General features: G+C 36.1%; 1 protein-coding gene across 1 annotated transcript; it reads right to left on the bottom strand.

Annotated features, from left to right (window-relative positions):
- Window positions 1-14,025: 14,025 nt before the first annotated feature.
- On the bottom strand, window positions 14,026-17,720 carry LOC133338745 (ras-related C3 botulinum toxin substrate 1-like). The gene is made up of 4 exons (XM_061546868.1): window positions 17,601-17,720; window positions 17,276-17,508; window positions 14,201-14,361; window positions 14,026-14,131 (listed from the first exon to the last, which is right to left on the bottom strand). The coding sequence occupies exons 1-4, from the start codon at window positions 17,714-17,716 to the stop codon at window positions 14,054-14,056; spliced, it is 588 nt and encodes a 195-aa protein (XP_061402852.1). The 5' UTR covers window positions 17,717-17,720; the 3' UTR covers window positions 14,026-14,053.
- Window positions 17,721-61,764: the final 44,044 nt, after the last annotated feature.

The raw sequence follows: 61,764 nt of genomic DNA, 5'->3' as shown, positions 1-61,764 counted from the left end.
TGTGGTACCTGGTTCAGTTCCCTGTTGCTATCATCATTATTTATGCTTACTATTATCAAGCACATACTATTTCACTAACAATAGTTACATAATTATAATTTACGGACAAAAATTAATATATTCTCTCATCTACATTGCCATCAAAATGTATTCGAAAAAAACATGAAAACAAAAAATACACGTCTTTAATAAAAAATTAATGATTAAAATCATTGCAAAACACAAAACAAATACGATACAATATAGAAGAAAAAATAATATTTATATATTTCAAAAAAATCTCAACTCACTAACTGCTGAGAAATTTTATTCTATACAAAAAAAACAATACCTATTATTGACAAACAAAAAAATAAATAGATGAAATATTTACCGTTTATAGAAATTTATACGTATTTAAAATAATAAATAATAACATGAAGACAAACAAATAAAGATTTAAATAAATAAAAAGAAATATTAAGATGTTTTAAATTTTAAATGGACACCAGTGCACTGCAATTTTTTTTTGTTTGGATATTATCATCATTAGCTATTAATGACAATTGCACCATATGGTAGCTGTGATGCATTTATTGTATACTTTTATAGCATAAACATGCTTAACGGAATTTATATTTTCGTTCATTTATGAAGACCTAAGAAGAGGTTGCGTATAAGTAATGGCAGATATCATTCGACATAATGTTTGCATTATGCAACTGACTATTGAATTCATATGCTTCCGATTTCATAAAATTTGAAATATTTAATATACTTTGTATGCCACACATTATAGAAAAAATATTGTTCAATGATAAAGCCTTGCAAATACCTAAAACCAATCCGTCAATATATAGACTAATTTGGAAATGAAATATTATGAATTTTGCCTAAACCTTAAAATATTTCAAATTAGGCAGAATCATTAAAACTCCGGTCGTGTTTGAAAGATTGGAAATTCGAATATATGTAAGAGGATGTCGAAACACGCAGAGTGATTTCTCTTCAATATATATCTCAACCAATATGTTAGAGATTGTATTGTATGCAAATGAATGAACGATCGTTGCATCGGGTCCCATTATTGATGACACAGCTGATTTTTTGATTTACTTCCAAGGTATTTAAGTTGCAGAGATGATATACATTCCAATTTAAATATTTATACTGCTTTTAAAATTTCATCGACGTTACAGGTATTGATTATAGGTGGCGTATAACTAATGATAGTAATCATACGCAATCGTGAATTTCTCAGAAGTAATTTAGTATTTCAGTTGTTCCGAAATTGATTGAGCCAACAAAAAAATAATAATTTCAAACGTTAGAAACCTAGAGGCATCAAGCGATATATTTTGTTTTACGGTAATATCACAATTATTAACAAAGATACAGTAATTTAAACTGTAGCGTATAAGAAACGACAATAGTCATACGCAATAGTGTGTTTTCTTTCTTAAATATCATGTAGATGACTTCAAGTAGCTACCATTGACTAAGCAATTTTCATGTTTCGAACTAGCTCACCTTTTCCCTTTAACATTAGTATCATTTAATTGTCAGCACCATTAAAAGTTGTTTTTCTGTTCCTGAAACTGCAAGAATCTTCAATTAATCAAAACTGTTCTTGATTTCCCTTTATAAAATCAAAAGTGCATCTCGAATAAAATTATGCTATGACTTTCAAAACCAATTTTTGTATGTAAATTTTCTACTGGAAATCGTAGCCTTTTTTCGGTCAGCAGCCTTAACATGTCTTTGATCAATCTCCCGAATTATCAATTAGTCTTGGACGTGTTGGGGGAGACTCTTCATTCCTAGATCTCGTCTATTAGGTTCGCTAAAAATATTTTTATATATAATACCACCTCTCTAATTATATTAACAATGATTGGTTTATTTCCTATGTTAAGGTTATTAGGTCGTTAATATTCATATAATCTACAAGGATCTGGCCCCATTTATTAAAAATAGTACTACCGCACATAACGTGAAGTGAGTTAGCAGCACTACCAACTAGTACTTCGTTACCTCTTTTCTTTACATTCATAACCAGTAACTTCAGATCCGGCATTGGTGTTTGTATCGGTAAGTCGAACGAAAGATAGCCTAATGCTAGGTAAATGTTGTCGGTATAGGAGAGTCTGATGTTGATAACTCTGGGAGAAGAGAAAGCTTTCATTTTTGTAGAATATTATGCAGATTCTCCGTCAATGTTTGCATGTGGTTTTATCCACAGTGCTTGTTTTGACCAGTCCATGCTAGCTGGATTAGACCGATGTGTATATTACCTTTGATCAATTTTCCCATCAGAGCCATTGTTGTCGTTTCACTGTATAAATGGGCCCAATCAATAACCCTCCAATAATCGATCCTCTTGGTAGTCGGTCATCTTCTCCTTATTTCTTTTCTCGCTGGTTTTTCTCCATTGCTACTTTTTGAGGCTTCCTCCTCTCCAATCCTTGCTTTCGCAATCTTTAAGTAGACAACATTGGACACGTAGTGCGTCTCACACTTAGTCTTGGCCATACTTGCAATTTAAAACCTGTCCAAGCCTACCACAAGGAAAGTCACTTCGGCGTTTTCCTCCCTGTAGAAGACTTCTAACTCCATTACCAGCAGTGTCTAGTCCTGTTTTCACAATCTTGAAGTAGACAGAGTTGCGCACTTAGAACGCCTCACTCTTAGTCTTGGTCTGACTTATCATTGAATACCTGTACTCCTCCCTTTCAATTCTTGCCTTCCCAATCATTAAGTAGACAACATTGGTCACGTAGCGCGATTCACCCTTAGTCTTAGCCAGACTTGCCGACGTGTCCAAGCCTGCAGTAGTGTATTGTCCTGTAAATCAAAGACTTCGAACATGTGTTATGTCGTGAACTCGCTGACCCAACCTCTGACGAAGTATTATAGCGTCGTCTACATAACAGACGAGTTCAAATTCCTTATCAGTTAAGGTCCTTGTTTGACTATTGCTTGTAGTAACCCACAGCAGTGGTGATAAAATACCTCCCTGCGGTGTCCCCTGTCCTACTTTGTCCCCGATATTTATGTCTTGTAGGCTACAGTTTATCCATCTATTCCTTAGCATGTGGCCGAACCAGATTATGATTAAGTGTTCCAGTTTGCCTTGAAGACTACCCTGGTTTCCTGCCAAGCTTTCAGAGTATACGCAAACTGTATACACTAGTTAAAGAGTGATATATAGTACTCTCTTTTTGCAACGATACTTCATCAGATGTCGATGTGTTGGTGGGGAAGTGAGTTTTCGTGAGGTCTCTTATTGTTTCTTTTGTTGTCTCTATTCTATTTCCCCCTCATCTACCATGGTAGCGGTTTGAGTGTGGGTGTTTGATAGAAACTTCTTTATTTTTGAGACGTCATTTACACAGAAAATTTCCCCGTAGTTGCGTTTAGCGGTTTTCGTCATTTTGTTGTATAATCTCTTTTTAGCGTGAAAGTGGTCCCAATACGAGTATATTACATATTTCTTGCAGCAAGCTCTGTTGTAGAGCCTTCGGACATCTTTACCTTCGTTCCAAATCTCCCCAGTTATCCAGGGTTTTTCGAAGGCAGATTTCCTTTCTCGAAGTGGACAACTGTCTTCGAAAGACTTTACAATTCGATACTTTTTTGATATTCCTGCCTATGTCGTCAGGGTTTAGGCTGTCATAGTTGAGCCGCCCTAACATTTCTATTTGTATCCCAAATTTGTCTTGGACTTCTTCTTCGAACATTCCATATTTGATTTTTTTTTTTTTTTGCTTTAAGAGAACACCTCCGTAGTCAGTTCTGGTCCGCGAAGACAAGGTCCCAAAGGTGGGAGAAAAAATTCCCACTACCACCAGATTTAACTGCTTGTAATAGATCGAAAAAAAATGTTTGACGTGATCGGGTTACAGGACGAACATCGTCATTGACACCTTCAAAGCTTTCCTTAAACCGGTTATAACACAATTGTATTTGTGTTCTGCTTATAGTAGACTCAGCAATCGATATATCTAAATCTGGACCGGTTTTCTCCAATTTCAATAGGGCCATTTTTTATCAACTTTTTTATATCAAAATATTTGGGTAACACACAATTTTAAGCTATTGTTTTGTAGGGGTAATTATAATTATTTAATTGTAATTATCATAATTTAAAAAAAACACATTTCATTAATATTTTTTAAATAATCTCACATATATTTAAAATACATACGTAGGCCTAAGCAAACACAACTTTTTAATAAAATTTGGTAGAACAGCAGTTAGTATGTAAAACACCAAGTCACCGATTGCGGGCTTTTTTGCAGCAATAAAATTTGGATCTCAAACAATTGGTAATGATTGAAAATATATGCACATTTGCAAAAACAAAAAATCGTACGTAACACAAAAGGCGAATTGTAAGTTTACAATTTTTTAAAATTATTTTAATTTTCAATATTTTTAAATGTTATAAAATTACAAAGATTTTTAATAATTATATATTTCCTCTTTCCCACCCCTTAGCATTACTGGAAGGCGCCAAAGATGCAAAGGTCGACCACACTATCGGCTTCAATGTCTCTTCCAGCCGAATGTTTAGTTTTGTCCGTATCAATGCCATCGCTGAACAATGAACAGAAACGACCAAAAAGTGCTGGGCCCAAAAAGAAGCCAGGGCAAGTTTTACATCCAAAACCATTCCGTTTATATTAATAAAGCTAATAGAAGAGGTTAGATGCTTAATAAAGGTACCATCAAAAGGATGAGGGGGTTATAAATGGAAATTAACAACAACTTTTTGTTGGGAGTATCTTTTAAATTTATATTATTTTAAACAAATAAATATTTTTGTCAGTGAAACCTGCCGACATTGCGAATACTTCATTCATAAATTAATTTTTGAAGGAATTTAAATTTATAATATTTATAATTTGTTAATGATTATTGTTATTACATTTTTAAACTCGGTAATTGTTGTAAATTTTCTCATAACCCCTTGAATGTTAAACTTAAAAAAATACCTATATTCATTGTAATATTGTTGATTTTTATTAAAAAATTGGTTACAGAAAACTTGTCATAAATTTCAATAACATTTCATGAAATCTATGTACAAAGTTTGTTCCTCTAACCAACTGCAGATGTCATTGTTGTAACTTAATGTAACACTCTCTCACACTCACACACACCATTTTGAAACAATAATCGAATACTAAAAATAAAATAACTAAAGTTCCCTGAAATACAAAGAAAAACTTCACTTTATATTGAAATAATAAATAATATAAAAAATTAATGTTTTTTGTGTAAACTCAAAATTTAAGAGCATTTAATAAAAATTCTGTAAAAAACACAAAAAGTTTTTATGTTATTATTGTTTTATGGAAAGTAAGTATCATGGCATAAATATACAAGGTAGTCTCATGCATTGACAACATACAACGTTCAAAATTGAAATGAGAATATCCTCCTTCGAAATCTACGCACACCACTCACAGTGGCCAAAAATAACACATAATTAAAATATTGATGTTAACTGCCTCTATAATCTATAAATATAAGTTGTAATACCAATAACTATATCTTGAGAACAATGTGCATTAAAAATAGTATATTTTCTATATATCTTATTGGCCACAAGTCCCAATTAAAATATATGTAAACTGATGGCTAAAACTAAATCACTTAAAACTGCAAGGTTAATAAACGCTGCATCGTGTTGTGAAGTAAAAAACACACATTTAGGAGTTCCACGAAATTGGTGAAAGAGATATAGTTTGTTATAACTTCAGGAACAGAGCGTAGATGAGCTGTGGTAACTGGCCTACATACCCGGAAACCGTCAAGAATGTCATTTATTTCTTCAAAATAATCGAAAAGCCAGATTAGCTTTCGCAAAAGCTCATATCAATTAGAATCCGACTCAGTGGAGAAATAGTATGCCCTCTGAGGAATTAAATGCCTTAGTATGGCAAGGGTACTGAGGAGTATGGTGTTCCATCTATTTACGAGATTTATGAAGTAATGGGTCGAATTGTTTATATAAATGTGTTGGAAAATGCAATGACTCCCTTCGCTGAAGACAATAACTTGACAATAACCACAAACACCCCAAAACATGTCAAAGATTGGTTGCGGGAGTCAAAAATAGGAGTTTTATAATGGCCAGCACAATCATCAGATCTTACCCCTATAAAAACAACTTTGGAATATCATAGATACCATAAAAAATCATAATAGATTCACAAACATAACCTCTCTCCAAGGGTCCAGAATGCGAGGAATAGTGTACCCAAAGATCAAATAAAGCATATAATATATTCAATACCTTAAAGGTGTGCTGCAAAAATTTTGCTCTAATTAGTTTTCCATATAATATTTTTTATTTCAAAATAAATTTTGCGTTTATATTTTTTTTAAAGTAAATAAGGTTCCTATTTTTTTAACATTCAATATAAGTTTGTTTTTAGAAAAGTTACAGGTCATTTATATTGTTTGCAATTTCAGTTGCATTAGGTTTGACCCCCAGTGTACCTTGGGCGTTTGGTGATTCGTTTATCGGATAAAATCTGACGAAAATATACATGGTAGCTATATCTAAATTTGAACCGATTTCAACAAAACTTCACTTATGTAAATATGTACTTCATTATGTACTCTTTGCAACATTTATTCTCAATCGGACAAATTGTGGGAGCTTTTTGCACCATTTACTTAAAATCGGACGAAAATATATATGGTAGCTATATGTAAGTCTAAACCGAATTCAACAATACTTCAGATACATCTATATGTATGTACTTAATTTAATGTGCTGTGTAATATTTTTTCTCAATCGAACAGATCGGGGGAGTTTGGTACACCATTTACATAAAATCGGATGAAAATATATATGAGAGATATATCTAAATCTGAACCGATTTTCTCCAATTCCAGTAGGATTCGTCCTTGGGCCAAATAACTGAGCTGTGTGTAGTTTCGTTTCTTTCGGATCATAAATGCGACTTGTACTTTGTTTACAATTTAACATGGACAGACGGCATAAATCTACTCAGAAACAGATTTTATGCATATTCTCAAAAGGAACCGTGGGCCAATTTCGTTTCCTTTTGTCTGTTACGAACATATACACAAAGACATAATACCCTGTAACACAGAGTGGTGAAGGGTATACACATTAGTTTAACTGTTTAGTTTCACAGACGTCCAATTCTAGTCCCATACTTTTGAAACCACGTAATGGATACCCTATATTAGGTTATATTTCTGAATATGTAATTTCTTTGGTTTCGGTGGCAAGTGAAGAGTATATGTAGATATTTTCAAAATTCAAATAAATCGAAATAGCCTACCTTGCCTTCAAAGGCATGTGGACCCAAATTTGTCGGTAACGGCGTGCCGTAGCCGATATAAAAAGGTTATTGATTTTATAAACTATGGGTATTCTACTTTATGAAGTTTTTATCCATTGATATAGAAATAACAGATATACATGTAATTCTATATGTAGAGAACTTACGAACATATGTAAAAATGTCCTTCTATGGACTATTGGCAATTTCCCTGCTATTGAAGCAAACATTTATAAAGGCGGTTTCTCAATGAAAATCTCAGTAACTCTTGATTATACGCTTTTTTCTAGAAACAATATTTTTACGATTGTCAGACACGATAACTCAAAAACTGTAAATCCAATCGGTTCCAAATTTTATCACGTTATTCGTGACCTACATAGCTATCTTATGAACTAGAATAAATGTAATCGGTCAATATCTTCCTTATTTTCCTGCATAATTTTCCAAGGTCCGCTAATTTGATCATTTTTGAGCGAAGTCAATAATCCTATTTCAGATGTTCTCTTTTAAATTGCGTAAGAATTTTGATCGACAGTCAGGACTTTTCTTTAACTACAAAAACCAATATTTTGTCAATTTATTTTCTTCTTTAAGTCTTCAAGAACATGTATGTAAAGTCTTTAACATAATGTATGCTCATTTATATTTAGGATTCTCTTCGGGTAGCACATCTCCCTACCAAAACCTTAATTATATTGGTCCATATTTTCGGCTAGTTTCCTTATAAGGCTAACCTCCATAATTCGGTATTTTGGAGAATTTGGACATGTTTTAAACCGAATTAGCTCTAATATGATATTTTGAATTATCGTTCCCATATAACATTGACATTTTTATAACAAAGTCGCTGTAATTTAGCATTATGGATTCATGGAGGCAACTGTCCCATCGAATGGTTATAATTTAGAATTCTCGATTATCCTAACAAAATAACATGACGGACATTTCCTGTTATCGTAGGGTGAAAACATCCTTCCAAAATATTTTCGATGTAGACCCATCTTGTAACATAGACCCAATAAGGGTCTTTATTTTTTAAGAACTTTTGAAAGTACATTATACAGATGCCAGACAAAAAATAACATCGTTTTTGCTTGTTTTTATTTAATTTTCATTACAAGTGTTATTTTTTTATAAATAGTTAGCTTTTATTTAAATCCATATTAAAAATACCAGTATTTTAACTTTAAATTGTTTTGGCCAAGAAAAGTAGTGCTTAGGATCATAGTGCAGAGGTAAGGAGCCACTTGTCCAAGATTCACTGTTTGGAATAATCACGTAGAGGTCATCAATGTCATTACGGAGAGGTATTTAACAACTAACTGTCTAAAAAGTCACAATTTCTTACCGTGTTGACCAAAGTGCGACGATCGCCACGTTGTTGTTGTTGTCGTGACAGTGACACACCGGAATGGTCAATCTATCGAGAATGACGTTGACGGAAATGTAACTCTGATACCGTATCCAATAAAATACACCAAACGACCTCTATCTCATAGGTGAATAAGATAAGACACTAAGAAAAAACAATTATATTTTTTGTTCATTTCATTAATACATTTATTGATGACAGTAAATATATTGTTAAAATAAAAGTAAAAAATATAACAATAAAATTATAATAATAAAAAAATACATATTTGTATAAAAAAGAAAATATTATTATATGTAATTTGTTTTTTTTTTTATATTTTTCAATATTAGCAAGCTGCCTGCCTTACTTTCTTCAATTTTAAATGTTTTTTGTTTTTACTTCTTTGTGTTAAAGATAAATAGATTTGTGCTTAATATTTGTTTGTTTTTTATTTCTTTTTTTATATACGCTTCGGTATTTTTTTGTTAAATTATTTATTTGTAGAATTGCAAATTAATTTGCCGGGGAAAGGGGAATAGTTTTGGGATTTAAGAGAGGAAGGAGGGACAGCAAAAGAAAAACTTTAATGAAAATGAAATGAGTAGTTAATGATATGCGCGCATATAGTATGTGAATGAAAAATGATTAATAATTAATAATAATGTTTATTTCTATGGTTTTTAATGTTGATTTTGTTATTTCTCGCGTTTATTTTACATTGTTTACTTATAGCATTTTTTTCTTGTTTTGTTTGCGTTTTTTGCATTTGATTTTTCTTTCTGGTTTTTATGTTTGTTTTGTTATTGTTAAAAAATAAAACAAATATTCAATTGACTAGATAAGCATTTTTTTATAGTAAACAAATAAAAAATGTTATTATTTTCATATTATTAAAATTATTATAAATTGTATTTTTTAAAAATAAGCTTTATTTGTTATTATAGATAGAGTTTTTCTTCTTTTTTGTTTAACTATTAATAGGGGATGTGGTGGTAATATGTTTTGCTTTTCTTTTTTTACGAAGAAAACATTTTCTCACTCATTAGAAAAATAATTATATATATTTTTTTATTTTTTGAAATAAAAAAGAACAAAAAAAAGTATATAGAATAAGAGTTCAGGTGAATTTTAATGATTTTATTAACAATTGGTATGATTCCTTACTCAAAAGATGGTTATACTTTTCAAATACAATCCCTAGTATTTAATAAAAAATCCTTTAGAAGTAAAGAATTTCCGTATCCGTAGATGGTTCCGTTGTATGAACAGCACCTGAAATCGTGGAAATTCACTACCATTCATTTGTCAAACCAATGTAATTTTATTGTTTTTTCTTTCGATCGTTCATACGTCTGTACAATGTCATTTAAATTATACCAGATTTGGATTGAAGCCCATATGTTATGAATAATACTGTTGTAAAAGCCATGCGTACTGGTGTTTTTAAAAATTTCTATCGGAAATTTTTTAAAAAGGAGGCAATATTCCGCTTTTTTATATTTTTTAAAATAATCGGATAAGCACTTCGTGATATGGTTCTATTTTGAGTCGAATGTCTTCTTGGCATATCATGGATAAAACATATGGAATACTTTTGTATTTTAATTACACCCTTAATAGAATATTTAAGGTGGTATTTTTATTTATTATTTGTTCAGAAATCATTGAAAACTAGTTTAAATAGTTGTTCTAGAATTTGAGAATTTTCTATAAAATATTCGCCATATATATTTAATATCTATAAGTCTCACAAAACTTTGAATTAAGTAAAAACTAATTTACAAGAGGATCCGAAGTAGGGTAGAATAAACATTTCAGATAGAACAAAAAAGGAAAGCACATCGACTATTGTAGCAATAACCCAAATTTAATTTCAATAAATTTTTTAAGGACATTTATCGATAGATGGTCTTCGGGTGGCATTCCGTCAAGGTTTTGAATATTAGATTTATTTGCCTTCCTTGCATTGAAAACTCAAGGAAGACTTGGGAATCAAGAAAACTCGGATAGAATAAGAATGAAATTGTATTTCTTGAGTGAATCAGCCGCCGGAATCGTACACAGGTTGCGAATAGTTGTAAGCATAAAACATTTATTGGGTAATTTCTAATAATCTAAAGGGATGGTCGTAGAGGAAATGACATTCTGGACTGACGATGTGAAATTTTGTCTTCTATATAATGAATCAAACACCATGGGTTCCTAGTCTCCTAACCTAGTGGATGACTCCCTAACGCTGGGGTGATATCCGACCTTCTACATATCAATTAATACTGTTTGCAGTCAGGGTACCGACTGTATTCGAACTGAGTCTCGTTTATATCTGGGTGCCTCAAAGAGTATTTGGTTTAGTTAACAAGTCTTTGTCTTAGTAGGAGGCTATGCCTTGGTCAACCTCATGTCCTCCACTCCAACTCACACCTATTGATTCAGAATCTATTAAGAAAAACACAAAATAAGAATACCCCTTCGAGGCTGCCTCCAACTCACAATTGCTAGTCAATGTCTTATTACGCCTTTCCTGATGATCAATTATATAAATAACTGCCGTACATGCATATCTGATCTGAGTGGAGTATTTTCTTTAATCATTTATAACGGGAGAATTCCAGAGGCACCTCCAAATTTGATACTGAATCTAGTAGTAGTGAAACAAACATTGAAGATTGCTAATCTACAATAAAATCAGTGAGCGGAGTAGTATAGTCGGACGGGGCTGACCATATGATACCCTACACAACTATCTCTGAAGTCGAAATTTCTATGGAGCTATAACCGAAACAGGGCAATATTCAGCTATATTTGCACTCTATTTGTCGATTATAAGTCAAAAGCTCCACTTTCTAACCCTGGTATATTTTCCAAATCTTGTTTTCCCGAGGTGAATATTCACGCCATAAAATAAAAATTTGGCCACTTTAGATTTTGGCTGATTTGACCCTCGGAATATCGAATATAAACAGCCGTTCTAAGTATTTTGTCAGATCCTCTTCACCGTTTAAAATATGTGATGTTCTGCATATAATATGGCCTCTAGAGCGACTAGAAAATCTGACAAAAAAGTTTTTGGTTCTTGACACCCCCTCAATATTATCTCAACTTCACCGAAAATTATAGGCGTAGTCCTTGGTCCAAACCGAAACTTCATGTACAATTTAGAAACATTTCCGCCCCCTTGTGGCGGTAATAGTTATACTAAAAAAGTGTGGGTCAATTTGACCAACTAAATATTGACCGATCTTCATCAAAGCTGTCATGCTTTCTCTGTGTAAAATTTCGTGATGTTCGTGTCATAATTGCGGTCTCCAGAGCCACCGGCAAATAGGCATAAATACATTTTTTGGTTCATTATATTCCCTAAATCTTATGGGGTTTTCTCAATTACTAATAGGGTTTTCTTTGGTCCGAACCCGTCTTACATGCAAAACTTCGTGACGATTGGTCCATAACTGGCCTGTATCGTATTTACAAATTATATTGGACAGACGGGCGGACACACAAGTCTAGATCGACTCAGCTAGTAAAGATATGATCGGTATAAAGGTGGATCTAGGACCAATATTTCGAGGCGCTACAAATTCGTGGGGCCACACAAAGCTATAATACCCCAGCTGTGATATTACACATGAGAATTTGGATCATCAGTTAAGAGATGTCGATGTGACATAAAAAAGGTGACTTCAGTTAAACCATTTGTTTTCAATTTGTTTCCGATTGTATGTGCTCATACTTCGTTTTGCATTGCTGAATCCGACCTCATCTAGTCATAACTGCACAGCGTTCTAATGAATAATTGTATCACCTAAAATTCTTACTCTACAGTAAATTAACATATCTACAACCTCAAAGTCTATAAACTGAGGGTTAACACTTCATCTAGGGAGTATAGTACCATATGGCGACTACACATTATTTTCCCCTAATCTATATTGAAAATTTCTGTGAAAAGGTGATTTATCCTCTGAAAATGAAAATAACCAAATTAGTTTATATCGACTATGCCAATACTTGGATGCAAAATGTTATGCACGGAGGCATTTAACGCCTTGAGAACCCCAAGTGTTAAATTAATGTCGCATTTCTTGGGATTAAATTGCAAATATTCCAATATGTAAAGTATTCCTGCAGCATAACAATTATAGTATGGCAATAAGAAATTTCTATGTAAAGTTATTGGATTCTTAACCACATTATTAAAAATTAGCTGCCTAGATTTCATTAATTTCACATGGCTAAATCTATTAGTCAACACTATGGGAATTCTAACAATATATATCCATATCTACATATTTTTCTTCAAACACACAATGAATTATAGTTTACAATAAATGATGAAATGATTTAGAACTCTTTTGTTTTCTTTCTTTTATAAATAATAGTATTACGATATATTTTGTTACTATATCAACAACTAAATAATTACACAAAACATAGATAATAAAAAATAATAATCTCAACTAAATTCGAGAAGTTTTTTTTTTTTTTTGAAATACATATAAAAGCAATATTAAATAAAAAATATAAAACAAAATATTTTTTTAGGATTTCCGTTTTCGTTTCTTTTTCGTAAAATAAAATGACTCGAGAAATATCAAATCTAGGCAATGATTGATGTCTGTTATGATGAATGGCGCAAAAGGACGAATTTCTATGATGGACATGGATGAAATGAAAATGTCAACAAAATTATAAATTACAACATAAAAAAATACAAAAAAGAAATTATTAAAATATATTCGAGTTTGTTTTTTCTTTTCTTTTGGAAGGAAGAGTGTTTTTTCTGAGGAGGAGTTCTTTTTTTAAGTTAGTTCTAGTGTTAGTTTATGGTGTTTAGGGTTTGTTACTTCTTTAGTTTTTTGTTTTACATAGTTTAAAAGGTATAAAAACTAGTGGTTTGATTCGATTTGATTTGTTTGTGTTGTGTTGCGTTATCTCTTAGAATTACAAAAAATTGTAGACAATTTTCTTTTTTTAAAAGGACATTTGGACATGCTTTTCTGTTTTTTGTTTTGTTAATATTAGCTTCTCAAATATTATATCTTTTTTATTCGATTTGTTTCACTTTTTTCACTTAAATAAAAATAGTTTTTTGTTTGTTTTAGTTAAATATACATACAAAAAATATAAAAAAGATAATTATTTATATATAGATAAATAGTGATTTTGAGGATAGACTGAGAGACAGAGAGAGAGAGATAGAAAGACGATATACGTATAACCCGGATAATTGATTGATGATAATGGCGACGACGACATAATACAAAAAATATATATAGTTTTCGGAAGGAAATGTAAACAGGATATTCGAATTTGTTGTTGTTTTTGGGAACAGGAGGTGTTGCAGGAAGGAAATGTTACAAAATATATAAACCATGAATGTGTTCTATATTTACATAACTATACATTTTCGTTGACGTCGTTTTTGTGGTTCAGGTCTTAATACGGCACGCACAGCCTCTTCGAATACCTTGAATTGTATGGAAAAAGGAAATGTCGGTTATTTGTCGATGTGGAAGAGTAATTGCAATTGACATACCTGTTTTAGACCTCTTTGCGTTAGGGCTGAACATTCCATATATTTAACAGCTCTTATTTTATTTGCTAATTTTTGTCCTTGTTCTCGTTTCAGTGGCGCTAAACCTTGTTCGGCCAATGCACTAAGGGTTTCACGATCTTCACGTAAATCAATTTTGGTACCTGTTGGCGAACAAATGTGTCTATTAAAAGTATTGAAAAAAATTTATATGATTTGCCATCCGGACGCGTCCTCAAGTTGCGTATCGTATAATGCCGCAATATTATTCATTGGGTAGTTATAAACTTAATAAGAAGTTGCGTATAAGTTATATCTCAGGAATGAGTTCAGAGAAAATTACCGAGTGCCAGAAATCCCAAAATTGACAAGACGGAAATTAAAATCGTAATTTAACCAAGTCTTGGAGTGTTAAATGAACTCGTTTCCCTCAGTTGCCATAGGGTTTATATCGGACTCCCGTTATGTAGACAATCCAACGAAATTCTCAAGCTATCTCATTGTCATATATAAATCCTCTTTTTGTTGGAGAAAATAGTTTCCACGACAGAGGGGCTACGATCAGAAAGACCAGAGTCGTTCTCGACCAACATCTATCATCTCATCCCATTGTGTAAAAAGCAATAGGGCTGCTACAACAACAACCATCAAAGGTTGATAGGACCTCAGCAACGAAACAGTGACTGATAATATGAAATGCGCCAGTTATTTTTATCGACAGTTTCTCGAGCGAGTACGAAATGAAGAGTATTACGGCACCGAAAATCGCTTCTTTCCGTTGAGGTACCACAAGTTTACAATGGGTTCTCAACATCACCCATTGCAAACTGTGGTGGTACCTGAACTTCTCCCTTAAAAATATTCTCAATAAATCCACACATTGTTTAAACTTTGAAAAAAAATCTTCTTTAAAAAATCCTAGATTTGTATGTACCTTGGACATTTTTTCGCTTCTGAGTGACCTTAAAAAAGTCGTCTTTAAAAATCCAAGCTTCTGAGTTACCTTAAAAAAGTTGTCTTTAAAAATTCACGCCTCTGAGTGACCCTAAAGAAGCATCTTTAAAAATCCACTCCTTGTATAGACCTTGAAAACAGTCCTCTTAAAAATCCCTCTCTAAAAATCCTCGCCTTTTATTAACCTTGAAAAAGTCTTTTATAAAAATCCACGCCAACTATAGACCTTTAAAAATCCACGCCAATTATAGACCTTGATGAAGTCTTCTTAAAAATCCACGCCTTGTATAGACCTTGAAAAAATACCTTGAAAATATTTTTTAAAAAATCCAGGCCCAATATACCCCTTGAAAAAGTCTTCTTTAAAAATAAACGGTTTTTATAGGCCTTGAAGTCTTCTTAAAAATCCACGCCTTGTATAGACCTTGAAAAATGTATTCTTTAAAAATCCACAACTTGACCTTGAAAAGTCCGGTTTAAAAATCCACGCATTTTATAGAGGATTTGGGACAGCTATGCAGTTGCGGATGTTCACCATGGGTTCCCTAAGTAATATAGGACAACAAAAACGTTTCCAAGTTTAAAGCGTGAAATATTCGGGTGATATCTCGGGAGCTGTTTAAATTCTACTTCTTATAAAGCCATGATGTTACTTTATGGTCTTGAATAATTCTAGAGTTTGTAGTCCACTTCTTGAGTGTTTTTTGGGCGCTTGACTATCGACATATCGACGCCTCCGAACCATAGTATGCTAAGTCGACTTAACATGTTTTAAAGTTCTTTACGTTTTTAGATACTACGGTCCTTAATTTATATTCTCTGAAATTTTGGTAACCATCGGTCAATCCAAACCAAAGTTATAAGCAAAAATGTACTTAGCATGGTCCGTAAGATATATGAAACTTCCATACTTTGAGAGCTTCTACTGAAAAACTCACTTTTCAGTCTTAGCATACTAGGGTTCGGAGGCGTCGATATATAGTTACTGGTCTTAAGTCATGAATGCATAGTTCCTTAATTAACTCTGTTATTATTAGAAGCAGAGATATAAGGAGTGCTGCCGATCTTTGCCCTCCACTTGTTTTAGACAAAAGCATTCTCTTACTCATTGCCTCAGAGCACAACTACATGTACACCTAGTGTTCGAAATGTGGTTTCAGAATTTAATTTTCATCCATTTTCAAACTGGTAAACAAATTAGGTTTACTGTGCAGAACGACGGAAAAGGAATATATAATTGAAACATTCATTGAAACATGTCGAACCGGAGATTTACTCCTTAGGGATGAAGAGATTATACTGAGACGAATTCATTTTTGTTGCCTCTCGTATCAAGAGTAGGATATACGGATAAGCTAACAGATGGCACAAACATACAAATGACATACAAATGATATGAGTAGCTCTTGGCTCTCCTACATCAACAGTGATATCGTCGTAGCTAAGGATCATAACTTGGCCATAAACACAAAAAAGAAGAAAACTAAGAAATTTTGGGTCAAATTTTTTACATGAATACTTGGGGCGTAAAACAGAGTTTTTGTGAAATTATTGAAAAAAGTACAGAAAATTCATTTGGAAAATATGGTCAATATTCTAAAAATTCCCAAAAACATGGTCCTACAAAAAATACTTTTCTCCCATGAAATGTTTTATATTTTTATAGAATATGCGGATAGGAACATCAAAATACCTAAAATATAGCGGAAACATAAACTAATATTTAATATTGTTTCAGAAGAAATTTTTCGACATTCGAGTACCTGAAATCCCAAATTGTAATTTCTTCGATTAGAAACTGTGGCCAAAAATATTCAAAATACAGAATATCGGAGGACCGTTATATATATATATATATGTTAATAATATCCAAATTTCAATACCACACATCCTAGAAGGAGTAGCAATATATGTGCAATAAAGCGAACTCTTTAGTGATTTCAAAAGACATACCACTTCTAAAGCAAAATTGGCATAGAACTTTACTCTTTCCTATCGGTCAAAGTAGGATCTACAAACAATATTTCGGAGATGTCACAAACGACATGCCAAATTTAACACACCCTACAAAAAATTTTTAGCAACTTTGTAGTCTTTTAAACTAATCCCCCCTCATATACATACCTACTAAAATTATGGGCGCATCTGGGCAGTGATGTTTTATTTCAGGATACCATTTGGAGGTGACATTTTCAAATGATGATGGACTCGCCACTGAAAAACATATCAGAAAAACATCCGTTTGTGGATATGAAAGTGGTCGGAGTCTATCATAATCCTCTTGTCCAGCTGTATCCCATAGGCCCAATGATACCTGTATTGTGTCCACCTGCATTGGTGCTGAGTAGTTATCAAAACTAAAAACAACAACAAAAAGGAAACATTATTTTTAAAAAATAATTGTAAAAAGTGATTTGATCGCAAAAAAATATACAATACACAAACTTACACTGTAGGCACATATTCACCGGGAAAACTATCTGTGGTATATGATATTAACATGCATGTCTTGCCGACCGTACCATCGCCAACGACAACACATTTGATGGGTCTTCCTGTTGACATCTGCAAAAAACGGAAAAAAACAAAAATGAATAAAGACAATAAGTTAAAGAAAGAAGAAGACATGTTACAGTCATTGCTTTTTGTGGCATAGTTTGCTGCTTATTGTTCACGTTACAGTTTATTGTCTATTGGAGTGTTGCTGACATTGTTTCGCCAGTTCTTTTTTTATAAAAAAATAGTTTTTGTTCAATTTGTGTGTGTGTGAGCGGTGGGGCACACACGTAACATCCAATGACAAGTTGACCAAAGTTTGCTGTTTCAGTTCTTGTCGTTTTAGTTTTTTTTGCAATTCGTTCTGGTATTTTGCTTGCAATTCAATGAATGAATGAAATGCATTTGTGCTGACCCAAGTAGTTCAAGTGAATGTATGTATGTTTGCCAACGCACAGCACCACCACAATTGCACTAAAACATACAGCAATTGAAGTACATACTGTTTTTTGTTTTTTAAGAATGATTTCCTAATTAAATTGAATTAATAAATTTTAATTAATTTATGGATTTGTGGCTTTACCAATTTCAGCGAATTGGTTTTGTTGGAGTTTAGTGGTTGTGCTGTTTGAAATTATAATTTGATGAACCGAAAAAATCGAAATTGCATTTTATTTTACAACATTTAGAACATAGCCAATGCGAATATCGGAGCCATATAACGATCTAGGTTCATCTACCTAAATCACATAGAGGGCGAAATAGAAATTCAATAGTAAAATACAATGCGATGATGGTTGCAGAAGTTCAGAGTAACAAAACTTGGCGCGATTATTTTTCTAGAAACATGTTCTTCTCGAATTAAGGTTTCTAAGACTGCATACGGTTCGATCGGACACTAGTTAATGACATCAATATCATGAAGGCATTTAATGGGCTTGGTTCTTTTCAGGAGTTTAGCAAATAACTTCTAGAGTGAAGTCTGCAGTGCAATACTGTAGTCTTTTGGAACAATCAAAAGCACTCCCCAAGAAGGGGTTCTGAGCAAGATTTTATATATAAAATCAAATGAGCAGTATTTTTGTAGAATATTAAAAAAATAATAATGACTAGAAATATAAGAAGCGTACGTTTTACAAAAATATTCCATAAATCAAAAACTTGCCCTATGGCAAATTTGTCCCTCTGGACAAGGGCTTTAATTCCTATAAAACAATTCACAACCACAAATGTTTATGTCTTTGTGCATATGTTTGTAACAGGCAAAAGGAAACGAGCTAGTCACCTTGTCCCTTTTGAGAATATGCATAGAATCACTTTGTAAGTCGATTTATGCATGTCCGTCCGTCTGTCCTTGTTCAGATTTGGATATAGCTCCAATATATATGTTCTTCCGATTTAAGGTAAATGGTGCACCAAAGTGCCTATATATCTTTCGATTTGCACGAAATTTGACATAGCGTACTAATTTAATTCTAGAATGATGTGTGTTAAGTTTCGTGAAAGTCGGCTCAGATTTAGATATAGCTCCCATATATTTTTTCGTCCGATTTTAGGTAAATAGTGCATAAAAGTCCCTTCATATGCTACGATTGGACGAAATTTCTAACACCGTTGGAATTTTCGTTCTAGACTCAATTCAGTACTCTATGCCTAATTTCGTGCAAATCGAATGATATAAAGGGACTTTGGCGTACCATTTACCTTAAATCGGACGAAACTATATATGGGAGCTATATCTAAATCTGAACCGATTTTCTCGGAACTTGGCACACCTCATTCTGGACCTAATTCCGTACTCTATTCCCAATTTCATGGACATCGAATGATATATAGGGAATTAGGCGCACCATTTACCCTAAACCGGACGAATCTATATATGGGAGCTATAGAGGAGAGGGGGGCACCTTTGAACGTGGGGCCCTTTGAACAGCGCTCATAAAATCTTGGTTTAAAATTTTTCCGACCCGCAACCACATTTTTGTATATGGCAATCTTGTTCTCTATCTGCGTAAACCACTTTGGCTTGCTTTTCAAGTTGTCGAAAAATTGTGCATGGGTGACCATGTTTTCGCAGTGGCATTGTAAACTTTTATTCATTTGGTTGTAAGGGCGCAGGAAGAATTCTGTGATAGTTTTCTTTCGTCAAACAAATTTTTTGCATTCCAACAATCATTTCAAACATAACTAATGTAATTTCTTTCATAAATATTTATTACAAAAAAAGTTATTATAAATTTCCGTAAAATGCAATGGGTGGGGCACCTTTGAACATGCCCATTAAACTCGAGAAACTTTTGGCTTCAATTTCTTAAAATTTCAAATGGGCTAATAAGATTACGAAATTAACTGTATTTTTCACCATATTAATTTTAGTTTTTAAGTCATTTTATGTTTTAATAAATTTTGATCAAAATTTTTTAAATTTCGAAATTTTTTTATATATTTTTAATGAATAAATGCATTTCTGATATGTATGAATAAAATACATACATATTTGAACATAAACACCCTAAAAAACCATGTCGTTCAAAAATGTTAACCCTTGTTCAAAGCTGCCCCCAAGGGGGGCAGTTTTGAACACTTTGACTTCGTCCATTAAAACAGTAATAACATACATTTATCAAGCTTAAAGTATTTCATATGTATATTCATTTTAAAGGTTACATATGTACCTATTAGTTAAAATTTATAAGAAACCAAAAATTATAAAATAAAAAAATTTTTAAGACTTGAAAGAAAAAAGTGTTCAAAGTTGCCCCCCTCTCCCTATCTAAATCTGAACCGATGTTCTCGAAACTTGGCACACATCATTCTGCACCTAATTCAGTACTCTGTGCCGAGTTTCGTGCAAATCGAAAGATATAGAGGGACTTTGGTGCCCCATTTACTTTAAATCGAACGAAAATATATATGGGACCTATATCTAAATCTGAACCGATTTTTCCCAATTTCAATAGGGTTCGTCCTTGGGCCAAATAAGTGACTTGTGCCAAATTTCATCTAAATCGGATCATAAATGCGACCTGTACTTTGTTTACAATTTAACATCTACAGACGGACAGACGGACGGACAGACGGACGGACATGCATAAATCGACTCAGAAAGTATTCTATGCATATTCTCAAAAGGAACCCTGTGTCTATCTCGTTTCCTTTTGCCTGTTACAAACATATGCACAAAGACATAATAGTGAAGGGTGAAGGGTATACAAAACTTTAGTAGTCGATTTTCACAATCCTCCCTAGATATCAATTTTTTACCATTAAAGAAATCCTTTTAACTCTCCTATATTGATATACTGTGAACTTTCGATAATGTGAACATCCAAAACAGTGAACTCTCGATAATGTGAACTAATTAATGTCGGGGTAGTTCATATTTTCTATTCGACCAGTTTACCGCTATTTCCATGATTTTTCCAATAATTTAATATTTCACGATATTTGCACTCTCTTGACCGATTATAGGTCAACAGCTCCTTTGCGTCAACTTTTCATCTTTTTCACAAAAAAGTTTTAGTCCATTTGACCCACTAAAAATTGATTAGTTGGCCAGATCGCCTTTCCTACGGAAAATTTGTGATGTTCGCCTTGTAATTGTGGCAAATAGAGTGACTAGACAACCAGATAAAAATTAAGTTTTCATCATTGAAAATTATTGGCGGCGTCCTTGACCACAACCGGAACCTCGTGTTAAATTCCCTTCCCTTGTATTAAAAACTCCCACATCTGACTAGATAGAACAATAATAATTAGTATCAATAAAAAGGTCAATCTCTCCTCTTGGATATACTATCAACTTCTCTGGTTTATTTCCTTCAGAGAATAACAATTTTCGTCAATTCGTCACATAAAAGCCTGGGTCCATTTGACTCGCTAAATATTGACCGTTTTTTTATGTAAACAGTCATTTCGTGGTGTTTGGGTCATAATTGTAGTTTCTAGAGCGACCAGAAAGACCGACAAAAATAAAGTTTTTTGGTCCATTTCACCCCCTAAATATTAATGGATCATTAACCAAAACAATAGGGATCTTGTTGAAAATTTTGTGACGATTGGTCCATAACAGTGGCATGTATCCTGTTTTCAAATTATAATGGACAGACGGACAGACACGCATGTCTAGATCGGCTCTGCAAGTCGAGATATGACGATCGGTATAGTAAAAAATTGGGTCTAAATATTAACCGTTCAATATCAAAAACAATAGGCGTCTTCTTTGACCAGAACCAGCATTACATGCAAAATTTCGGACCATAATTGGGGCCTGTATCCTGTTTGCATATTATAATGAACGGACGGACACAATTCTAAATCGACCCAGCTAGTCGAGGTATTACAATCGGTATACTAAAAAGTTGGTCTAGGACTAATATTTCGCTGCATTACAAACTCTTAGGACCATACATAGCTATAATGCGTTTACAACATACATACCTATAATACGCTTACAACATACATACCTATAATACGCTTACAACATAGGTCTTTGAGGAACCCCTATAAGCAAATAAGACCGAACGTGAAAGACAAGGAATCGTGGATTCCATTTTCGATTTGACTGCTCAAAAATAACCTGCAATACTTGCAAACAAAGATGTACTACGATTTTTCCATGAATTAAAGTCCCAATCGGAAAAAAGCATTACTCTGTAACTTAAATACAAGGCCTATGGCGAATTTGCCCTACTGTGTTATTGATATACTCGCAATGGTTTTCTAGCAAAGAAGGAAATTTCGCTGTTGCTCAGTGATATTGATAACCGAGAATGCTTACCTAAATGGCTAGTCAGAGTATAAAATGCCTTCTCACATGTTGGAAGATATAAAATTGTTGATCTAACCGAATATAAGCCTTTCCTACTTGCTTTAAACACATTAAGAACCTAAGTATAGCCCCGTGTAATTATTTCCCAAAAATAATTGTAATGAACTTAAAAATTCAGAGGTGTTAAATCCCCAAAATACCACACATCCAAACTTTCTCATAATAAAAAGAAATAAAATCTACTTTACTATGAAGACATTGAAAACATTAATAAAAAAGCAAGTAATTATTTAATGTAATCATATTATTGTTTTTATGTGTACTACTACGTAGATCGTTTATGTCGTTTGTTATTTCCGGTCATGGTTCAAAAGAAATGTTGTTTACAATCCAAAAAAGAAGAGATTTCTTTCTGACCACAGTGCAATGACCACGACCGACACCAACCAAACAAAAAAAAAACTGAAAGGTGATCATATCACGTTAGTTACGGTTTCGCCAAATGCTCCAAAAACAAAAATCAAATATTGAAACACACGCCGGGTCGGTTAAATGAGTGTCTGAATGCGGGGAGAGGGGGGTCAAGAAGATATAAAACGACATTTCAAAGGAGTGGTGCCACAATAATCATAAACATCAAAGAAATCCATTAACGCTGTGACACAAGAGACATACACACATATGATATGTATGTATGTAAAATTTCATACCGGTCACCAGCAACAAAAAATAATAATAAAAAAACAAACAAACAGACGTAACGAAATTAAATTAAATAAAACTTGTGAATAAATAAATTTAATATCCAAGAAAGAGAAATATGAAAAAAATGCCAAAAAAACGGCAAATATTTTAAAAATAGATCACAAATGAAATTTTGTCGGATTTTTTTTTCGAAAAAAAAAACACAATAAAAACAAACAACACGGAATGAATGAATATATGACGACATTGGATATTTTGAAAAAAAGAAAAAAAAAAAATATTTTCGGGCGGAAAATAGATCACCAAGGGCAAATACACATGCATTTATTAAGAAAGAAAGCATACCAATATTTTTCTGTTGAGGTTCGGAAAAGCCCAAAACACTTTTTGTTGTGGTTCGAAACAAAAAGATCATCACATGCATTCGATTTCCCAGAATAATAGATAAATGGGATTTTCCCAAAGTCCCAACAAAAAGATGGACATGGACAACCAACAAAAACGGAAAACGCAAAGAAAACAATGTCATCGCCAATAAACAAAACGAACACACACACACATACGCAGCCAAAATAAACTTTAAAACGATGGCATCAGCAGCTAACCATTAGATCATGAAGATGAAAATTTATTCCATATCTCTACTAAATCATTAGTTGAGTCTGTGACAGCAACAAATTGGGGAAAACAATGAAGTGTGTATGTCAAGCCGGCAGCCAGGCAAGGAGTCAAGAGTGCTTGACATCCACTCAAGACGAGAGACTCACACAGTGTACTTTTTGTACAAATTTCGTTCGACCTAAATTGATAACTTCCGTATGTGGGGATATTGTGATGTGGAATGGCTTTTTTTGGGAAGACGCATTTTTTTACCACTACGATCAAAATGGATCATGAATGGAAGATATAGTAGTGCGTATTGTTCAATTTTTATTAGATAATTTAAAAACAATGAAATATCGGTCGTCGAAAATGTCGATAAAATCGGAGAAATGATCGAAGTTGAGCGGTATGTTAGCAGTCGTAGCATCGCCCAGGAGCTAAAATCGACCATAAAACTGTTTTAAACTATTCACACAAAGCTGGATTCAAAAATAAGTTCGATTTTTGTGTGCCACACCAATTAACCGAAAAAATAGGATGGATCGAATTTCCATCTCCGAAGCCTTCGAATGAGATAGAGCCATTTCTTAAACGGATGGTGACTGGAGATGAGAAATGGATCACATACGATAACCCTGTGCCAAAACGATCGTGGTCAAAGAGCTGTGAAGCATCTCAAACGGTGGGCAAAGCAGGACTAACGGCCAGGAAGGTTCTGCTATACATTTGGTGCGACTGGAAGGGGATTATTTATTATGAGTTGTTTTCATATGGCCAAACGCTAAACGGCCAGAATTGGCCAACAGAAAAGGTGTCGTGTTCCACCAGGACAACGCTAGGCCACACACATCTACAGTGACTCGCCAGAAACTTCGGGAGCTTGATTGGGAAGTTTAAATGGATCCGCCATCATCTTTTATTGGCATTGCAAAATTTCTTTAAAGATAAACAATTTGTATCTAGGGAGTTTTGTGAAAATTGATTACTAGAGTTTTTTTTCAAATAGAAAGTAGAACTTCTATGAGAGAGACATTATGAAGTTACCTTTAAAATGGCAACAAATCATACAACAAAACGGTGCAAATCCGACATTCCGAAGCATGTGAAATAAAGTCCTTAGTTCATATAAAAATAATGGATTTCAATTTTGCATAGCCTATTGAATTGAGTCTAAAATAATGTGTTTTAAGTTTTATTGAAATCGGATGGTTTCCAAAACTAAAGCAACTAAAATTGCAATCTGAATAAATTATCTGATTTTAAAAATAAAGTTATAGTGAAAAAGAAAAAACAAAAGAATATAAACGCACAATTTATTTAGAAATAATTATTCTATGGAAAACTAAATTGACCGAATTTTTGCTTGATCAAAACTAAAGCAACCTTTTGATTTTTCTTATAAATAACAAAATTTTCTAGTAATCGACAGCATAACCATTATTTTTGATTACGGCAGCACATCTACGGGACATTCGATCAATAAAACGCTCAATATGATCCTTGGATGTACTATTCCTTGCATCCTGAACCTTTGAGAAAAGGTTATGTCTGCTTGTTTGTGAAACTATTTTTTTTATTTTGCTATCTATCATGCCCCAAAGATTTTTCTTTAGGGTTATGATCTGATAATTGTACTGGCCATTATAAAACCCTGATATTTTGACTGCAACAAACAATCTTTGACATGTTTCGGTGTATGTTTGAAATTATTGTCATCCTGAGACAACCAGTCAAGGTGTATATTTTCTTCAGCGAAGGGGACTGTAGCGTTTTTCAATAAATTTGTATAAACAATCCGATCCATTACTTCATACATTTCGAAAATAGATCGAACTTCGTGAAAAGAAAATCAACCCAATACCATTACAGACCCAACTTCATGGTTCCCAGTACCCTTGCAATTCTGTGGCAATTTTTATTTTTTTTCTCATTTCAGAGCCTTTAATAAACTTCAATTCATCCTAGAACATAATATGTCTCCACTGAGGCGGATTCTAATTAGTATTAGCTTTTGCGAAACGCCATCTGGCTTTCCGATTCTTTTTAGAAATAAAAGAACTTTCTTGATAGTTTCCGGGCTGCTAACATAGCTCATGCACGCTCATGTATATATTTTCGTCCGATTGAAATAAAATCTTATGTGCTTTCCTGCAGCATATTCAATGGCGTACGCCAAGTTTCAAACCCGTTTTCGTATATGACATTTAACGCGAGCTGTGCTAGCTTGACCATATGGTCACACTCATAATACGATCAATAAATCATATAAAAAACCTGCTAGTGAGAACATACGACCACATCTCAAAATTGATTCTGTCGATTATCCTAATAATAAAAAGGATACAAATCAAATTTTTGAGTTCAGTGGCCCACAATCTAGAGACGCTGAATGTTTCGTCCAAGAATTCGAAAAAAAAAATTACAGCACTATTCGGTTTAAAACAGAGAATTCTCGCCAAACGCAACTAAGGTCTGTTAAGAGGTTAAGCTCTAGACGTCTGTATTTTCGAATTCGATCGTGGCATAGCTTCTTTACATGGTAAAGAACTTAGTTGCTTTAGTTACCAAGACAATCATATATAAACAAGGCTCCGTTCAACTGCAAACCATAAAATACTGTTAGTCATCCGTAGTTTATGGTCAGTCGACGAGTGTCATTAACACTTTGTAATTTTGTCACATATCCTACTCTTAGACCAGCTGTTTGTCCTCAAATTTTAATTTGTTTCGCATGTTATTCTGTAGTTTTTTTTACGAGGGCCAAGACAGAGGAGCCATGCAAAAAGATAGTTGTTCGACAGAAAAGGCAACCATCCGTCCATTTTTGAAACAATAAGACGGAAAGTCGTTGTGTGAAACAGAGAGTTCCTCATGGCGGATCTAATAAACTTCTCCCTTTCTGATATTCCACTACCCTGAACTGAACAGAGAACGTAGTATATCATAGATGACATATGACCGGAATTCCGACCACCAATTAACTCAACGTTCTACAAATAATATTCAATAACCTACACAACTATTTTACAGTGTTTCCACGAGAGGGGTCCACGATCCGAAACGAGCCGTGTCTACTTGCCCAACGTCTGTCACTATAGTCCATTTTGTTAAATCAATAGGGCAGTTACAACAACAACAACTATCAGTGGTAAGGTCGGAAGAGGGAACAAAGTCCTCACTTTTGTAGTGGGCAGAACTTGAAGATAATATAAGGAAACATTATTGGCCACCTACAAAGTGATATGCCGGTCTGTGTTAAATTATGCGGAGCTAGTCTGGTCCACTTGCAAAAGTTGAATGTTCTGGGAAAATATTCAATCCTGCCAAAATACTTTCCTGAGAACGGCGACATAAATCGTTATTGTCAATGCCGTTGTATTGGCATATATTATTCGAAATGGACTCAACATACACATGTCGATGCTTTTTTAACAGAACCAGATAGATTAGGAAGAACGCAAACATCTACCATAACAATAACAAACTGCTGAAAAAGCGTCCCCCACCCAGGTACGTCAGGAAAGCTTGGTTTGGGCAAAATTTAGATCAGCCTGGTGCTGCAGCCTCAATTCATATTGGCCACATTTTAAGGACACGATAAATAACGTATGACCCACATGTCCTAAAGGTCCTTATGAGACCATACACCTTATTAATTTTCCAGCTAAATTGACCCAACATATACAGCGTTTTTGATTCAACTTCGACCACAGCTTCGATTAATTTGATCCAAGTGTGCTGCACTACAAATTCAATTCGTTGAGATAAATGGCAAATGATTATTTGATATAAATTTTTTTAGAACTTGATATATTTCAATTAAAATTTCACAGATTTTGTCGCCCAACGCAACACTGTGCAGCAACAACATCTTTTTCAAATATTTCTCTCTATTTCCCCCTTTTTTAAAAACCCCAATTAATATTAAGAAAAAATTATACACTATATTTAAAAAATGTTCAAGAGGGAAAGGGTGGAAAAAAAGAAGCTTAACCCCTCCAAATACTCGACAATGTCGTAGATATATTGCAAAGCATCAAGTGGCATTGGTTGCCATTAGATTCATTAGACACACATGCACGCACACACACACACACACGAATAGCAAAACACAAATTGCTGGCAAATCCACATCATCTGTGGAACTGGAAATACATGGAAAGATGAATGAAGAAAGGCTGGCAGCAACATCTAAAGACGGCGAATCTAAGAATTGCCATGCGATAAGATGAGTGGATTTCGTATTTTTTTCTTCTACAAATTAAATTTACAGCTATCGAGAGCCAAATAAAGTAAATTTTCAAATATTCGTGATGGCAAATTAATAAAAAGTAGGAGGAGGAGGATGAACAAGACGAAAAGAAAGACTACAGCAAATCAATGCAACCGAAATGGAAATTTTGTTGATTTGGTGTTTTTAGAGGAACTCATCCCATCACATGCTATATTGGGCCATTGGAAATCAACCACACAAATATGCCGGCCTGCCTGCCTGCTGCTACATGGCATGACATGGCTCGTTGATAATGATGAGTGCATTTTTTGGAAAGACGACGAAGAAGCAGAGGAGTAGAAAAAATTACACACGTATTCGTTTTTATTGGAAATGGCATCTGCATAAAAAATACATAATATATTATTAGCCACAGACGCAACAGACACAACAGAGCACAGAGCCATCGATTATAAATACAATGATTCACATGATTTACAATCATATGATGATGAAGATGGTCTGACCGACTGGCATTGTATGTCCTCCTTCTTACGGTTTTCGTTTACGATTGAGATTTGATTTAGCTGCATTGAAGTGTAGAAGACAACAGTCTGGTTACTTAATGGTATTTACACAAATCTGATGTAAGGCAAACAAAAACTGAAAATATGTTTTGAAAATCTTATGGGAATAGGGTTTTTTTTAGCAAAATACTATATTGATGCGAAGGTTCAAATCGTCCATAAACATTATGATTTAAGGTGAGTCAACGATTACCATCAACATCAAATGCGATCATTTGTAATATCAGATTGGGCAAATATATGAACCTTATTTGATAGACTAGCCCTGTAGTTTCTCGACAGTATGGTCTAAGATGCAATAACAAACACGGTATATGTCAATTCTCATTCTAATCTGTAGCAGAGCCCTACCGCTGCTGCAGCAACAACTCTCTATAGAATAGATGATCCGGCATTAATAATGATGTACCACACGACATATATATTATTTGACAAAGAAGCTATGTGGCTAAAATTGTGAATGGTGTTTATGGTTCCGATACTGTAACAGCCAATTATGAGCAATTTTGGTTTCGTAGATTCCGTTCAGGATTTTTTGGTATTAAAGATGCACCTCGGTCGTCGAAAAAATTGGTATCTAGATTAGATTCATCTACTGAAGATGTTAATAGCTAAAGTTTTCGGTACTATTTTGGAGTGGTCAACATATGTCGCATTATTTTCCATAGATATATCTACCTCTATAAGTGACTATTGCAGTTAATATTCTGACTATTATTTGCATATTTGGATCACAGACCAAAATACCGTTTCCTTTGCTTCACCTTTATATCTTTGGACATCTCTCTCTAGATCATGAAGATCTCTCCTGACGTCCCCGGGCGGGGGAGTTCTGACCATAAGCGATGATGTTGTAGTGCTGATTACCAGCAAATTCGCTGTTGTCCAAAATAGGTAATATGTGAAGATCGGCAGCAATCCTTATATCGGGTGCTCCTATAAACTCTCCTCAGGGTTCCAGGTCGTAGTGACATAATGGAACGAGCTTGCTTGATCTGGATCGCAGTTAATCGATATAACAATTTATACCAGTGTTATGTCTCCCCTACTTTTTTGGCAATATCAGAATGATTTATGAGAAAGTAACAACAGGATAGAATAAGGAATCTAAGTGTAGGACCTCAAAATCTATTTGGCCGGTAATTTCTTAGGGTAGATCTAAAACATCAGTTTCTATGAGCAGGAAAAACATAAAGATCACAGTAGGGATCATAACAGACCCCTGCAAAATCTGATATCTTTTTTCAAAAACTGAGATTAATAAGGTGGAGGTGAAGAGGAATCCTATATGTACTTGATCGATGCCCCATGCTTCGATGCTGAAGGCATGATTTTTTGGTAGATTTAAGATACACTAATCTCGAATGTAGATCCCAAAAAATTTACAACTTTGTTAGAAATTTGTCATAGTTGAGTTGACAATTTTAACCTCTACTACTTCCTCCTATTATCATTATCTTTTTGGCTTCTCTATTCTACAACGTCTATGGACAATATGTCTCCGATTGGAGCGACTGTTTATACAGTTAGATGTCTCTTTGAATTACAAAAATCACGCCTTACGGCCGCGGGTTGGGTAATACTCTCTATAGCATTGACAACATGTTCAGGACCCAATGATGTTACAGGACACAGCTCTCAGGGCGACATTCTGGCAGATTTGAATGTTCATTCGCTGAGTATCTTTACATTGCCTTTAGTTTTTAATTTATGGAGTTTGATCGCTGTAAGTATATAAGAAAAGATTTTTTTTTCAAATATCCTCACAGACTGAAATGAATTATATGAGAATTAGTTTAGAATGCTTTCCTGACTAAGAAGGAATGACCCACTGCATAATTAAACTGAAGTTCAAGATATTATTTCTTTTTAGACCGTTAGTAAAGTAGACGTGATTGTGGCAGCTTATACACCAATTGGATTGTTATAAATAGGTTTACAATGGAAAACCAAACAGTATCAGTCAAAATAAATTAATGGATGACATAGCCTTATAATATGCGATACTTGTCAACATATTGAAGCTATCCTGGAGGTCACTCACACCATTCTTCCGACACCCTAAGCCAAGATAAGCTAATCAATGAGTAATTTCCAAAACGTTTTTGGGATGACCATCATCATATTCGTTTTAATAGACATTTACTGTAAACCGTGAGACAATAGATAGACAATGAACCCCGTTTTATTGATCTTAGTAATTGTGCAATTTAGAGTGCATCAATTTCCTTTTCGTCGATAAAGATATCAATAACCCTATATCAATGAATAATTATGGGCTTAAATCTTCCATCTAATACTCTAAACTCTTTGATTTTTTTATATTAATAAACTCTAGATAGCATTTGTCCAATCTTAGAAATAATTTTCGTAAAACTGTGCCAAAATTTAGAGTTTTGTTTTCTACGATTATGTAGTCTGATTTTTGTGAAGATTAAAAGTTCTTTGTCCATAGGAGAAAGTCTCAAATCCCCGGTGAAAGACCAGTCATCCATAACAACTATATCAGTGGAACTTTGTAAGTCCATGTCTAAGGAAGTATGGGCCTATCCAAAAATATAGGTACATATATTTTTTTAAATCCAATTAAAATTAATAACGATATTGTCTTATGCCATGTACAGACGAGCGTCGTTCGCTCTCTCATTCGTTGTTCGACCCCTAATTATGAAGTAATTACTAAGTTCCCCATACAAAATTTTCTGAGCGAACACCGACTTTTGTACTTTGTTCAATTCGAATCACTCTCTGAATAACCAAGAATTTTGTCCCATCCCTAACATTTGAGAGTATTTATCGAAAATAAGTTAATTTTGACAGTTTGAAAATATTTATGAAAATTTCAAACTTTTTCAGTAAAATTGAAAATGATGAATGAAAAGTAACAAATTGTGTAGTTTTTATATATGCAGAAGGAAGTAAATTTTGTAATCTACATAATGCAATATGCATTTCTTTCCCTTTTGTTCTAATTAGCGTACAAAACGAGAAACAAATGTGGGGAAACCCAAACAAAAATTCTCCAATTTTTTATATGTCACATTTGAATTGAGAAAATATAAAAATGTATTGACAACAACAATATTTTCAGAAAAAATGGAAAACATGAATTAAAAGCAAATATATATAGGTTCATACTATAGTCAGGAGAAAGAGAATTATTTTTTCTATTTAGATCCATATGAGATTCACGCAAATATGTTAACATTTTGGTGTAAAACAAGAAACAAAAAGTTTGAAATAAAAAAACTCTAATGACATGAATTAAGAATAGTGCTGTATGAACGGGTTAATTCATGTATGTAATTCTGAGAGCGAACTACATAGTTCGAATGCCCGTCAGAACATGGCATTAGTGAGTTTTTGAAGTCCCATGTATGAAGAAGTATGGATTTCCACAAGAAATAAAATAATATCTTAGTAATTAGAACCCTTGGAACTATATGTGCCAAACTTTACAATACGATACGCGACCCTTAACTTAACTTTTGTTTACTAAGTTTAAATTAAAAAAAGATAGACAAAAAATTAAGAAAATATATCAAATAGGGCAAAAAAATACCAATAACGAAAAGTGTTTGAAAGATGTTATCAAATATTTTTTTCTGAAAACAAAACAAAAAACGTTTATCTACTTAATCCAGATCATGAAACCCACTTTAAGAAATGATCCGTATATCCAATTCTGTAATCTTTAATCATACTTTGAACAAAATGTATAGACAGGACAATACCACCTCGAAATTCTTATCGAAAATGTGTGCCAGGTAGAGTATTTTGAAATACGGACATGGTCAATATTGAATTTTCCTAAATATAAAATATCTAAATACGTATAAAATTCTTTCTTTTATCTAAAATATTTGCTCGAGATTTATATCAGCCCAGACTTGAAAGCGACATGCTTCTTCGTTTCTTGTTAGGCACGTATAACGCACAGCGGTGTTTTTAATTTGTCAAATAATTCATTCCCATATTTTTTTGTTTTGCTTCCAAAAATGTACAAAAACAATTATGGATAATAGATTCACACATTTCTGTTTGTCGTTCAAAATTAACAGCGACAAAACAAAAAAAGATTGGGAAGATATTACAAAAAGACCGGGAATTCATCTATCTACAAATTGTTTGTTTAAAGCAAATTTTTTTTTCAAAATTTAGTTTTTGTTACTTAATAAAGTAGGAAAAACAAAAACAGCAACAACAAATCACTGGACAACGCAAAAGGGGGAGAAAGACAACTCTAAAGAGGAACAACAACAAAAACAAATTTTCGAAAAAAATGTGTACTACCCACAACCCGCATTATGTCAACCCAACTAATAAGTAGAATATAGTGGATGAATAGAAGGCGGTCGGACGGACGGACGGACAGACAGGCGAATGAACCAACCAACAAACAGCCATGCAACTAGGCAGCGAGACTGGCAGTCAGACAGACAGGCGGTCGTTTGTTGTTTAGTCGCACGTCTCACATTTGTGTGTACTGCTGGAGTGTGTGCGTGTGTCAGCCTGTGTGCTGCGCTCCATGTTGTTGCATGAATTTGTTTTTCTTTTTTTGTATCACTTTTCCTTTGCACTTTGTTTTTGTTGTTGTTATTTTTTGTTCCTATTCTAGTTCTGTTAGTAGTGCTTGCGGCAGTGGCGGCTGCTGCTGCACCACCACCACCAATCTCTCTGACTGCAGTGGAAATTTGGGCGGAGGTTGCCGCCACCGTTGTTGCACTCACTCAGACAGGCTCTAATGACAAACGGTGCCATTAATGGTTATTTCTTAATGGAGAAAAGCAAAATTTTTGGCAATTATTTATCCTCCCTCGCACACAAAATCTGTCACTCCCTCCTACTCCTCCGTCACAAAATTGGGGGATGGAGAGTGCATACCAATTAAGTCGCCTCCAAAAATATAAAAAATGTATTTAAAATAAATATTAATTCGCAAAAATCTGGTGAAATTTTACCTTTCCTTTTTTGTATAGAAGTGGGGTTTGCTAGCGAGTGTATAATAAATATATATGTTTGTGTGTGTGTTGTTCTTGTTCGTCGTCGCCGCTGCAGACGTCGTTGTATATAGTTGTGGAGTCGTCGTCGGTCGGTCGTTGATTGTTAATCCTCTTTGTTTTTTTTTTATTTTTTCGTCTCCTTTCTCTTCCACTGACGACAATGAATTGCAACTGAATTTCTTGTTGTAATTTCTTTGCACTTCAACACTTTTATCCTCTCTGGGATTTCTTTTATTCGCTTAAATTCAATGGAAATTTTAATATTTCTTTAAAATATTTGTATTATTCTTTCAGTATTCCGTTCACTTTTTAGTTTGCACAATTTGTTTCACTTTTTCTTCCCCCATTTGAAAACAGATTCAATATTCTTTCCTCACTTCACACTTTTCACTATTTCTATTTTCCCAACTGCTGCTTAGTAGATTCATTTAGGTTCTGGAACGGAGCTAAAATAAAAACGACGACTGAAAAAACTGAAAAATTGAAAAACGTTCCATCTGCTAACGAATGGGAGGAGAAGGCAAAATGGCCGATAAAGATGAACTCAAAATGGTATAACCGAAAGTTTACGAATGAGGTGGGATGGAGACTAAATGGAAAACCGTGTAAATCGACTTTCGATTAATCGAATTAATCGGTTTTTTGTATTGAAATTCTAATGCCACATTCGTGGTTCGACCCTTAATTATGAAGTAATTACATAGTTCCCCATACAAAATTGTCTGAGCGAACACCGACTTTTGTACGTTGTTCAATTCGAATCACTCTCTGAATAACCAAGAAATTTGTACCATCCCTAACTATTGAGAGTATTTATCGAAAATAAATAATTTTGACAGCATGAAAATATTTATAAAATTTTCAAACTTTGTAGGGTAGATTGGGTGAGATCCGGAACGAAAACTAGACCATTGGAACTATTCCAGGAAAGGAACGATCGGAACTAGTTCCAGTACTTTAACTAATTTAATTAATATAGTTCCTTTTTCTGATCCAGTTCCTTTTTTGAACTATTTGAAGCCAAGGAACTATATGGAGCAAAGGAACTATTTGGAGCAAAGGGACTATTTGGAGCAAAGGAACTGTATGGAGTAAAGAAACTATATAGATCAAGGGAACTATTTGAAGCAAAGGAACTATAAAGAGCGAAGGAACTGTATCGAGTAAAGGAGCTATAAAGAGCAAAGGACTGTATGGAATAAAGGAACTATATGGAGCACAGGAACTACATTAAGGAACTAGTTCCTTTAAAAAAAATGAACGAGAAAGATCGATCTGCTACGTGAACTAGATTGCCCAACTCTACTATTTTCCCAACTGCTGCTAAAATTTTTCTCTTGTTCTTTCGGTGTTTAGGGTTAAATAAGTCGAAAGGTGGTGTAATCGATGCCAAGTCGATTGTTGGGAGAATACTAAATTATCGAATAATCGATTTGTAGGTAATCGCTAGAACAATGACAGAATTAACAATTGATAGTCTAATTTTAAATACTCTGCCGGCATGCCGCATCATAATTGTATATTGTGATATATGTGTGTATGTTGTTTCTTCGTAAAAACGATTCATAACTCGTAAGCACGATTATTTCTTTTCTGTGTCGACCTACATATCCCTAAAATCACATACACTATACACCCTCTTTATTTCTCGTTTGACAGTTCATGCTAGGTTGTAATGACGGCTGGGTTGCATATAACAGCTGTGTTTAGTTGCTTTGCCAATGACAGGTCGCTTTTACATTGTAGACGTAATTACACGCATTAGATTGATTTTTTAAATATTTGAATGAAAAGGTGGATGTCTACAATTGAAAATAAAAAAAATTGAATGAATGGCAATGCCGTTTAATATATTGCAGACCAAATCCCAATAGAATATTGCGGAATTTTTTTAGAACTAGTAATTTGGTTATCATTTGGACATTTTAACCAGATTAACAGGGTTCTTGCTACGAATCATTCTTAATCATCCGGCGGGAGTAATTCACTCTATCTAGCAAATTCACTCAGATTGGTGCAAAGTGAGGTTCATCATTTAACTCGGGGTTTACACATGCATCTTCTGTAAGCAATTGTGCCGAGTTCTTAGGAGAGAGAGAGATATGAAAAGTGACAAGGTGGAAGAAATTCAAAAGAAAATCGTAAAAATAGCAGTAGAGTTACTTAAACACTACTGGAGACCAGATATACTAAATTCCAGCCACTTGTGATGGAACATTTCTTGAAGTTTACACCATATTATATTCGCATTCATTTGCAAGAAGTTTCTCATCCCTCAAGGATGAGAAATATTGGGAATATTGGGCGTGTTTATAATATAGGGTACACAAAAAAGTGAACCTATACATACAATATTTCCAATATGGTCACGGGGTCAAAACATTTTTTGACTTAATTCGAATCTACACTAATTCAAGAATGTCCTTACAAAATTTCAAGTGAAAATCTCAAGAACTCTTGAAGATATAGCCGATTTATTGTGTCAGCATCAAGTGACGGCTAAAGGGCTTCTCAAACTTTAAACGCGTTTTTCTCTTTTGCGAATGGCGGGCACGATAACTAAAAAACTAATAACCCAATCGATTCCAACTTTTTACACGTTTCTCTGTGAGTGTATAGCTATCGTATGAACTAGGATAAAGCCAATCGGTTAAGATCTTCCTCATTTTTAACTTGGTTTTTGGTCAAAAATCGGCGATTTTCCAAAAATATTTTTTCAAAGGTCCGCCATGTTGTTAATTTTAGAGCGAAGTTAATAGTCCTAGTTCATACAAGAGCCAGACATGTACTCTTTCTTACACCGTTGGATTTTTCGGATTCCGAAGTTCCAATGAGGAGTTATCATGCCCGCCATCAAAAATAAGGACTTCTCTTTAATTACAAAAAACAACAACAAAACAATTGCAAAATTTTTTTGCAAATTATTTTTCTTCTCTTTTAAATCTTCAAATATATATGTGCAAAGTTACAAACCTTAATAAGCATTGGTAATGATTTACCAGCTCATTGAAAATCTTGAAAAATTAAAATCGTGGATAGTTCCCCTTAAAGCAAATATCAATCGGACACCCATTGATTATTTGGATAAATATTTGATAAACATGATTGATCGAAACTTGTCACAGGTTAGGTTATACTAATTTCACTGTGTTTTGAGTTCTAGGTGCATCATTTACTTAAAATCGGGAGAAAATAAATATGGTAGCTCTATCTAAATTTGAACCGATTCAGTAAGCTATGCCAAATTTTGTGCAAATCGAATGATATCTAGGGTCTTTGGTACATCATTTAAATTAAATCGGACGAAAATTAATATGGGAGCTATATCTATATCTGAACCGATTTTAACGAAACTAAACACACATCACTCTAGACTTTATTCAGTACGGTATGCCATATGTCGTGCAAATCTAAAAATATATAGAGACTTTGGTACACCATTTACATTAAATCGGACGTAATTATATATGGTACCTATATCTAAATCTGAACCGATTTTCGGTTCATTTCAGACTTAATTCAGTACACTTTGCCAAATTTCGTACAAATCAAAAGATATATAGGAACTTTGTTGCACCATTTACCTTAAATCGGACGAAAAAATATATGGGAGCTATATATCTAAATCTGGACCGATTTGCACGAGACTTGACACACATCATTCTAGAAAGATATATAGGGGCATTGGTGCACCATTTACCTTAAATCGGACAAAAATATATATGGGAGCTATATCTAAATCTGAACCTATTTTCCCCAATTTCAATAGGGTTCGTCCTTGGGCCAAACAAATGAGGTGTACCAAATTTCATTCCAATCGGATTATAAATGCGACCTGTGCTTTTTTTACAATTTAACACCAACTGACGGATAGACGGACGGACATGCATAAATCGACTTAGAAAGTGATTCTATGTATATTCTCAAAAGGAATCATGTGTCTATCTCGTTTCCTTTTGCCTGTTACAAACATATGCACAAAGACATAATACCCTGTACCACAGTGTGGTGAAAGGTATAAACAAACATACATATAAAATACCCTTATTAGCCATAAGGCTGAGGGTATAATAGAAGAACTATAGTGACTTTAATGGAATGTAACGATTTTATAGTATAGAAAGTTTCATTTTTCAGTGTACTTTGTATGGAGATATTCTAAAACGAGGATTAACAGCTAAATTGTAACATTTCCAATTTTCATCGAATTTGAGTGAATATTACTTTAAAAAACAAAAAATCGAAATTTTGAATACCCATTGTATATACCAAATCTTTGTACGATCTTTCCATTTTTTTTATTGGATGTAAAGTGACATTTTCAAGAACTTGTTTTATATACGTAGATGAAAAATACCAGATGTCATTGGCGATTTTATGGACTTAAAGTGTGAAATGTTCAGAACCCATTATATGGGAGGTATACCAAATCTTGGTCCGATTTATCCAATTTTGTCACTTGCTTTTTAGGCCAATAATAACAAAATTTCATCCAACGATAACTCCTTCTATTTTTAGTCATATTGACATAGCCCTCCCCAATTGAATTATATTTATGATTTTAAGCGCATTTTTAAGGGTTTTTGGTGCTAAGGAAATTACTTCGTAAAAATGTAAAGTATGTTGTTATTTGGCACTCTGTGTTCTTGAAGGGTTAACACATCATTGCAGAAAATGTTGTATATATATTTGACACAAACACAAATATTTTACACCTCATGGTGTGTTATGGTGGGAGGAATACAAGGACTTTTCTACATTATTATAGGTCCAACTAATTTAAATTTGGCCAAACTGCTACTGAAAGCTTTTTGTTACATTGTATTTAAATATCCTAAAACCCAGTGAGCGGAGCAGTATAGCTGGACGGGGCCGACCACATGATACCCTACACAACTACCACTTCTTTTTATACTTGTTGGAAATTCCGTATCATCCAAAATTCCTTTTGTTATAAAAGAAATATTGCATATGAAATTTTCATTCATGGTTTTAAATTCCAATTAACTTTTCGATGTTTCATACTTTGTCCTTTCTATATATTTTTCAGAATAAATACGACCGGTAAAAAAATCTAACTACCAATTAAAAAATAATCTATTTCTGGTATACTCTTACTAACGTATTTTCATTCTCCATGGCACTTACACAATCCATATGTTCATATATGTACATATATGTATGTTTATCACATTGTGTGTAGGCTAGGAAACACTTGCCCCCCAAAAAATAATTTGCTTTCCAAATCAATTAAATTTAGCAAATATCTCAATAAAATCCTTTAAATCACTCCCATTAGCTATGCCATGAAAAATGATCGATTTTTGTTTCGGTGTGAAACAGCAGCAGCAGCAAGGAAGGAAATGCTGGAGATGGTTTGCAGGCATGGACTTTATCCCAACATATGTTCAACGATTTACCGCACATCACATCGTCATCATCAAAGTAAGATTAATGATGTTTTAGTCCAGCGCGACGACCTCAATTGACCACTGGCGAAGTATGTAACATTGGGCAATGAAGTGGGTGGAGGGTAAAAAAGGGAAGGAACATAAAAAATATAATACGGGCAATATGTGTGGGTGATTACGGAACAAATGGAGGAATTGCAGTCAATTGGCAATAAAATGATTTAAATAAATTATACGAAGGTCAATAGAGTTACATGTATTGTGGGTACTAAAGAGGGGCGAATTAAAAGAGAATTTTATCCTACATCAATGTAAGTGTACTGGGCTAGAATGTAAGGATATCGAAGGCGAAAATTTTTCAAAAATGTATGGACATGATGGATATTGTGGATCCCCTTCAGCTCGTCTATAGAGACTCCCTGCTTCAGCTCGTCTATAGAGACTCCCTGCTTCAGCTCGTCTATAGAGACTCCCTGCTTCAGCTCGTCTATAGAGACTCCCTGCTTCAGCTCGTCTATAGAGACTCCCTGCTTCAGCTCGTCTATAGAGACTCCCTGCTTCAGCTCGTCTATAGAGACTCCCTGCTTCAGCTCGTCTATAGAGACTCCCTGCTTCAGCTCGTCTATAGAGACTCCCTGCTTCAGCTCGTCTATAGAGACTTCCTGCTTCAGCTCGTCTATAGAGACTCCCTGCTTCAGCTCGTCTATAGAGACTCCCTGCTTCAGCTCGTCTATAGAGACTCCCTGCTTCAGCTCGTCTATAGAGACTCCCTGCTTCAGCTCGTCTATAGAGACTCCCTGCTTCAGCTCGTCTATAGAGACTCCCTGCTTCAGCTCGTCTATAGAGACTCCCTGCTTCAGCTCGTCTATAGAGTCAGCTCGTCTCTAGAGACTCCCTGCTTCAGCTCGTCTATAGAGACTCCCTGCTTCAGCTCGTCTATAGAGACTCCCTGCTTCAGCTCGTCTATAGAGTCAGCTCGTCTCTAGAGACTTCCTGCTTCAGCTCGTCTATAGAAGACTCCCTGCTTCAGCTCGTCTATAGAGACTCCCTGCTTCAGCTCGTCTATAGAGACTCCCTGCTTCAGCTCGTCTATAGAGACTCCCTGCTTCAGCTCGTCTATAGAGACTCCCTGCTTCAGCTCGTCTATAGAGACTCCCTGCTTCAGCTCGTCTATAGAGACTCCCTGCTTCAGCTCGTCTATAGAGACTCCCTGCTTCAGCTCGTCTATAGAGACTCCCTGCTTCAGCTCGTCTATAGAGACTCCCTGCTTCAGCTCGTCTATAGAGACTCCCTGCTTCAGCTCGTCTATAGAGACTCCCTGCTTCAGCTCGTCTATAGAGACTCCCTGCTTCAGCTCGTCTATAGATACTCCCTGCTTCAGCTCGTCTATAGATACTCCCTGCTTCAGCTCGTCTATAGAGACTCCCTGCTTCAGCTCGTCTATAGAGACTCCCTGCTTCAGCTCGTCTATAGAGACTCCCTGACTCAGCTCGTCTATAGAGACTCCCTGTTTCAGCTCGTCTATAGAGACTCCCTGCTTCAGCTCGTCTATAGAGACTCCCTGCTTCAGCTCGTCTATAGAGACTCCCTGCTTCAGCTCGTCTATAGAGACTCCCTGCTTCAGCTCGTCTATAGAGACTCCCTGCTTCAGCTCGTCTATAGAGACTCCCTGCTTCAGCTCGTCTATAGAGACTCCCTGCTTCAGCTCGTCTATAGAGACTCTCTGCTTCAGCTCGTCTATAGAGACTCACTGCTTCAGCTCGTCTATAGAGACTCCCTGCTTCAGTCGTCTATAGAAACTCCCTGCTTCAGCTCGTCTATAGAGACTCCCTGCTTCAGCTCGTCTATAGAGACTCCCTGGTTCAGCTCGTCTATAGAGACTTCCTGCTTCAGCTCGTCTATAGAGACTCCCTGCTTCAGTCGTCTATAGAAACTCCCTTCAGCTCTTCTATAGAAACTCCCTTCAGCTCGCCTGCAGAGACTCCCTTCAGCTCGTCTATAGAGAAAGAAATTCTATCCTGCATCTCTTCCATAGGTACTTTAATGCACTTCCAATTTCCGATTTTTTTTTTATTCCTTCAATTATTTTTGCCCCGCCACAAAACTAATTAAACTAACAACACCAAAGTGGAAACCAGAACTAATTTTAAGTGCCAAGTAGTCTAATGACAGGTCTTAAAATTAAAAAAAAAAAATAACCCAACCAATGGTCACGCTGAAAATGTTTGAGGCTTTAATCAAAACACTGAAACTCCCATGGTATCAGAAACAGGAGTGTGAACATATTATTTATTTAAATATCCTTCTTCGATGCTATGTCACCTACCAACATAAAAAACAACGAACATGATACAAAAACAAACTAACTTATATTCTACTTCCATGTTGTCCTTATTGTATCCTTTTGCTTGACCATCAACTGTTTTGATGTCATTTTAATTACTAAAGTTTAAAAAATTACTAAGCTTCCTCTGTTCCTATTTTTTGTTGTTGTTCTACTCTTATCCTTTCAATGTTTATTTTTTAGCTCTAGGATTTTTCTCCATCCTTGATATTTTTTATAGGTTAGCCTTCATTTGTCTCTTGGGATATACGTCGATTTTTTTCCTGTTTTACCAAGGTTTCCTTGACGTGGCGATGATGTGTGTGTGTGAAAATCCTTCACAGCATGTGAAAAGGACCCATGTCACCATGGTGTGAGTGTGTGGCGCAAAGGGTGTGAGTACATGTGGGTGGATGTGGCAAATCCGTTAGGACATTATGTATTTATTATGTTTGACATGATAATCTCATTTCTTGATTTATTTAATTGTCACTTTTTACGTAACGATCAAACAACCCGACAATTCAAGCATCCAAAAATACAGTTGTGTGGGGAATAATAGCATGGAAAATATCCACGTTAATTATTGTCCTCGAAAAATTATTATTATAAAATAAGCTTATGGCTTGTTCTTGTTCTGGTTTAGTTTTCGACTTGTGGAGGTTTTCGACTTGTTATTGTACTGTGTTTTCTACCGAACCTATGCTGATGATCCGCAAGTGGAAAACTTTTCCTAATGCTGGGTTTGACTGGTTACAAAAGTGAAATCGTCCTATGAGATTCATCTTTGCTAGTTTCTTTGCCTGGATTCAGCAGCTGGATCAACTTAACCCACTGCGGCAGGTTCTGATTGATTCGGAGATGAACTCCGACCAGAGGCAGCCACCTCTGCAAATACATGTACCTGTGCGTAATTTTTGTCATGGGAGCGGCATTATATCTTGGAATGCCTGCTCCGAGGAATGTGTGCATTTTCGGGGTTGTTCTGGACTAAAGGATCCAGGAGCTACGTCGCTTCAAGCTGAGTTATCACGTCTCTCAGCGTGCCTCAGGAGACGTCGTCGGAATTCGAGACTCCCGCGCAGTCCCCTCGACAGCAAAACACGCTACACTTAACACCGTATATTGCTGTTCCGCGCCTAGAGAATGCATCGTTCCTGCAGTTCAACTGCGATTGTCTTCGCAACAAAATCAGCGAAATTGTGCGATCATGGAAGCAAAGCTGACCGAGAACTGTAGCTTACAGCTTTGCCATTATTTCAACGTTGTGTGGAAGGATCGTACCATAAACGGAGGTGGGGAACATGCATTCTTATTACACCATTCTATCCAGTACAGACTTATCTCGCATGAGTTAGTCAAGTCAAGTGTGGAACTGCCGAGGTAGAGACGCTAAATGTGTATATACCGCCGATAAATAGCTGTACACCGCCGTATTTACCGGATATCAATCCGCTTTTAGAAGGTAATAACTACCTGATACTAGGGGATTTTATAACCTCTGAACGCCGTACATTCCTGATTGTTTTACCAATCACCGCTTCAGAGTGCTGCCCATTCCGCCAGATCTTCGGGTAACTGAGAGACATTTTCGTAAAATCATCGCTACTGCTGCCTGCTGGTCGAATATCCGAAGTAAAACCAAACTCTCCAGCAGAGGCAACGGTACTGGCTAATGGGCGTCCCAAGGGTGCGAGAACTTACCTCTGAAGGCTAGTATGCGAGTACAAAAGATAAAGTATCTAGACCACCTGAAGCAATGCAACGTCATGTCACTCTCGAATCCTGGAAGAAATGATGACTGAAGAGTTGCGCGTCTTATTTTAACCGGCAACCGCAGTGAACTATGCCGCATAATGGCTCTCTGAGCCGAGGAGGTACCACCGCAATTTAAGAAGGAGGACGATGCAGATGTCATCAAAAACGCTGAGTCATTTAAAGCGTTGGGCCGGACAGAGTATCCATGATAATGCTTAAGCAGCTGGATGAACCCGGAGTTGAGTACACCTAAGTCTGTTTTTACACGGTCTTTTTGTACACGGTTTTGATATAACACGGTTTGAAAATTGAAAGTTGTTTGAAAAAAACTGAGTATTTTTAATTTTTTACACGATTTTATTCCATTTAGCACGATTTGAAATTTTATGTACTTAATTTTTTTGTCAAATTTCATTTTTGCGATGTATGTTCATATCACAAAAAAGTATTTAAGAAAGAAAAAAGTCTGAAACCATCGATAGCTTAAAGATTTATGTGAATTCCCCTTTAGCGCGTACAAACAATCTACCGTGTAAAAACAGACTTAGGTGTATTTAACATCAGCCATAAAATTGGCGTTAACCACCCACATAGTTCCTGAAGAGTACTTAACTTATGGTGGCACTTGACCTATAGAAGGTGTTCGATACCGTCAACCATGTCAAGAAGACAAATCTACGACTGTGTTTGAAATGTCGGATAATCAACTATATGTGCGGACGACAGTCGTGTGTGGAATTCAATAAGAAGTCTAAACCCCGTAGAGTGAAACAGGGAGTTTCTAAGGAGGATGTGAAATGTTTAACCTCTACCTTTTTGATATTCCACAACCATTGGACGGCATAAAGATCGTAATGTACGATAATGGTGTCGTGTCCAATTTTGATGACATTTGTGAGAGGTTAAACTTCTTTCATCTAAGGAATATGCAAATATCCGCCACAAAATCAACAGCCACAGTGTTCACCGCATAGACGGCTGAAATGAAGAACATAATGGTCGATGTAGAACTGATTCCGACCACAAACTACCCCAAAATACTGGGAGAAACGTTCGATAGCTTTTTAAAGTCGTCTGCCAGGAACAAGGTCCTCAAGTCGGTCGCCGGCAGCACTTCGGGCGCTGGCCAAGAAGTCTTGTTAACTCTTATAAAGCAATAGGCCGGTCAGTGGTAAGCTATGCGGCACCATTGTGGTTTGCGAATGTAAGTGCTACGCTCAGGAAGAAGAGGTCCAAAGATATAAGCGTGAACCTCTAGATCAAGAAGCCTATTAACCAGGTCTGAATGGCATTAACATAAACGCAGTCGCTCAGGCACTCAGGCAGTAGAGCAATATCGTGTGAATACACCATCGCAGCGGAGGAGAAGCAGCTGCCCCAACAAACACGAGTATTCTTAGCTCAACTAAGATCAGGATGGTGCAACCGTCTCAATTTTGGAGATAGAGGAACCAGACAATCCAACAACAACAACCTAACAATTGTCCAGGTTTCGGGAACGATGTGGGTGACAATTGACAGATTAAGAACTTTAGTCCTATACTGTTTCAGCATTACCATAGAGATTCCGACGATGTACATTTCGCATCGCCCTGTCACTTCCGGGATACTCGACACAGTGTATTCGTTAAATGTGACTTAAACGTTTCCCACAGTTTATTCACACCGGTTCCAATTTTGCAACACTTCTGATGCTCTTACCATTTTTCCAAGACTAATCTGCTGGCGTTCGATGTTAGCTCCCCGACCCTCTGACATACCGGGTAAGAAAGACGAAGCTAACCACACTCTTCCGTTCAGAGACAGAGAGCGACTTAACCCTTACCCATTCTTAACGGTTCCAATATTGCAACTCCTGAGAGGGTTTATATTCAACCAGAGTTCCCTGACCCTGAGTTATGCCGAGTAAGAACGAGTGAGATAATCACATTCTTCGGATCAGTCACATTATCTTCGTTAATTGTGACTAAATTCCTGTCATTTTTCTTAGCAGGGTTCAAGAGCTACATAATCGTTGCCCAAAGTGTACTTATACCGGTTCCAATATTGCAACTCTTCAGATTCTCTAACCATTTATTCAGCTTATGCTCCGCAACTAATTTGCTGACCTCTAACTGGAGTTCTCTGACTCTGCGGGATATGATTGACCTTACTCCTCATGTTCATTTGCTAGTCCAACTGCCTCTACTTGGGAATTAGGTCTCATCTCTGTCATTTGACCAGCAGAAATAATGTTAGCGGATGCAGCTACAATTTTGTCCCATGAAAAGTCCTCTTAAACGATGTTTGAAAACTAGCTGAAAATCTGTGAGTTGTCTCACCTATGGATAAGGAAAGGCGGTGCTCAGAGGTGATGAAGTAAGGTGGGATGCTAATGGAGTGAATTATGGGAGAGGTGGTATTATTCGAAAGGTGGTATTATCCCTTATTATTATGGGGGTCCTAATTCACCGTAGCAATTAATTTGCTCTGTCAGCACTGTTCCTCTATATTCATTACCTAGGACGGAATGACACATTTCATGGTGTGCATTGAAGTCCCCTTATAGCAGATGGTTATTGCCCTCCAATAGAAAACTAACGTATGTCGGAATATATATACGTTAATTTCCTCTACTTCGGCTGTACCACATTTAACTGCTACCCCTAAATATTCCATGTATGGGTAAGTGGAGTCTAGCTCACGCGAGATAGGTTTGAATTGAACAGAGCGTGTATTAAGAACGTTGGACCACACCTCCTCTTCTGGTGCAATCCTTCCTCAGAACCTTGCAAACACTGTATTGCCATTGAGTTTGATTTCCTGCAACGTCGCGACCAAAATGTTATTTTATAAAATTTACTGTTTTTTCCCTCGGAACCGTTGCAATTAAATTGCAGAAATGATGTACATCGAGGAGTAGGAACAACAAGATGTGGTGTTCAATGCTGCAGATTGGGTTGTTGTGGAGTAGACTGCAGTGGAGGTTCGTATTCCGCGCTGTGGAAGAACGAGTCAATGTGATACCGTTAACTGTAGTTTTGAAATCGGGTCAAACCGTAAAAGCTCCTGAAGTGTACCCACTTCACTCCGATTACATCTCACCGACATTGATCTGAGGTTGGGAGCTTTTGTTAGGTCCAGGAGCGGATCAAATGAATCCGGAAACAGGTTGCTACCAAAACTAAATAGTTTCGATCCTGTATCCCAAAAACCCGCTGCCGTGGGATTACACGCTTCCGGTAGTATTCCTTAAGAATTGTATTTGACTTTTTACCTTACAAATATTAAAATTCAGGGTTATGGTAAGGATGGTCCTAAAAAATACTGAAGCTGTGCTATAATTACATACACAACTGTATTCTTATGTGCTGTCAATTCTAAACATCATTTGTAAGGATTTAATATTGAGTTCTTTTGTGGAAGGTAATCGTCGTTGAATTTCTATGGTGTTAAACTTGGATAGTTTCAATAGAGACAATATCAAGATTAATTATTTCCATAGACTGCTGAGTCATGACGATAACTATTCACGGATACTACAAATTAATAGACCAGATACCACTTCGATGAAACTCTTTAATTTTTTAGGGAAAATAAAGAAAATTCGACTGGAAATTTTAAAAATCTCCCAAAAAAGAAAACGATAATAAATTTCAATTAAATGGATTCGCTTTGTTCGGAAAAAAACGAACAACAAATTTAGTGTGTGAAATAAAGCCATTGTCGACACATGTTCCGAACATGTATAACCAATATCTCTTGCACTCGAGTATTATGGCTAACAGAGGAAACAAATCCTTTTTTCCTACTTTAACAAATCTTGTTGGCCTAGGTAAAGGTGGTGTTCGGAGAGTGAGGTTGGCATATGAACGAAATTTGTGCCGCTTGAATGTGCAATTTGTATATCAAGGAAAGAAAAAAGGGATGTATGTGTGTGTGGTGTAGCAAATTTTTGATTATCTCTTTTTGGAAGATGTACAAGTATTTGCTTTCGGTTCATAATATTAAATTGAATCCATCACAGCAGGTTGGCCAGAACACATGAAACACATCACTTTTATTTATTTTCTTAACTTCCCGTATACCCACCACCTGCAACTTCTACCCCAGCAAAATAGCAAATCCACAATATGGCAATCGGCTCTGTGTCCTTCTGCCAATGTTGCTCTAACAGCCCCACGACCTTTATCCATATGACAACTAAAAAATTTAAAACACTGCAGACTTTAGGAATTAAATTATACACGAGTCACGATTGAAACACTTTGTTCCTCCTTTTTTGAGGAGAGCTTTTTTATTGGGAATTTGGATGTTTGTTGTAGTTGTGGCTCATTGCATGAAATTTGAAACTCTGTATAAAGTCCTGGCCTGGCGTTGAAGTGACAAAATCAGTACACCACCATATGAAGAGTAATCACATTAAAATGCCACGCAATTGACATTCCAATGAGGAAACAGCAGATTTTTCGACAAGCACACAAAATAGCAACAGGGACAGTATTTTGGATTTGATATATAAATATACTGGGTGGCGAAGGGGATGATAGATACCAAGCAACGGCTCTGATTGGCTTTAACATGGCGAAGCCCACGCTTATCTTGGTCCCTCTTTCATCTCAATTGTGGACACTAACCACCCCGCGGTTCCACCTGGGGAGCTATTTTCATCACCCGATGAAATAGTGAGCTAATATGTGCCGCGAGTTCACCCATAAGAACTATAAAAAAATGGGATGAGGTGTCGGGTCAGTTGCCCACTCTCGGAAAACCCAACCTACTATGAAAAAGCAAAGAAAAAGAGAACCAAACCCCCCTAATGTTGACGATCCCCGCAAACGTATAAAGTACCGCAATATGCAGATTCGCATATTGCGGTGCGTACGTTGTACAGAACAGGCGCAGTGTTCGCTTTGGCGGATGTACTCAAGAAGTACAAAACCGATATTATTGCCTTACAGGAAAGGCGATGGAAAGGGACTGGCGTAAGTAAATCAGATGATTACGCGCTGTATTATAGCTGCCATGAAACGAGACATGAATTTGACTGCGGATCTATGGTTAACAGGAGATTAAAAGGCCTCGTCTCCAGATTCACTCCAGTAGATGAGTGAATTGCTATAATCCGTATAAAAGCGAAGTTCTTCTACATCAGTCTCATTTGTGCCCATGCTCCGACCGAAGATAAATATGAACAGACCAAAGACATATTAACGAGCGCCTAGAAATAACATATGATCGTTGCCCTGGCCATGACATTAAAATTCTGCTAGAAGATTTTAATACAAAAATCGGAAATGAAAATATCTTTGGCCCCCGTCGGAAAATTCAGCCACCATGAAGAAACATCAGACAACGGCATGAGGTTGATAGTTAGCAGCACCAGATTCAAGCATCTCAATATACACAAGGCCACTTGGATTTCTCCCGATCGAACAATGATAAATCAAATAGATCATGTTGTGATCGATCCGGGGAGCGAATATCGATTCGGACCATTACCTTGTGGCAGCCCAGGAACGCACCCGTCTTAATTTAGCATCAAAGGTGCGATCTAATATAACACGGAAATTTGACGTCGAAAAGCTGCAAACACAACAGATAGCAGAAGCCTACTCCGCTCAACTTACCCAACTGCTTAACGAAAGCAGCCCTTGTCCCGATAATAATATAGAAGCACAATGGCAGAAATTGCCAACTCCCTACAAACTGCAGCAAAAGCAACACTTGGGTACCAAAGACCACCATCAAGAAATCCGTGGTACGCTCAGGAGTGTCGTAATGCTACTGATATGAAATACGCAGCGTATAGGGCAACCCTGCGGACTGTAGCAACACGTAATGCTATGGAGAACTATCGGGACAAAAGGAGAGAGGAGAAACGTATTTTCAGAAAAAAGAAGAAAGAGCAAGAAAAGCGTGAGCAAATCGAGATATACAGGAGTCAGTATGAAGTCCGAAAATTCTACCAACGGGTAAAACACCAAACCGAAGGCACATCCTATTTTAGAGATAAAGAAGGTATCCAGGTGACAGATACAGACAGCGTGCTGAGGATCTGGATTAGCATTTTGAAAAACTTCTGGTATCAAATAGTAGCAGTGAAGTGGATACCCCAGAACCAATAATAGATGACGGTATAGAGTATATACCACCAAGCCAAAATGAAGTCAGAACAGCAATCAATCGGCTGAATAATAATGAAGCAGCAGGTGCCGATGAGTTACAAGCCGAACTATTCAAGACTGGTGGTCAGATGCTGGATCCTGGAAAACACTCACGAAAAACACATCGACACATTCCACCTATTCGTTGATTATAAAGCCGCTTTCGACAGCCCTATCCGTTCAGAAATGTATAAAGCCATGTATGCGTTTGGCATTCCTGCTAAAATAATTTGGCTATGCGTTATCCTGCAGACAGCTGTTAAAGTCGGAAAGGACCTCTCGGAGCCCTTTAATACCGAACGAGGATTTAGTCAAGGTGATAGTTTGTCGTGTGACCTTTTTAACAACCTGCTGGAAAAGGTCATACGAGAGGCAAAAGTGAATAGAAATATCACTCTGTACACCAAACAACACATGTTACTCGCCTTCGCCGATGACATCGACATAATGGGTCGAACATTGAGAGCGGTAACCAAAGTGGGTCTGGCAGTAAACGGCGAAAAGACCAAGCTGATGGTATCAACGCGCAATACGTCCTGTAGACTGTGGAACTTGAGAACTACAGCTTCGAGGCAGTCAAAAATTTTATATATTTATGGTACCGCCAAAAATAAAACGAATGACATCAGTTTTGAAATTCGGAGAACGATAGTAATGGCCAATCGACGCTACTATGGTCTGAGCAAACAACTCAAAAGCAAGGCCACCTCCCGCCAGACCAAACTCACACTCTACAAGACGCTGATACTACCCGTGCTGTTATACGGATCTGAAGCATGGGTACTTACGCAAGCAGATTAGGCAGCTCTTGGAGTGTTTGAGAGAAAAATTCTCCGAAAGATCTATGGGCCGATCTGCGTTGACGGTGAATATCGGCGTCGAATGAACCATGAGTTGTACCAGCTATTCTCGGACATCGGCATTGTTAGACGTATTGAGCTGCAGCTGCAGGTCATGTTGTGAGAATGAATGAAGATGCCCCAGCCCAGAAGGCATATACAAGCGAACCAGCCGATGGCTCACGCAGAAGGGGAAGGCCACGAATACGTTGGAAAGATCAAGTCGAAGACAACATCGCCGAAAATGGTCTTTCAAATTGGAAAAACTGCGCAAAAGACCGACGCGCCTGGAAATCTTTTCTAAGCTTGGCTTGGAACGAAAGTTCTGTCACAAGCCAGCTAAGTAAGTAATATAAATAGACTGCCAGCAAACAATCATGTTTCCGAATTTAAAAAATTTTAAATAATACACGTCTTATGATAGTCCTTGAAAGATTTTATTTAAAACATCTACGCCTTATGATAGTCCTTGAAAGATTTTATTTAAAACATCTACGCCTTATGATAGTCCTTGAAAGATTTTATTTAAAACATCTACGCCTTATGATAGTCCTTGAAAGATTTTATTTAAAACATCTACGCCTTATGATAGTCCTTGAAAGATTTTATTTAAAACATCTACGCCTTATGATAGTCCTTGAAAGATTTTATTTAAAACATCTACGCCTTATGATAGTCCTTGAAAGATTTTATTTAAAACATCTACGCCTTATGATAGTCCTTGAAAGATTTTATTTAAAACATCTACGCCTTATGATAGTCCTTGAAAGATTTTATTTAAAACATCTACGCCTAATGATAGTCCTTGAAAGATTTTATTTAAAAAATCTACGCCTTATGATAGTCCTTGAAAGATTTTATTTAAAAAATCTACGCCTTATGATAGTCCTTGAAAGATTTTATTTAAAAAATCTACGCCTTATGATAGTCCTTGAACGATTTTATTTAAAAAATCTACGCCTTATGATAGTCCTTGAAAGATTTTATTTAAAACATCTACGCCTAATGATAGTCCTTGAAAGATTTTATTTAAAAAATCTACGCCTTATGATAGTCCTTGAAAGATTTTATTTAAAAAATCTACGCCTTATGATAGTCCTTGAAAGATTTTATTTAAAAAATCTACGCCTTATGATAGTCCTTGAACGATTTTATTTAAAAAATCTACGCCTTATGATAGTCCTTGAAAGAATTTTATTTAAAAAATCTACGCCTTATGATAGTCCTTGAAAGATTTTATTTAAAAAATCTACGCCTTATGATAGTCCTTGAAAGATTTTATTTAAAAAATCTACGCCTTATGATAGTCCTTGAAAGATTTTATTTAAAAAATCTACGCCTTATGATAGTCCTTGAAAGATTTTATTTAAAAAATCTACGCCTTATGATAGTCCTTGAAAGATTTTATTTAAAAAATCTACGCCTTATGATAGTCCTTGAAAGATTTTATTTAAAAAATCTACGCCTTATGATAGTCCTTGAAAGATTTTATTTAAAAAATCTACGCCTTATGATAGTCCTTGAAAGATTTTATTTAAAAAACCTACGCCTTATGATAGTCCTTCAAAACTATTATTTAAAAAATCCACGCCTTATTGTGGTCCTTGAAAAATTGTATTTAATAACTTCAACTCAGAACACTGTGCCACCACTAAATTGCCCTTCACAACGTGACGTTGTTATAAAAAATGTTAATAAGCCACCATTGAGCGATTTCGTTTTTTAGCATGGGGTATATTTTGGGTTAATTTGGGAATAATTGTATGTTTCCGTGGATGGATAGATGTGGGGATGAGTTTGCATCCAGCCAGGCTATAAGGTCAACTGCGACATCATTTGGGGTTCACCCCACTTTTGACGCGTCAACAGTGAAAAAACGCTTTATTTTTTATTGTCTGCTATCAACGTCATGAATATAATGCTCAGTGTTGTTACTTGCTGCTGTTTGTTGTCGTCATTCCTTTGTCAGGGTATTTCATGGCTGTGGCCATGATGCACCAACACCGCCACCACCATTCCCGCGGCACACACACACAGACTACATATCAACAGAGGACAATTTCAACTGGAATTGTTTGCAATTTATTTGAATTGCTGCATGCATTTCAATGGTATCCTTGCCGAGCGCCATCATCCATTCATTCATTCGGTTATTGTGTCCTTGTGTTGGCTTTACTACCCGATTGTTGACGGACTGACTGCCTGTTGCATTCACTGTTTAGCTACCAAAATCCGGAGGACATTGTGTTCATAATCAGAGAGATTTTATTTTTTTGTTTCGTTTTTGTTTCTTTTTTGTATTTTTTGTTAAGGACATATAATGGTGTGTCTGTGTGCGTGTGTTCCGCATGCAGCGAGGACTTCATTTATTGCATTCGAAATAAGTTGTTTAAAGGATAACAAGGATTTAACACAAAAAGCTTCTATTTATATTTTTGATGAAGTATGAAATTTATGACAGACAAATATAATTTAAGGCCACAACGTCATTGAGGTTAATTTAGTGGATGAAGGTTGGGACATGTTCAACTAGGACAATAATGAACGCCCCTGAGTCCAAATAAGGGTTTCTTTTTAAAAACTCCCTTCAGGTCGTCTGTAAAATTCTTCATAGACGAGTTGAATCGTCTTCTATAGACGATCTGAAGCAGGGAGTCTTCTATAGACGAGCTGAAGCAGAGAGTCTTTTATAGACGAGTTGAAGACCAGGGAGTCTTCTATAGACGAGCTGAAGGCCAGTCTTCTACAGACGAGCTGAAGGTCAGGGAGTCTTCTATAGACGAGCTGAAGGCCAGGGAGTCTTCTATAGACGAGCTGAAGGCCAGGGAGTCTTCTATAGACGAGCTGAAGGCCAGGGAGTCTTCTATAGACGAGCTGAAGGCCAGGGAGTCTTCTATAGACGAGCTGAAGCAGGGAGTCTTCTATAGACGAGCTGAAGGCCAGGGAGTCTTCTATAGACGAGCTGAAGCAGGGAGTCTTCTATAGACGAGCTCCCTTCAGATCGAGTCTTTAAAGACGAACTGAAGGAAGTCTTTACAGACGAACAGAATTCTTGGCAGTCTTTACGGAAAAACTGAAGGCTGTGGTGTCTTAATTGGCGATATGAACGCCAGGGAACTTTATAGAGCTGAAGTGTTTTTATAGAGGGGTAGCTGGCCAAGGTATCTTTATAGGCCAGCTTGTCGTTATAAGAGGCTTCAGTTCAAAAGATGATGGGAGTTTTTAAGGACGAGCTGAAGATAGTCTTTATAGTCGAGCTGAAGGCCAGGGAGTCTTTAAAGAGGAATTACATGTCAGGGAGTCTTTATAGATGAGCTAAAGGTAAGGAAGTCGTTAAAAGCGAACTGAAGCTCGGAGGGTCTTCATAGACGAGGGGTAGCTGGCCAAGGTATCTTTATAGACGAGCTTAAGGCTCAGAGGGTTTTCATAGACGAGGGGTAGCTGGCCAAGGTATATTTATAGACGAGCTTAAGGCCAGCTTGTCGTTATAAGAGGCTTCAGTTCAAAAGATCATGGGAGTTTTTAAGGACGAGCTGAAGATAGTCTTTATAGTCGAGCTGAAGGCCAGGGAGCTTCAGTCGTTAAAAGCGAACTGAAGCTCGGAGGGTCTTCATAGACGAGGTCTATGAGTCTTTATAGTCGAAGTGTGGGCCATGAAGTCCTAATACACAAGCTGCAGGACATGGAGTCGTTGTAGACGTGCTGGAGGATATCTTTTGGGTGAATTAAAGGTAGTCCTTATTGACGAACTGAAGGGAGCTTTTATGAAACAGTATTTATGGACATTTTGACCCTCATCTATAAAGGTCGGGCGTATTTTTCATTTTTTCTTAAATTCTATAAAAAAGTCGTACGAATTTCCATTCTTTTTTTCTTCCGCAAACTACAAAACCAAAAACTTAAAAGGAAGCACCAATTTTCAGCGATTAAAACAAAAGCAAAAAAGAAAAAAAAATATTCTAACGACACACTGGCGCCAAAACGCACACCGTCATAGACATGTTCACTGGATACAACGACGAACATTTTTTGCTTACGTCTAACAATTTGAGAAAAAAGGTAACAAACATACAATCTTTATGTGTAGGTATCATAAAACCCAACGCCCCAGTCATATCTACCTCCCAAACGGCAACAACCAATTACACACAAAGTGAAGAATACGATTCGGGAGGTGATGAAGTTTTTTTTTCTCAAAAGTATTTCTAGTGCGAAACTACTTTAAAGAAGTTTGCCAAACTTGTTCTGACAACATTTAAATGAATGACCCTTGCTTCCGTTATTGATACATCCGTTAATTCAAGTATCCTTAGTCCAGAGTGGCCCATGGATCATTGATGGCGTACGTTTGTCCATCGACCGGGCCATAGCAAAGTTGTGACTTCCTCTGCCAACAAAGATTATTGTTTATGACCACCAGATAAAGGTCGTCAATAGGTCTCAGACGCAATGTATGACCGACCGATAGACCGACCAGCAACAAACATTTCAATTATTCTTTCTTTATGGTTATTTTTGGTTCGGAAGAAGAAGTAAAAGGAAAAAGGAGCAGAGGAAGAAATGTTTGGCCATTTGTTAGGTGAAGAAGTTATTGCATTGTTTGTTAACTGGGCAATAACGAATTTGTATCAATCACTACACAGGGCGGGATTGTTTGTGGTATAGGTCTGTAGATAAAATTGGACCCTTTTGAGAACTAAATCGTTAGTAGTCAGGAATAAACACTTGATATATGTGTTGTAAAATTTCATAGAATTAAATGCCTATATCAAAATCTTGGCAGCCAAAAAGACTAATCGTATCATACACAACTAAGTTGTTAGGGTATTATAGCTTTGTGCAGCCCCAAGAGTGTGTAATGCTGCAAACTATTGGTCCTAGACCCACCTTTAAGTATACCGATCGTCATATTTCGACTAAGTGAGTCGATCTAGACATGTGTGTCCGGCCACAGTTATGGACCAATCTTCACGAAATTTTGCATGTAGAATGGGTTTTGGGCAATGAAGACCACAATTGAAAGCCGAACATCACAACACACCTCACGGTGAAGGGAATCTGGACAAGGGCTGTACTGAATATTAGTAATATTCGGAACATATGTCAGTGTAAGGAAGAGATGTGTTGACCTTCAATCGGGCAAAAGGGTGCAAATATCACGAAACATTCCCCTGGCTCGGAATAAACATCCGCAGAAAGTTAGAGTTCCGTGGTAGTTGCTGCTCCACTCACTGGTTTTTGATTTTATTTGCTTCGAAAGTGGAACGGCCTGATGAAAACACTCACGCAAAACACGCAATATCTATATATATGGGAAATATACCAAAAAGTTAAAATATACAGACAATTGACGGACCTTAGGCTGCCACAATGGTCCGTTCTGGTGGTCGTCGCAGATTAAGGTCATTCGTAATCTTAATTGTTATTTCTTGCAAAACCGTGATTGTGCTATATGTTTCTCTGAAGCGTTGATATATAGAACCAGGCGTCAATACGGACGTTAGTACGAAATTTTTCGGTATTTAGCCACCATCACAAACTTCTTCCAGGAGAGCAAACTTAAATTACCCAACGCAAAGTCAGTCGTGTTAGTTTTTTTCTTTCCTGGACTCGATAAGATTATTTAGATCATGAACATTCCGTCGAAGGTAAGCGTATCACCATAGGCCATAATCTACAAATTCTAGTAATAGTTTTCGGTAACATCCTTTACTTCTCCTAACTCTTCACTTAGATTAACTAGGAGGGGAAAGCTAGGAATAAAGTTGTAAAAGCTGGCACCTTCTAGAGCAATAACAAGGAAACTTTCTTAACATCAGACAGTGATGACTGATCCATCTACGCGACACATCTGTCAGTACTTCAGGTGCTATCGCGAAGGTATCGAAGACGACAGAACAGATCGTCGGTGAAATTTGTGCATCAACAGGCGGTCTCTGAAGACATAAACGGCTACATAAGCAATGAAGCCGTAAATCAATATCCTCATGCAATTTCGGACAAGTTAGTTCATAGACAAACCCGATCCGTTCTGATACATCCAAGGTCGGAATATAATAAAGTGTTCATCGTTTTTCTACACATATTTTCAGGAAATAACTTTAGTCAATCTGTCGCAACTACAACAGGTTGCCCTGGATAACTGCGAATCACATAAGCAGTAGTGGGCAGTAAGGGAAGAGAATCAATTTGCGTCCCAATATCACCAATTCTACATAAAGTTTTAGGTTAGTTGTCATTTAATGTTACCTGCTTTACGTTGGGGTGTTAGTCGACCTCGTGTTCATTAGGGTTTTATGGTTAGGATACCGATGTATTCGAAAGGGGCTGTTGATATCTCGGTGCATCTATGAGTTTGTCAGACTTAGCTGTCAACTACAAACCATCAAAAACGAACTGACTGAAGAATAATCATCAAGAAGAATCATCAAATATGGCAAGAAGGTCTGCGAATCTTGGCAAAGATGGAATCTCAAGCTCCTCGCCGACAATTGGTAACGACATATAAGGAGCTGAGTACTGATGACGAGTATCGACCACCTTCTTAAGGATACAAGGATGTGTCAATCTAATAACTGGATAACTGCGTATAACATAAGCAGTAGTGGGCAGTTAGGGGAAAGTCTCGGAGAAAATGGTCCGTGGTTGAGACTCAATTTGCGTCCCAATATCACCAATTCTACATAAAGTTTTAGGTGAGTTGTCCCTTATTGTTACTTGATTTACGTTGGGTTGTTAGGGGACCTCGTGTTCATTAATGTTTTACGGTTAGGATAGTGGTGTATTCGAAAGGAGCCCTGTTGATATCTCGGTGCATCAATGAGTTTCTCAGGCTTAGCTGTCAACCACAAACCCTCAAAAACGAACTGACTGAACTCAAGAATCTTGGCAAAGATGGAATCTCAAACTCCTCGTCGACAATTGGTAAGCTGATGTTTCCGAGACAAGAAGTCATTGAGGATAGTATATTCATTCTTAATAAGAATAACATTATATGTCGATTTAAAAATGTCGTCTGTCTGCTGAAATCACGATAGAGCTCCTTATATTTAAGATAGAACTTTGAAATTTTGCACATACATTGCTATTGCTCCTAGAATGTTTGGTATTGAATATATCGGTCCACTTTTTACGATAGTCCCCATAGAAAGGTATCCCCCATTATTCGGTATTCTGGGCAGTTTTGACACGTTTGAACCATACAAATGCGGCTTCAGACCTGGCAAATCCACCATAGACCAGATTTTCATATTGCACCAAATCCTGGAAGAGACACACGAATAATACATTCAATACCGAACGAGGATCAACTGTGGAACAACTTCGAGGTAAACAACGATGTTCTATATCTCGGAGCCGCCATGAATAAAACTAATGACATCAGTTTTGAAATTCGGAGAAGGATAGTTTTGGCCAACAGATGCTACTATGGTCTATATAAGCAGTTTAGAAATAAGGCCACTTCTCACCAGACCAAACTCACACACTACAAGACGCTGATACTACCCGTGCTGGTGTACGGATCAGAACACTCTTGAAGTGTTTGAAAAAAAAAAATTCTCGGAAAGATCTATGGGCCGACGGTGAGTATCGGCGTCTAATGAACCACGAGCTTTACCATCGACATAGACAGTCGTATTAAACTGCAGGAACTACGGTGGCTAGGCCATGTTGTACGAATGGATGAGAATGTTTATTTCCAATCGGATCTTCCATTTGCCTAATATTGTATGTATAAATATTGAAAATTTTGATCATTTATGGTGGAGGTACCAGAAGCAGAGGACCAATTGATCCCATCTTCGGACTTGTAAAGAAAATATGTTGTACAAATTTTGGTTAAAATTGGGTAGTCCATTCGCATGATATTATTAAATAAATTTTAGCACAATTTTGACCATTTGTGGGGGAGGTACCCGAAGGAATGGACCGATATTCATCCTCTTCGAACTTTAACTAAGTTTGGAAGAAATATTACGATGTGCAAATTTGGGATGAAATCACTTACTCCTTTAGAGACTCCGTCCGCCTTAAAGACGGACGGACATTTATAAATTGACTTCAAATTGTATGAAAAGGATTTGGACCTGATCATAGTGTATATACCAACATTAGCTGTACTAAAAATTGTACCATTTGTTTTGGGCAAATACGTTCGCAGAAAAGTGTGGTCAAATGTCATACCTATACCTTCCGTCTGCGTACATGGACCGATAGTAGACATTTTGGATGAATGTCACGTTCTGTATCAAATGGATCGAATATTTTATACTTGTTTAGATCTATTGTAGTTGTGTAAGGTATGTAAGGTAGGGTACTTCACTTTAATCGATAGCCAATTGGTAATTTTTTCAAAATTGTTCGAGTGCGTGGTGTCATATCTATCCATTCTATTCTTCCATCCATGAAGATTTCTTTCTTGGCACAGAAAATGAAAAATTGACTTTTTCATTTTTCTCGTATTTTATTTCAATTGTCTTTATCGCAGTCGATGACAATACACTTGAAAAAAGGACAGCTCGTTCCATTGATTCTGAATGTCCTTCTTTGAAATGTTTGTTATTGTTGTTGTATTTTTATCCCTTGCGTTCTTCAGCTACTTGTTTAGTTGATTTGAGCTAAATTGTTCAATAATTTGTAGTCAATTTGCGAATTAGTCGCAGAACAATCAAACAAACTTTTCAGATTTTTTTCTTTCATTCACTTCGTTTCGTTGTCAAATCGTTTTAACATGAATGGAAGAAGAAATAAGTCCATTGGAGGATATTTAGCAGAAAGATACTTCAAAGTTTTTTTTTTGCTCATGTTCTTGTGTTTCTCTTTTTTAAGTTAAATGTCCTTTGGTTAGACATTTCGAGTGTTGTGATTTATGCTGAAGGCCAAATGTTGCCACTCACATAGAATGAAATGACTGAAATTGTCAGGACATTCAAAAGTCGCCACACACAAGTCGTCGTCGTCATCATCATCAATTCATTCAACACAGGCACACGCACAGCCGTACACACAAACACGCGAAGTACACGAATAGCTGTGTCGGAGGACATGCCATTAATGTAATTGCCCACGAATGATTAAATCAATTCAGAGTTTATTCGTCAAAATGTGATTTGATTTGATTTGATTTCATTCCGGATTGTTGAGTTTTTATTTATGCATGAAATTTTTGCGAGGACGAAAGACAAAAGTCGGGGAAATGGGAGTTCAATTCTGATTTAAATTTGAAGGTACTTTAAATAAATTTATTAAAAAAACCTATTCAAAGTTAAGAGAATGAGGAACCCTATAACCCAAATTCAAATATGCCATGAATTTTATACTATTCACCATTATATAATAAATAGTCATTTTATTTCTAACTCATTAAAATATTCCTTTCCGATCCTGTAATGTATATGAATTCTTAATCAGGGTAACATTTTAAGATGGACTAGCCATGCCCTTGCGTCTGTTGTAATGAAGCTATCTCCCGAAGGAAGGAAGGAATTGAGTGTGCAGATTTAGTACAGATTTGAATTTGGTCTACCGACAGGTTAACTTCGAAACTAGTCTCCTCCTAAAGGATTGGCCGTCGTTATTTAAGTGGTCTGAACGTAGTAGAATCCGTCGTTAATTAGAAAGAGCCATGTATTCTATACAGATTGAACGCCGTTAATTAGGCAAAGCAGGGTATTGTCATTTAGATGAGCATATCGTGGGGTATTCCGTCATTCCGTTTGCAACACCTCGAATACGAAGACTGATAAAATAGTTATTTCACCGTTCTTGATCGATTTAGCTATGTTCGCCCGTTTATTGATATCACGATAGAGCTCCCAATATTTTAGGATGTTTGGTATTTTTAATGGAATATTTTGGTTCACGTTTTATTCGTGGCCTTTCCCTTCTGCGTTGGCTCGCTTTTATATGGGTCATTCGACGGCTATATTCACCGTCGACGCAGATCGGTCTATAGATCTTTCGAAGAATTTTTTTCTCAAACACTGCAAGAGCTGCATCATCTGTTTGCGCAAGTACCCATGCTTCAGATCCATACAGGTCAGGCGGGAGGTAAACTTGTTTTTAAACTGCTTACTTAGACCATAGTAGTATCTGTTGGCCAACACTAACCCTTTCCGAATTTCAAAAATTATGTCATTAGTTTTTATTTATCGCGGTACCGAGGTATATAAAATCGTTAACTGCCAGTCCCACTTGTTCAATTTGATCTAAAGTGGCTGTTACCGCCCGCAATGTTCGACCCATTATGTCGATGTTGTCGGCGTAGACCAGTAACATATGCTGTTTGGTGTACAGAGCATATTGAAAAGGTCACACGACAAACTGTCATCTTGTCTGAATCCTAGTAAGGTAATGATAGGCTCCGAAAGGTCTTTTCCGACTTTAACTGCTGACCTAGTGACAGTTAAAGTTGTCCTGTATAGCTGTATTAATTTTGCAGGAATGTCGAACGTAGGTTTGTAGTCGACGAATAGGTGGAATGTGTCGATGTATATTCGTGGGCCTTTTCAGGATTTGTCGCAGTGTGAAAATGTGGTATATAGTGGATTTGAGTCTGAAGCCGCATTCTCTTCCGATTTTGCATTAAAATCTCCTAGTAGAATATGAATGTCAAGGTGAGGGCAGCGGTCACATGTTGTTTCTAGGCGCTCGTAAAATATGTATGAACAGACCAATCATCTGTGCCTTCCGTCGGAGCATGGGCGCAAATAAGATTGATGAAGAAGATTTTCGAATTCTAAGACGATTTAACCATCTGTTGAAATCATTCCGCCTTCTAAAGATATAGTGATAAAAACTAGAAATATATCTTCAGTCATTTAGGCATCTATCTCCTCCATATAATGATACCTCTTGAAGAAAAGAATTGAGATACAAAACTAAAATATTGTGTTCGAAATAGCCTTATATAACATTGCAATCTAAATTGCAATAGTTTGAAGATTTTTTAATCTATCATTCGTTAACAATATCAACCCACGTTTTGGGGTTTTCAGATTTTCAGAAAAATCTCCATTAAAAATTGCTGAAATTTGTATTTGGTGTACATAAATCGGTTTGTAGAATTATCGCTATAGGTCCACTTTTTGGTATGTTCCCCATATTTTCATTGCAAGTATCCTATAGCGGAGGGTATTCAAAGTTCGGCCCCGTCAAACTTAATACTTTTTTCACTTATCTTAGTTCTTATGGGCGAACTCGCGGCACATATCAGCTCACTATTTCAACGGATGATGAAAATAGTTACCCCAGGTGACACAAGGGGGGTCAGTGTCCACAATTGAGATGAAAGAGGGACCAAGATTATGTTGGCTTCGCCATGTTAAAGCCGATCGGAGATATATTTAAGATCTGGTGAGTTTTCGCAATAAAAATAACAGTGATCAAGTCATTTGAAATGCAGGACTGGGCACCGTTATGTAGGCGGGATACACTCATACACTCTAACCATCATTTCTCAGGTGAAGGGTGATAAACATATTTGTACAAAATTCCAATATTGGTTCATATTTTGATAAAGCTCCTATTTTCAGTATGTTTGAGCTTTTTGTAATTTTCTTGGTGAAAAACCTCAATTCAAGGAGAATGATAAGCATTTTTGTAGATAATGTTCGATAAATCGCGATATCGCCATCTGGGTTTAATTTGACATTCCGGAAAAATGTTCGATATTGTTCATATTTTGACATGGTTTTCTCCCCATCTTTGGTATTTTAATATTTTAGCCGCCTTTTAGACCATGAACTCTATTTTGTTT

Source organism: Musca vetustissima, unplaced genomic scaffold (assembly GCF_032173495.1).
Source record: "Musca vetustissima isolate MV318-11 ecotype Yass unplaced genomic scaffold, APGP_CSIRO_Mvet_v1 utg18281, whole genome shotgun sequence".
Taxonomy (NCBI): Eukaryota; Metazoa; Arthropoda; class Insecta; order Diptera; family Muscidae; genus Musca; species Musca vetustissima.
The sequence above is the reverse complement of the archived record's forward strand: the minus strand, read 5'-3'. Positions and strand labels throughout refer to the sequence as shown.

Coding starts and splice junctions, on each gene's coding strand:
- LOC133338745 (XM_061546868.1), bottom strand. CDS start 17,716: ATGTCAACAGGAAGACCCATCAAATGTGTTGTCGTTGGCGATGGTACG. Junction 17,509..17,600: donor GGTGAATATGTGCCTACAGT/GTAAGTTTGTGT, acceptor TGTTGTTTTTAG/TTTTGATAACTACTCAGCAC. Junction 14,362..17,275: donor TGCGCCCATAATTTTAGTAG/GTATGTATATGA, acceptor GTTCGCCAACAG/GTACCAAAATTGATTTACGT.